The sequence below is a fragment of the Zalophus californianus genome, chromosome 2 (assembly GCF_009762305.2).
Source record: "Zalophus californianus isolate mZalCal1 chromosome 2, mZalCal1.pri.v2, whole genome shotgun sequence".
NCBI classification, from domain to species: domain Eukaryota; kingdom Metazoa; phylum Chordata; class Mammalia; order Carnivora; family Otariidae; genus Zalophus; species Zalophus californianus.
This window is the reverse complement of record NC_045596.1, coordinates 148,188,869-148,249,816: the sequence shown is the minus strand read 5'-3', so window position 1 is coordinate 148,249,816 and position 60,948 is coordinate 148,188,869. Positions and strand designations below refer to the sequence as shown.

General features: G+C 38.1%; 1 long non-coding RNA gene across 3 annotated transcripts; it reads left to right on the top strand.

The window, feature by feature from the left end:
- The first annotated feature begins 2,862 nt into the window (after positions 1-2,862).
- Positions 2,863-18,672, top strand: LOC113924161. Of its 3 annotated transcripts, none has more exons than XR_003520554.1 (4): positions 2,863-3,466; positions 16,321-16,471; positions 17,771-17,826; positions 18,136-18,672. It is a non-coding gene; the product is annotated as an uncharacterized LOC113924161 (long non-coding RNA). The 3 variants fall into 3 exon arrangements; XR_003520555.1 differs by lacking the exon at positions 2,863-3,466 and adding an exon at positions 9,201-9,338; XR_003520556.1 differs by lacking the exon at positions 2,863-3,466 and adding an exon at positions 9,205-9,338 and having other exon boundaries at positions 16,324-16,471.
- The last annotated feature ends 42,276 nt before the right edge of the window (positions 18,673-60,948 follow it).

Here is a 60,948-nt window from a genome sequence, read left to right as displayed (position 1 = left end):
CAATTAAAATTATATTAAGAATACATTGTGGGGCCCCTGGATGTCTCAGTCGGTTAAGCATCTGCCTTCGGCTCAGGTCCTGGGATCAAGTTCAGCATCAGGCTCCCCACTGAGCAGGGAGCTCAGAGGGGAGCCTGCTTCTCCCTCTCTGTGCTCTCTTGCTCTCTCTAAAATAAATAAAATCTTAAAAAATATATATTAAAAAAAGAATAGATCCTTCACTAGGAATACCATGCCACACCTTGTCTTGACTACATCAAGAGCTACAAATAAATTTTATACAAATGATTTCTGCATGAAGTAATCATTGTTATCAGTCAATAAAGTTATTACAAATCAACTATACTGGAGGGCCCCCTTGGGCCAAGCAGAGCAGATATAAATTGGTGCTCAATTGTGTATTGAAAGCGCTAAGCTCCACATAAATGTTTTCACTTTCCATCAAACAATAGTTACCCTAGAATTCAGATAACTCTAAAACAATTATATCTCCCAGAAAACTCACCCATATTTCTAATTTATGTATTAAAATATTCTCTCTCTCTCTTGTTTTGATTATTTGCAACTGTTGTCAAACCTCATGCCCAAAGTGTGATCCATGTATTTCAAATGTATTGAGAATTACCATGGCCAAAGGGAAAATGTAATGAGAAAATTTTCAGTTGTGCATATTAACATGTTAATGTTCTATTAATTCCGTCCTTAGAAAAAGAAGACAGAGACTTACCTTGTGTCTAGGAGAGAGCATCTTCACATAGACAAATACTTTAACATCTCGCTTTCATATTTAAAGAACACTCACCTGGAAACAAAGATCCTGACTTCATGTAGTAAATAAGCACAGGAAAACCTCCAACTCTATGTTTAAATAACACTAGAAGTATTTCTACATGGGGTATAAACCATTTTTTCTAATAAGAAAATTATTTTTATCTCTTTAGGATATGTAAAGATGAATAAAAGTCCAATTTCACTTGGGAATAATATCGTCATTTTATCCCAAAGAAGAGATCTGATTAAATGAAGTTATTTTATTTCTTCATGATGAGTGTGAGTCTCATTTAAGGGGTCTCTGAAAACAAAACATATGCATGATTGCATGTATGTGTATACTGACATATGTGTTTGACTGCTTATAGACATGGATATTATTCCAATATGTTAAGGTTTTGGATGATAACTCCCCAAATTTGAAATCTCAGTGTGATACCTAAATTTATCTCTGTAAATTTGAATAAAATTGACCCAAAGGTTTGTGGGACCTTATGCAAAACCAGATGCTCAGACCCTTGGATAAATTTCTATAATCCACATACCTGAGAGTCCAGAGAAATATGGGAAGGAAAAAAGCAAAATTTCTTAAAATAAGCTAGGGGGTCTTGTAGACAGACTTCTGTGGAACGCAGCTGGCTGTATTCTTCCCTTGAAATAATGAGCCCCTCTCAAGGAATGCTTTGTAAACTGAAAACAGAATGTATTCTTACCATTAGCTATTAGCTGTAATGCTCAAAAAGAGACATTTTAAGCAAAATATGGTGGAAATTTTCATAGAAAGAGGCTAGTCTTTGCACCAAATTTTGCTCCAAGTGGTCAGTTTTTCACACTTTGCCACCTAGTGGACAACATGAAAACTACAGGACTCCTCCCCACCCCACCCCCCACCCCCATTGATTCCCATACTCTTCAGAAAGAATTGCCCAACAACTTAGGGCAAGGAGTTTTGTTGTTTTGTTCATTGGTGCTCCTAGAACGGTGCCTGGTACTTGGTGGGTAATCAATAAATAATTGGAGGTAACTTCATTTAAAGACTATTCTTATGGAGAATGTAATCAAAAATATGGTTACAGTATGATATTGGCTAAATGTGTTTCCTAACTAAATGGAAAGTTCCAAATTATTTCCAAAGTAAGTGGTGGGTTCTATGTTGTTGAGTTAGAGATATACCTACATAGCTCATTAGGAACAGGAAATGTCATCATTGTTCTATGTAGACAGATAATCCCGATAATTTAATTTTTAGATGGTGAGAACCTACCTCTCTTTCACCCCAACTGCTCCAAATAAAACTAAATCTAGCCTGGAAAATGCCCTTTCTTCCTTGTCTAAAAACCATGGCTGGCTTTCTTCTTGCTTTGGGTTGTGATGTTCGCTACTCCCTTTTTCTGCTGCCCCAAATTATGAAGCCCTCCTAGTTCTCTAGAAGAACTCTCTCTAGTTCTCCTAGAGAGAATATTTTTTTATTTTAAAAAGAATACATATGTATACATATGAATATATACATATATATGTATTTCTTTTTCAAAACAACATTCCATGTATCTACTTCAATGAGCCTAAAGTGTTAGTGACTCTTAAATATATTTCTTCTGGTATAAAGCCTGGTGCTTTTAAAAAACAGAATAATGATCATAATTTTTATTTATTTATTTATTTTCAATGATCAGAATTTTTAAATAGATTATTCCCCTAATATCATTTTGATTTTGAGACTTTCTTTTGGAAATATTTTAAACAGTAAAACATATGCCTATGTTTTAACATCTTAAAATTTGGACCGGAAAAAAATCATTAGGTAATCTACCTCAAATTTCTTTCTCAGGAGGATTATATTCCATTCTAAAACAGCAAAATATGTATGCATATAACATATGGCAGTATGTTAGTAGTTCATTAAAAGAACTTAATCATTTTGTTTTCAAATCAAGCTGATCTTAGACTGACAATATCCTAACACAATAATATATTGTTAGGATACAAATCTTTTTTTAGCTGAAACTCTATATTCCTTATATAAAACTCATTTATGTTGCATAGAATTAAAACTCTCCAGGGTTCATAGTTTTACACAAATATGCACACACATCCAAATAAATATTATATCCAAAGCAATGATTTCATTCTGACCCAGTCAATAGGAAATGCAACCTTACTTACATAGCCTACCACACAAGACATGTTAGAATAACAGCTTTGAAGAAGCCTAATTTTTTTTAGAATGATAAAGATATAACTTATGAATTAAAATACTCACGTTTTCAAAGACTTTGAAAATGGAAGTTACAATGCAATTGCTTTCTAAGGTATTCTTGCCCTTCTGAGAAAATAAAGGCTTAAGTAACATTTTTATAAGTACAATCATTCCTCACAGATCTGTGTAACTGAGTATAACATTAGTATGTACATAAATAACTTGCACAAGAAAAACAGGGTTTAGAATAACATTTTAATTATTTTGTAATATATGTGGAATATTTTGCTTTTCTCAGCTATATCCCGGGTCAAGGTCTGTCGCATGTATTTGAACCAGCTATCTATCTTATTTTCCTAAGGGTCCCAGGAGGCAATAGTCAGACATTGTTACTTCAGCCTTCACTAAGGCAAAACAGTACAGAGAGCCCTGGACTGTAATAGACAACATGGCCAGGTCCCAATTTCAGTTCCTGTTACACTGACAAGACTCCGGCAGGTAAAAGACTAAAAACATTCTTTTATCATTATAAGGTTAGTGACCATTTTAATGGAATAAAAGGATTATTCCTGCTACACTGGGGATAGGAAGGTTAGGGTGTGAGTATAAAGGAAAGGTGTCTTTTCCTTTTATGCTTGTGCAATTCATAAGCTCTCTTTAATTGGAATAAAGCTACCTCTAGAATTTCAATATTAATATTTATGATAAAAGCTAGTGAGGATACAGATTGTATAGAGATCCTGTCCAAAGAATTTAACGGACATTTTTTAAAACATCAGTAGAAGGTAGGTGGGTGATTTTCACAGGCTAAAAGGTTTTGCCTTTTAACAGCAACAATATAGTACCACTTATATTTGCTCTACCATTGTGACTAAAAAGAAATTTTACATTTAGTTTACTCACCTCACAAGGATGATATGTAACTTTTTTAAATAAGTAGGAGTTTCAAAATTAATTTTGTTGGCTAACGTGCAGGATTCCTAACTAAATGCAGTCTTTCTTAGTTGTGTGTTTTTGTTTGGAGATAGTTATAAAATGAATTTTTGACCTGCTGGGTTGAGAAACAAATGGGAAGGAACCTGGAAAGGTCAAGGGAAAAGACAGTGAAGGTCACCCAATTATTCACACTTGTAAATTATGAAAGAGAGAGAGACAGAGAGAAGAGAAAAACCCAACAAATATAATCTCTAAAGTTTTCAAAATACTTTCAAATAATTAATTTCTTTAGATTTTATATTTCGATGAAATTTGCTGTTTAAACAAAAGCATCCCTCTTTTGGGAGGGAGGTTTTTAAAAGTAAAAGTAAACCAACAGAAGTGATATTTGTTTAAACTAAACAATAAGGCTTTCCTTTCTGCTGCAAAATAAATACAACACAGTTATATTCCATAAAAGTGTAAAATTTATAAATGAGTTTCATATGGTCAGATATGAAATATATGTAAGTTACGTTTTACAAGGAAGATTATACAGCATTTTAATCTTGATTTTTAGTGATTTCTTGCAAATATTCATTTATTACTTGCCAATCCATGTCTAGGAACTAAGAAGAAAAGATTGTTTAACCCGAAGAGTTAGTTGTTCTTTCTTGGTTTAAGTGGGGTAAATTTTTATTTCATTGAGGAGAATGTATTATAATAATTTCTAAAAGATAATCAAGGTTTTAGTGATTTGTGTATGTGCCAGGCAGTCAAAACATTTCATTTCAAAATAACCGTGTATGTTTAAAAGTCCAATATACTATTTGCTGCCATGGTGTTATAACTTGACAGGGAAGCAGTATTTTTTCTGCAAAATAAAGTTTTATAACCAAGCGTCATCAATGTAGGAAATCTGTGCAAACGACTAAAATAAATGTTATTAAATACATAAAAAATGTAATTTCTTCATTGTGACTATTCATATAACTCATAAAAATTATGTAAGCATTTTGTATATAGTTATCTTAAATGTTACGTGCATCCTTCTAAAAACTTTAAAGTTCCTTTTTCCTTTCACTTTAACGGTGTGTTGGAGTGTGACTAGCACAAACCATACCCAATCTTTTTCTGCATCTTAAGTGTACTACCGGAGGTTCCAAACGGAATAAAAAAATCACTTAAAGTCTTTGACACAATTGGAGTAATATTTATGAAGAAGGGAGGGTTGTCGCTTTTCCATCTTTTTTGCGCCGAACCGTTGATAGATCTTCTTAGCCTCTTAATTGACCTCCACCAGACCGAAGCGGATTGTGTGCCCTTAGAATATTCTGATGGTAGGGGTGGGGTGGGGGTGGCGAGGGGATGCACGTCTTGTGCAACTACCTCTCCAAGCCTCTGGTTCTGCCTACAGGTGTGTGGGAGGGGGAGTGTGTGAGGGGAAGTGGGCGGGAACGGGGCAATAGAAACTAGAGGCAAGTAGGGAGGGAAGCACGGCCAAATACCTCCAAGATTCTGGGACCTTATCTCCGAGGAGCACTTAAAGCCTTCCTTATCTCATAGTCTTCCTACTGCCGGGCCTGGTGCCCGGAGTCTGGCAGCTTTTCCCGCGTCTCTGCTCCGACGCGGAGGTGGGGGTGGAGATGGGGTCCGGGGGCTTAAAACTAAAGGGAATGGCAGAAACCTGCTGCGTCCCAATCCGTTTGAAGGCTACGTCCGCGTAGCTTTCCGGAATCAAGTCGATCCGAACGTTGGAAGAAGTAGCGCTAACTGCAGAGGTAGAGGGAGAGTCCCTCCGTGTCCGTCTCCAAGAGAAAATCCAAAACATTGGTGCCAGTTTAATTCTTAGGCATCTTTCTTAGTTGTGTGTTTTTGTTTGGCGATAGTTATAAAATGAATTTTTGAACTGCTGGGCTGAGAAACAAAGAGTAAGGAACCTGGAAAGGTCAAGTCAGCGTTCACCGTCCATGTTAGAATTCTCGCGGCCTTCACCCGAAGCCTGCCCGGCGGAGGCGTCTGCTCAAGCGGCTCAAGCTTGGGGGAGGCAGCCTGCTGAGAATTGTGAATGGCGAGAGAAGGGCTTCAGGATCTGATTGCTTAAAAAAAAAAAAAAAAAAAGGATATTTGTAACCGGATGGAACCAGTTTCTCTCCCTCTTCGAGAGCGCAGTTTGGCCGCTTGCCTGGCGCTGGGGCTATAGGCGCAGTCGCTGGTGGGTTCTGGAGAAGTTAACGCCTTAAAATAAATGAACAGGGATAACTCCTTTCCCAAGGCAGACGGCCCGTCCCCCACCCCGCTATCAAGGCAATGCGCGTTGAACTCTAGGGCATTCGGTTCCCACGGACCGCGTGCGGAACTTGGACGCGCGGTGGCTTCTCTGCTGCCAGCGCACAGAGCTTTGCGGGCGCGCGGCCTCCAGACCCCCCCACCCCGCCCCCAGCCTAGGGGCCCGCAGGCCAGACAGGTCTAGGAATGGATATACTTTCAGTTAACCGAGGGGTTTGAAATTGAATCCGACCAGCAGGAAAAGCTGCAATCTCCTCGCCCTGGAGCTGTAGAGCACCGGGTGGAGAGGTTGGGGAAAGGTGTGTAGGTTGAAGTATCTTTCCCCTGGGCTGAGCAGTCCTGTGTTAACTCTGCCGCAGCTCCCAAATACAGTCTAACGATCCAGGTTTACGGCCGACTTGTGTCACCAGCGTATAAATCACTGTCAGCCTGGATGGAGGGTGCAGAGCAATCACGCATGCCCTGGCTGCTCCGGCCTGAGGCCCGTTAACTGCCGGAGGCTCCGCGCGAAATTTCCGGACCCAGAATATTTGCCTCGAATCTTTCCAGCCCTGTCACCTTGGTTCCAAATACGGGCTTTGCACAGACACGCAAAAGGCGCTGGGGGAGAAGGTTCTAGCAATAGATCGCGTCTGCTCACGATGGCCAGATGATTGTTCAACAATCAGAGCACGCAAGAGCACATCGTCAGATCTCATTTTGTGCAAGGTTGAAGTAACGTTCTCAAGGACACACAAAGCTGTAATAAAACTGCTGCTTGATCCTAAGTCTCTTGATTCCGGCTCTCACTGCCTGACTCCCTCCACCATCCCGCCTCTCCAATTCATTCTGTTTTAGAGATGACAGATAAGGATGCCTGTAAAGAAGGATTCACAAATTACCGTCCTGGCAAATTATCAGGATAATTTTCAGTGTGATATCTCCAGTTATCGTCCCAGGAATGTACTTGAGATCTTTTCTTCTTCTACCTCACAAATTCAGATAAGAGGAATGTCAGGCAATCTCAAACAGATATCTGGGTGCTAGACACCCAGGGCACCTCCCGGACTCTTGGGCCTCTGGGCGAAGGGTTACCGGCACCCATCTCTGTCTGGGAAGGAATTCCGCGCCTAGCCGGAGGACTAGGGGAAATGAGGGTCGGGGAGGGTGGGCGCGGGCTTAGAGAAATGCTGTAGTGAGGCAAGTGGGCAGGCAATCAACTTTCACCTTCTCGTAGCTATTTGAAAAGGGACTGGTTTTCGTCCAGCAAACGGCACCCTCAGGCGTTCAGGGCTTGACGTTATCATGATTATTTCTCACTATTCACATTAATTATTTTAGGAAAACACACACACACCCCTCCACGCTTTGAGTAAAGGAGAACACGACCCATTTCGGATTCTCTCTTTGTCCAGCTTCCTTTATTTGTTTATTTTTTAAAATCTCGGTTAGAATGTTGGTAGCCCCCAAGGCATTTATTCCTGAAGAGGCCACAGAGGTAGTGGTCTCTTCCTTGTTCTTCACATTCAAATTCTCTCTCTCTGTCTCTCCATCTCTGTCTCCGCCTCCCAGTGCAAGAGTAGAAAAGAGAGAAACCTCAGCCTTCAACTGTCAACTGTTTTCCAAACACCAGATTAATGTTCCCCAGGACTCGGTAGTAACGTGACCTTTCTGTTTTCAGATGTGTTTTTCAACATGTAATCGTTTGTTTGTTATGTCTCTCAGCGTGGACTAAGAAAAGCTGGGGGAAGGGGTGCCTGTTGCCAGAGGGGGGGGAAATGAATTTAGAGTCTGTTTTTGTTCCCTCCTCAACACAGGAAAGCTCAAAGCACTTTATTTTTATTTTCCAGAAGATAATCCCCAGAAGAAAAAAAAAAAACCACGATACTGGAACTGAAAAGAAATCTGAGCATTTGATAAGCAACATTTAAAAACAACATATCCCCAAATAAAAATCTGATAAATGGATTTTTTTTAATGAGGGGGACCTCTTGAGGTACTGGTAATCCCCCTTGCCCGCCCCCCTTTTTTTATTTAGGCAGTTACATGAGAAGTATTTTTAAAAAATATTTTCCTAGCTTGTTACTTGTGATTTGTGTCCCTTTAGGGATTGTTATACTTCAATAAAAATATTTTTAAATCTGAGAAATAGGAAGCCTTTGATGTATGTGAATGTCACTATATTCTAAGACTTATTCCTAAAAAGTTTTCAAACCAATATATTTACCAAAAAGTTGATTTCTAAGCAATAGGTTCTGAATCAAATTGACAACAGTACTGAATTAGTCCTTTGGCAGCCAGTATAAATATTGGATTATTGTTCTTAATATATTAAAATATCAAAGAAGCAATGAAAGTTTAGGCTTGTTTTAAGAAAATCCTAAAGAAATAAAATAGCTAATTGGTTCACAGCAACGACAAACACAGCAAACACAGACTTCGCATTTTAAAACAGTATTTAACTGTTTGAGACTAACTCTTGTTAGAAAATGTCTTATCCCAAATGAGAATTTAAAAAGCATTTCAACCGTACTCAAAAGCGAGTTCCTGCCCGAAAGATGCCAGTTTTATACTTGTTTTCCCTCCATAAAATATTATGAGGCTGCTTTCATGGTTGGTGATTAAGTATTTCACCAAGAACCAAAGATGAAATTGCTGTCCCCATTTAATCAATAGCTTTTATGGCTGGTATCAACCTCACTAATCACCCACTGTTGCCCCGCTACACCTCATTTCTTCCTTTCTCTCATCATCCGCTTCCAAGGCACCCCAGTTTTCCCCCCACCCCATTAAAATTTGAGAAATCGTGATTCTCAATCTGGGAAATATTTTCCCGGACAAATCGCTTTATATGGTTGACTCTCACCCTCTTCTGCTTTCTCTTTCCTTCTCTAACCGACCCTTTACCACCAGGAACAATTGCTAAACCCTCACTGCCCACACGGAGGCTTACGCCGCCGCTTGACTTTATAGGCCCTTCCGCGGTTTTATGATTGGTTGCTGTGGTTGGAATGTTTATAGATAATAAACAACTAATCCATTTCTTGCCTAATGAATTGCCCCACCCGCGTACTAGTTTAACACCCGTAACTAGCTCCTGGATCAGTCTGACCTAGTCAGTTGTGAGTTGCGGGGCCGAAACCACCTAACTTCTCTCCCGATTAATACCGAAGGCGAATATCCCAAGGTCAGCAGACGCGTTCTCCCATTTTCCGACTCCTCTCCCACAGTCCCCCGACCCTTAACTCGGGCCCTGCTTCACCCGCTCCTCTCCCCATCGGTAGAAGGGATGAAACCCAATGAAGGGATGCTTTTGTTGCTTTTGTTGGCTCTAAAAAAGGCGAGACCACGGTCCGGAAGCCTGGACGCGCTGCGACATCAGCGCGCCCCCAAGGAGCCGGCCCTCCTGGGGACGGTCAAAGCTGGTGTCCGTGGCATCTCTTAATTTGTCCAGACCAGCCTCTTCAGTGTCAGGCAGCACACAACCTAGGGGCGCTTTGAACCTCCCTAGTTCTGAAAGAGGTTGGGCCCGCGGACCATCGGAAAGGCGGATGTTTGCCAGAGCGCACGCTTCTGCTCCCCGACGGCTGAAAAGGACGAGCTCTTGGCTGGGAGGACCCTAGGTAGTAGGAAGTTCACAATCTAGTTAACACTTTGGAATCTAGTCGGATATAAAGAAAATGTATGTTCAGCCTCCCAAGAGACCTGGAAACCGTGGAGGATCTGCCAAAAGCATTCCAAGAACAGAGGAAACCAACGTCTGGCCGAGATTCTTTTATACACATTATGGCAGCTGAGCTGCACGTGGCCTCCGTCAGTAGCCAGGACAGCGGGTGTGATCACGGGGCGGGGGTGGGGGCGTGGACGCGGCTGCCGGCACCAAACACCCGCATCTCTTACGGGGCTGCGGTGAGAGAGCCCACTGTCTAGTCTGGTCTCCGGGTGACCCAGAGAACGCGGATGTTCGCCACGGGGCATTCCCTTTCCGAAAGCACCCCGAGGAGGGAAGCCGAATGAGTCCCAACCCAACCTGGAAGGTCCAAGTTCAACAATTCCTTCACTAGAGCCGTTCCCAAAACCCATTTATCAGCTGTATTTTGAATGAATAGATTTCTTTTACTTAGACAGTAGTTTGAAAGTTCTGCAGTTTTGCGTTTATAAGTCTAATTTTACAAAGCTGATGTTTAGGCCGCCTTCCATCTGAGCTCCCAGTTCGCAGGATCTCTTCTGAGAACCCAAGGAAGGATCCTTAGAAGCATTCATTCCCCTCAGCATCCCACGTGTGATTTTGCTTCTCTTTATTATAAAGAGAAGGTGGAGATGTTGTTGAGTCAGAATTTATTCTCCTTCGTAGCCAGTTCTTTCTTTCACTAGTCTTGATTTGCAAATCCCTTTGTTCCCTGGTAGTGGTGGTGGTGGTGGTGGTGGTGTGTGTCGGCCTGTGTGTAGGCGGGAGGACTTATAATGTTCTATCATTCAATTAACAAGTAGTTATTGAAAGCCTACTGGTCTAGGCGATGGGGACACAGCAATTAAAAAAGAACAAAAACCTTTCCTAGAGCTGCCACTCTAGCAGGGAGGATTAAGTTTACATTAGAACTCACTTTGGGTTGGACCCTGACAAAATGTGGTTTTAAATAAAAGCATAAGGCACAGTCCCAGCCACTCGGTTGAAACCTTCTTGTTGCTTAAGAGGTTTCTTTATTATGTGTGTTTCAATCACACTGCCTTCCCAGTCTTTCTACAAGGTACCTGATGCACTAAAGAGCAGATAACACTCTCCACCTCTTTCCGCTCACAGAGCCCATTTCCCTGTGTGAGGTGTTGGGGAAAGGGGTACTGCCTGCCACTCTCAACTAGTGTTGGCCATTATTCAAGACATGGAGTCAATAATTCAATAATTTTAGTATCCCCTAAGGACTCTTGGCCCCATGAATCTTCAGTGACCCCAGGCCAACTTCAAAACAAAAAGCAGGCCATGTTCCTCAGTGAGAGAGGGGATTTTCTCTCTTCATCAGCATCCGTGTTTGGATCCTCTACCTACCTGGGATCTCACTCTTCTCCCCTCAGGGGACATAGAATTAGCAGCTTCTCAATGGCAGCCAGAACCGGCCAGGTTTCTGTAGACTGACTGATTTTGCTGGAAGGTCTTTCAGTCCCTCGCTCTTTCTCAGCTGAAAGCCTCCCCTGCTTTCCGTGGGGAGGAAAGTTGCATTTTTAATACCAGGACAAGGAAGATTTCAGGGCCTGAGTGGTTCGGCCTGGCCTCCTGCCCTGGCGCTGCACACAAGAATATTGATTTAACTGCCCCATTGATGAAGGAGAGAATTAAAAACGATCCTCCAAGAAAAACTCGAATACAAAAAAAAAAAAAAAAAAGACAAAAAGCGCATGGCGACCTGTTTGATTATTTTCTCTGACTTTGCTGTTTGATTTGAGCCTGCCTCATCAGAAATAAAAATAAATAACACATAACGTTGACTGGTTCTCCAGCACTGAATGTGTGCATGTTGACATAAGAGTAAAGAAAATAAAGCCTGGGTACTTAATGAAAGGAAGAAGTAATTTGCGTAAATAGAGCTTTAGAACAAGAAACAGAATGCGCAGGAAAAGCCTGTCGTGACCAGCGACCGTCGTACCTTTGCAGAGGCGCGGGAACTGGGAAGTGGGGAGTGAGTGAGTCATCGGGGACGCCCCCCCCACCCCCCCACCCCACCCCCACCCCCCGGGCTCGGACAGTTCTAAGAGCCTGGATGGAGTCGTACATCAAACAGCGGGGGAGCTGGGCTTAATTTTATTTGATCATCAAAGGAATGGATAAATCAGCAAGGCATTGATGTCTGCATCCTAGGTAGCGCTGAGACCTTTGGAAAGGTGTTTGCATTTCCGTGTGGCTTTTTCTGAACGTGACAGACAGTAGACGGTGCAAAACAAAGGCTCTTACCTGCGGGAAGGCACAGCTGTTCCTTGTGCCTGGACCACGCCACATACAGTAGAGACCGCGGAGGCGCGCGAACGCTCCTACGGAGCAGGGAGCTCCCGCCCAGGGGGCGCGCCGGCCGTGGCCTCTGCCAGAGAGGTGGTGCCTGAAGACCGCGGGGGCCCGGAGGGCTATTTATTCTTCAGCCTCAGATAGCTTCCTGGTTCCTCGAGAGTGTTCAGGCATCACAGCCTGCAGAAGAGGGGACAAGCCTGTGAAAAGCCCGTCTTCAACTGTAAAGGAATTAGGTTGCATTATCACTGTGTGCATCTGAAAATTTCATATACAAATGTGGGGACAATCGGTAAGAAAATCCTTGGCAGAGTTCCGGTTTCATTTCATTAATACTCCCTACCACCTCTCCTTTAGCTCCCACTCTCTCCCGAAGTTGACATTTACAGAAACCTTACACAGTAGTCGTCATATATATACAGTATTGTTGCCTTCTCCCTTTGTAAAAAAAAGGTAAGCTGCCTGCAAACTTGTCTTTAGAGTTAGACAAGGCTCACCCTCCATTCAGAAGCACGGAATTCCTGTGTGTGCAGAGGTATGCTTTAAGGAAACTTCCTCCAACGCAGGCCTGAAGAAGAGGAATAATAATTTGCACGTAGTGAGTCATCGCTCTAACTCCATTTTACTTTAATGTCATGTAAAAACTAGACCCGGTAGGCTTTTTTTCTCCCTTCTTTTTACAGATAGTGGAAGTTAAATAAATATTCTGCCTCTCCCTTGCCGCAGGAAGGGAGAATACAATCAGGGAGCAGATGGCATTACTTTTTACCTTTGTACCCTAGAAGAGCCTTTATCAGCAACTTTCAATGCAGAAAGAGGGGCACAAAATGTCAGTGTGCATAAAAAATTTTGTGCACAGATTTGACGACTTTCTTACCTGAATTTGGGGAAGAATGGACATGCTTTATGAAAGAAACAGAACTCAGGAGGAATGTATGTTAGGCATTATTATCAGTATCGGTGACGACAGAAGCCTTTTAGAGTAAACTTCAGTTAAAACAAAAATACTTATTGTTGACATGATCAGAAGAATAAAGTACTCATATCAGAAAAAAAAATTTCTGTTGACATGAAGGTGGGAGACTCTGCTGACCAAGGGGAGGTTCAGGTGAGGAGTGCCCCCTACCCTTTACTAGACGTCAGCCCCCCTACTCTCTTGACTCACGCGCCTCAACTTCGAGAGCCTGGGTTCCCTGTCCTCTGTTGTTCAGGATTCCACTTCTTTTCTTCTTGTTCTCTTCACTCCCCAGCCACAGAGTTAAATTATAGTTCCCAGAAGTGGTGACTTAGGAAACATTCCTCTGTCCCCTCCCCCACCAAAACTTACTAGGTTTTCTCCAGGCCCCATTAGGTACCAAGAGTTGATAGATAAACTTATTCATATGGAAGTGCTAATGGATGACTTAATGTGTTCTCCTGTCCAGTCGGTTATAGTTCTCCTAAAACTGACGTTTTCAATGCCTTAAAAAGAGGTGGGACCAGAAGTGGACATTCTAGGCGGCTTTGTCCCAAGGAGAGGTATTTGTGAGGAGGTTGCTAATAAAGGCCCTTTCAACTACAATAGTTTCTTATCTGTCTTTGGCTCCACTGGCCTGGGGCCACCTCTAGTAGTGAGTAGAGAGTGTTACTCTCTAAATTAGTAGCAAAATCCCTTCTCCAAAAGGAATTTTACTCAGAAGTCCAAGAGGTGAAAGAAATTAAAAAAGAACTGCCTCGGTTGATAGGATGGTGATGGACTTATACCCTGAAAATTAGGCTAGTAGCAACCCAGCACCTCTGTCTCTTTCACTTCTTGGAAGTCCAGTTTGAAAATCATTATTTTGCATGAGGCCAATCGGGAAGATGTAGACATCACTGTAGAAAGAAGAAACAACCAGTTGGAAGTAGAGAGAAAGTGTATAAAAAGCATTATCAGCCGCCATGAGTGAGGACCATCACATATATGTATGTATTGTGTGCAGAATTAATAGATTCCCATATTCATACATAGATTCATAAGTACATTTATAAACAATGATTACTGGAAAAGGTTCACTTTTATATCTCCCTTGAACCAAGGATCTCGTAATGTCACCATCTGGGTTGAGGAACGTACACGAGAAAATCACAAGGCAAAGTCTGGGAAGAGAGCCACGGGAATGAAACGCTGTGAAAGTTGTGGAGATACTTTTCTCTGTGATCCCCATTCGCCACAGGTCAGACTGTACTGATAACAGCTGCAGAAACGATTGGGGACCTTATTCATAAAATCAAAGGCACAATGCCAGATGGCAACCAACCAAAGGAATTGGGCATGAAGAGGATTACAAAATGCTGGTGAAACATGGAACAAGTCCTTTGGGGAATACACATCCCTGGGTTTTGGCTAAAATGTAGAAATCAAATATTTTTGTGTGCAAAAGTGCCATCACACAGTACAAAATGAAAACAGTAAGTGTTTGTTAACGAGGAAGTTTCTTCGTGGAGAAAAAGTTTTCGTAGTAGAGAGTTTGACAGGCTGTTCGGGCTGCCCTGTCACTTTTCTTGTCTTTCCTCATAATCTCTATGTAATCCAGAAACAGCCAGTAAAAAGGAGAGAATCTCTGCTTCTTTGATTACTTCCTGGAAATCTGACAACTGCTACCTCAGTCTCATTGGCTAGTCCACCTATAAATAGACCAGTCTTTCAAAGACAGCATAATTATTTGGGTACACCTACTTCCCTAGCTATATATCATGCCTATCAAAACTAAGTGCTTCCAACCTACCTTAACAGTGTCTTCCCATTTCACTTGAGCAGTAGGTTTAACGGTTACATTTTACTGGATTTCTTCGCTGGTAAATTTTCAAACCATTGGTGATAATATATACCCACAGTCTGAAATAAAACCCAAAACAAAATTTACCAAAATTGAGGATAAAGAATAAAATCCATCTTTGTGATGAATCAGAATTATTGAATCCCATTTAAGCTCCCTCACTCTTGAAGATTTTGTAACTTGCTACAGATTTTATACTTGTGAGATTCTTCTAGCTGAGAGGCCCGTAGAAATAAAAGTAAGCTTATGATAACTTTGTATGTGTATGTTTAGTTGGGAAGGAAATATGCCATTGAGAAAAATAGCATACACCAGGACTCTATTGCTGTTCTGGTGATTTAATGAGTTACTAAATTCTTAAGCCTAAAATACTAGTATTTTCCAGAGAGTTCTGAGGAAAGCAATGCAAATTTTTAAAAGCGTCGGTGCTGATATGGATAAAATAATTTAGATAAACTTTTTAAAACTAGAATTTTACTTATTGGTTCAAGATACTATTTTCTAAGAAAATTTGGGCCTTTATAATTAATATTGAAACCTTGAGCACTGATTTAAATACAAGATTAGTTAGAAATATGCCAATTGAAGGAGTATGTGTGGAGTATACATTGAAGTTCTGTTTTGTATAGTGTGAACTAAGGGGGATACGTGGCACCTACCTAATTAGTTTGATCCAGCCAGTTTGATAGTTAAGACCCTTTAATAGATTTTGAAGGATCCTAGCTTATCTGCTTTGGCTCCCTATTGACCCAGTAAACCATTTGATTAGAAATATGTACTCTATTATGTACTGGGTAATGCTTTGAATTAGTATTGCTAAGTATAATGTTTAGTTATGAATGAAACTTACTCTGATTCCAGTCCTTGACCCCTAAGTATTATTATTTTTATTATTATTATTTTATAGCTTTATATAGAAAGTATTTGGGGACTTTATTTTTTTCCCAGTTTGGTATACATGTTGAAAATAATAGGAGCTGTAGGGCATCTAGAAAGTAGTAACAAGGTGGGTGGGCTCTATTGTCATTTCTAATATGTGCAACGTGAAATGGGGTGGATACAATGATGAAACAAAAATTTGAGTGCAAATGTACCTTCAGTGAGCTTGGAATGCTGTAGGAGTGGGAGATTTCTAAAATGAAACAGAATCATCCATTACAAATCAGTGATTCTGTTAATCTTTGTATCAGCAGATGTATCAGAACCAAAGGAAATATGGTAATATGTGCTTGTATCTGGAACACATTAAACTTCTGCAGTAAAACAATGCACATCTGCATATGTGATTAGTCATGCTTTAATTTTCCTTTAATGGCTGTGTTTGGGGAGGAAGTGTTTGAAAAAACCCACTTCTTACTTTTTTATCCTTCTTAATTGAGGAGGAAGGTGGTGGAGATTCAGTCTTACCATTGAATAGTCTATCCCAAACTTGGAAGAAAGAATTGCACAATCAATCAAGGAATGTTTGTGTGACAGACATTTCTATAAAGAAGCCAAGGCACACAGTCTCCATAAGTGGGAAGATAATATGTAAGTACTTAAAATGTTAAATAACTATAAAGGAGATAAATAGCTCAGTATTTGCTTGGTACAAAATGCTAAGCATATTAAAAGGCAGTACATTTTATTTGCTTCTAATAAAATATCTCTAGAAGGATACACAAGAAGCTGATAATAGTGGTTGTTTCCAAGAGGGAACCTAGCTGGTTGAAGGATGGGTTTGGGAGAGAGACATTTTTTTTTTTAAATATGCTTTTGCACCCCTTGCTTTTTGAACACAAAGAATGTATTACAAAACTGTATCAAAACTAACAAAATAAAAGAAAGTAAGTAAGCTCATGGTCAATTTCTGAAATAATGGTTCAAGTGGATGCCATTATACTTGGAATTTTTTGTTGGGCCTTAATGAAGAAATAGTAATCTGGCCTGCGTATTAATAGATGGATACTATTTGAATAGACTGAAATGAGGAGGAAGCATTCCATTAAGCAGAAGCCCCGAGGAGGAAAATGAAAGACTCTTGTGGTCTTAGTAGGTGGATCAGGCAGACTATGGCAAGAGATTAAGGTGCAGATTATGAAGGTCCTTGAATGCCAGGATAAGGAGCTTAGACTTAATAATACAAAAAGCAAAAAGCTTTGGACATTTTTGAATCAGGTCTCTGATTAATGTTTTGTGTGAACTGAGATGGGAGATATTGGAGCCTAATATAACATTCCAGGCAAGGAGGCTGGGGTGTAAGTGTTGGGGTTAGTTTGTAAAGGTCAGAGCAAAGAGACTGGGACAAAGTCACAGTGACTGGAGTGTGAGGAGAGAGGAGAGAGCCAGAGGGTCCCCAGACAGAGTGTCCTCATCAGCATCTGATTAAGAATGAGGGCTAAGGAAATGTTATTTTATTTACTGATTTGTAAGTAATTATTGAGAAAGTATAGACCATATATCTTTGATGAGTGTACATTTTCGTGAGACTAGAGGCGTACGAGTAATGGTGAAAGTAGTAAGAAAAAAAGGAAGCACTTATTAAAATTAAATAATCCTGTATAATCAGTATTGTTTGAATGTTTACTATGTGCCAGCAAACATATTAGGCATTGAGGAAACAGTCTGGAATAAGACGACTTAATCTCTGCCTTTATGGGCTTTATGGATCTCTTGTGAATATAAACATGAAACGGGAAATTAAGATGAGTGGCTTATGTGTCACAGAAGGAGAGGACTGGGTGCTGGGGACGTTTACAGCAATGAAAAGAAGGATAGAAATGGAAAAATAGCTGGAAGAAGGTGGTAGGGACACATGAAGTGATTTTTTTATTTTATTTTTTCCAACAGGATCCATGTGTCTTTGAAGGCAGATTGGAAAGAGTCCATGATGAGGACAAGAGCAGGTAATTGATGAGGCAAAGTCCTTGGGGAGGTGAGAGGAGAGGGAATGAAGCCCAGGTGGAGAAGTTTACCTGTGGAAAAGAAGGACATTTTTTTTTTTTTTTTTGTTTTGTTTCTTTGTTTGTAGCAAGAAGGGAGAAAAGAAAACTGTAGTGTAGAGGGAATATTGTTTAGAGGTTGGGAGGAAGAAAGGAGACAGTATTCAAGCCTGGGTACCTCACCCTTTGAGTATAGTTGGAGCTTCAGGAATATGGGTTTGGAATCGCCATTGAGGGAGTATGCTGAGATGAACTGGCTTCATTCTGTTTCAGGGTTCTAGACTGCACTATTAACCCCATGTCAACTCAAGGCAGAGGTCTGGTGAATGGAAGGCGTACTTCCACAGAGCCCGGGGTGGTGAAATGGTTTGGTATACGTCAGCACAAATCTTTTACCACTAATTGAAAACCCTCACAAAACATGCCCTAAGTGGAAACTTTTAAAATCAATAGGATTGTGTAAGAGGCATTTTATTTCTTTTCTCATATTATATGAAAATAAGTTCTATTATTTACTCATGTCTGTAAACCTCTCACATAGTAGGCAGTCCTGGTATAGTAAAAAAGAATAATTTTTAAAAAGGATGGATTGAGTCCCTAAAGAGATTTTCAACTGGCTTGGGAACCTCCCTAAATTTGCACGATATAATTGTCACAGTATGGTGGCAATGGACCACCCCCCCGCCAGTGGAAGCATAGGGTTATGAGTGCGTTAGGTGGCTTCTGTCTGAGGTGTCTTGGAAGGATAAGAACTCAGAAGATGGAGTAATTTGGGGGCCCAAGTCAGGAGCCTGAGTCCACAGGTTTCTATTCCCAGCCCCGGTTTCCGAGAAAAACAACTGTGAAATGGGAAAAGGCCTTGGTGACTGATGTCCCCCAGCGATAGACAAGACTGACGTATCTGGAAGGGCCACACCAGTGTCGGCTCTGGGGCAGACCTCGAAGGAAAAGGACCGAGGGCGGCCAGGTTACTGGCCGTCTGCTGCCCGGGGGTGCCTCCCTCAGACCTGCTCCCCTGACCAGCGGACCCCTTCTTCCTCTTTACTTCAGCCAAAGAAGAAAGCCTGCCTCTCAACAGGCCAGGGAAGATGAAGGCTAGGCATCCAAAGCTGTGCAGATGATAATCACGATTTATACTAGGACATTTAATGCATTTGATAGTTTTGGGAGTGTAATCCAGATTTGAGTATCCAGAAAAAGAATAACTTCTGGCTAGAGACTGGGTGGTATAAATCAAGCAGTACACTGGAAATACAGTGTTGATGGGGGCCGCTGTAGTTCATGCATAGATATTTTAATGAGTAAAAGCTACATATTATGTTGTCATACGCTCCCTGGAAAATATCTCTGTGCCATTTAGTTGTGAATGCATTTCCATTTTTATGAAACCGTGTTACCTATCATTTTATATCATGTGATAAACTGCAGCTAAGTATAAAAAGTTATTGCAGTTTAAAAATAGATATAATTCCATTATTGCCATGTTATACAGGGCATCAGAAGTCAGTCTGTCCTCATTATTTTTCTTAAATTAAATCTATCAGATAACCTAAGCCTTTAAAGCCATATATCCTATTTTAATTAAAAAAAATTCTGGTTGTGATCATTGTATAGAATTAAAATCCCATGTAAAATATGGGAAGAAGGGAGGTAAGGGGAGGTCATCTAGTGTTACCTGATAAAAGGAGACAGTAATATTTAAAATGAGGTAAGTGTTGCGCCGATTTATGATGTATTTTATCTTCAGGAGAAACCATAGTTTATCGTGGTGTCATTCAGCTTGAATCGTCAGCTGTATATCTTTGACTTTTTGAATGTAACTGTTGAAAGGAAAAGACTTTCAGAGATGTGAGCTATGAGACAGATCAAAAGCTTAAAGCAATTTTGCTCTGCTAGTTCAAATATATTTTTATTGAAACATATTTTGTTGTCATGCATGCATAAATATTATATAGCATCAGTTAAAGAGGGTGAGAGTCCTAGGGTTTGCTGGGTGTTGTTAGCAGAGAGGCAAGTAAGAATTAAAATATCTTTTTAACTTCTATTATCTCAAACACTTTGCTCTATTTTTCCTTTTTTTACGTCTGATTTTGCAGTAGCCACTCTTGTCCTCAGGTGATTCGTATTGTAGAAAAATAAAATAAATTCCTGGTGTTAGATTCACAGACTAAATTTAATATTAAATTTAAGGGACATAAATCCTTAGGAGATAATAGTAAACACTAATCGGAGAGTCTTAAGAATTTGATTATAGATTCGCGCTCCACATGAGCCAATACACATAATCTATACTGTTGGGTTTTGGGTTTTAATTTATTTTTTTCTGTCATTTTGTTTGTATTTCTTTGTTACTCCCAACTGGTAACACTGTAAATAGTCATTAAACAATTAAAGCTTGGTAACAATCAGTACTCTGACAGCAACTTGTTAATTTGAGTTAGGTTTATTTTTTTACTTTAGCTTCAGATTTTCGCATGATAGTAACATTTTCCTTCTATTTAAGTATCTTTAGAAACCAGGTAAAAATATTTTTCTTTAACCAGTGGAATAGATTTCTAGGATTTTTAGTGTTTCCCTTTTCAGGAGTTGGTTTCAGTTTGGAATAATGAAAATAAGCTATTAAAAGTCAGGAGGATTCCCTAGGAGTAGGGTCGAAGTAGCAATGCTACAGTCTGAAGACAGGAAGGAATTTAAGTTATTTAAACAGTCTTTGTGGAAATTAATCACAAAGTATTTAAATGATTGGATTCAAAAATATTTAGGAGAAAAGACAGGGAAGAACAAGCGGAGACATTCTACTGTTTGTTCTACGATTTTCTACTAAAATCTATTGTCTTCATTTTAGATTTTAAAGATAACAGTTGATAAAGTGATCAGAGTTGAATTGGCTTTTCTGTGTCCCCTTCACTGATGTCTTTCTTAAGAATAAACACTTAGAATGTGCTCTTCTTCATGCCATCCTTGGTACCCTCATGGAGCTAATGATTTGAGGTTTTAGGAGGAAAAACAAAATCAGGGCTCATCAGTTGAATGTACTGCCTCCTTCCTCCAAAAAGCATGGGTATCTTACAGAATATAGATTCCCCACCTCTCTGCAAAGTGGAAGAGTAACAGAGGTTTTTCTAAAAGGACTTACAAAATGGCAAAGCAGCCTAGCGTTTTGAGTCGGTGTAGCAATTTATACAAGGAACTTGGAGACTCTCATAATTCTTAGTATTATTTAGAGAGCAGCAGCTTGAAGGGCTCTGATGTCTTGTATATCTTACCCAGACTTTATTAGAATGTTTACAAAAGGACTCACTTCATAACTCACATCCTTTCTTAAAGCAGTAACTATAAAGCAGCAAACATTTGACAGATGTGTGTCTGTGTGTCTTTTCTGCCTTGTTCAGGGTTTATAGAAAGTTTCTTTCTTTTTTTTTTTTAAGAAAATCATTAGTGGAGGATCATTTCACATTAACCTGCATTCTTTTGTTTGTACTCTTGTTTTTAAGCTTGCTTGAAATGTATTCTCATTAGGTCCATCATTGAAAATATTGTACATGTGTCTGTATTTAATGTAGGCCACTCCATGCTAAATTCACATTTACTACACCTTATGGTAACAAAATACCTTTCAATATTTTCACCTTATTTTACACTTTTCTCAAAGACTTTTTTTTCCCCTTCTACCTTTTTCTTTGGTACTTCAGTAAGATGAATATCTGATTGAATAGAATTGCTTTCAAAAATCAAAAAGTATCTTATGAAAACATTTGGAGAAAATAAGTCCTAGAATTTCTTACATTTAACAGGGAATTATTATAACATATATATATATATATATACACACATCTCCAGTATATATATATATATGTATATATATATATATATATATATATACTAAATGAAAACAATGCATGGGGAAAGATAAGGGAGTGAAACAAATACTGAATGCTAGAATTTGTAAACAAAAACAAATCCATTTATTTAGAAAAAAATTATTTCTTCATGATATTTTGTAAATACGTTATTGGCAGATGTTGCATTAAATATTTTAATTTTATAACCTAAAAAACACTATCAACTATTGTAATTTCTTGTTTTTCAGAAAGGAATTAAATACACCACATAGGATGAAATAGCATGAATTCGTATTCCATTCATTTATCCATTGGTTTAAATGGCAATAAATTAGTTCCACCAGGGAATGTTATTAGTGGAATTAGTAACAATTTAGAGCAAAGTAAGTTTGTTAAAATGATTAAAGTAAGAAAAAAAATTATTTTGTGAAAGTATCTGAGTCCCACGTGCAAAGGAAAAAAGAGAAATTTAAAATGAGAGGTTTTTACAGTGTGTCCTCAATGTTGAAATACAGCACATTCTTTTCCTGTCAAAGCTTTCTGTTAATTATAGTTTATGTGTTAAATTCTAACGGGCTAAAATGTTTCATTACATAATTATAATATAGTATCAACATAATATTTTATTATATATTTCAGTATTTTGATCTATTTAGATTGGTTAACAATTCTTAACATAGTGAATTTCAATATATCCTGTATTGTGGAATCATAAACAACCACTTCTTAAAACATGATACAATGTTGCCTGAAGACGATTAAATTGTTATTTCTGCTCTGCCTCCTTTTCCCCCTGATTTTCTTCTGTTTCTGCATTCCCCATTGTCTGGGAAAGACATTTTCCATCATTTTTACCATTGTGGTCTCATTTATTAAACTTTTGCTTTTCAGATATATTTTAAGGTTTCCTCTCAGTAAATTCTTCTTTGACATTGCATGAAGTGTCAGTTTCTATTGTTTTAGGAGCTGCTTGATGGTTTAGGAGGGAGTTTTTCTACATATCTCCTAACAAGTTCATTAAGTGCCTTCCAATTAACTGACCCCTTCAGACTGTCGGTAACTCTTTACTACAAGGGAATAGCATTTAGAGCTCATTAAAAATTCTTTTTTAAAATTTTTTTAAATAGTGAGCTTTGTTAATAAAAATAGTACGAGTTGTAATCATTTTAACGATCATATTAAGGTATTTCATTACTAATTTATAATCATCTCATAAAATATTTTTCTTAGAAATTTCGTATCTTTCCATCACCTACCTTGGTAACTATCAAAATCAATCCTTTGCTGTTATGAAAAAACTATTCAAGTCTTCCAAATGTCCTGAAGCTTGACTTTATTATTTGCATTTAACTTTAACAGTGCTACATTTGTGAGAAATGTCACTGTACCCTCATAATTCAAAAGCATTACAAGAGTAAAAATGCTTTTATTTTAAACCATATTAAAATGATTATTTAAGTTTTTTAATAACCAGTATAAAATATTTGCAATAACTAAGCATGGTTCCAATTAAATTATTATTAAATTTATGATTAGTACCGGATGTCAAAGTAAAAGTTCAAGTCTAAATGGCACAAAAGGAAAAGTTACCTGAAGCTAATCAATTGATTATTATGCGACTTACTGTCTTCATGGACAAAAGCCATCTTGCCAACTGTATTATTTTATTATTATGTGTATTTTATCTGATCATTAAACATGCATACTTTATAAAGCATGGCATTTTATGAATTGAAATAAGTCCTTGGTAAAAAGTAAGAGGCACTGTCAACTTTCAGTTTATTTGCTAGTTAAGAGCAATTGTAAAGGTGTATTGTCATTTTATTTTTGATCATGTGCCTTTTCATCACTGTAAAAAAAAATCAAGCCTCTCTGCCTGTTAGGTTGCTACAGTTCATCCGTCGGAAGGCAGGACTATGAAAATCTGCAATAGCCTTCAATGTGACTTGATGAATAGCAAGAGAGCTTAGTGGAAATGTTGAACTCCTTCATGATTAAAAAGCAAACCTTTAATGTAGTTTTTGTTTACCATGTCATAAGTGCAGTGTTGGAAGTTACTGCCAAAGAGTCATTGGAACAGGCATCAGTAAGGCAATGTCAGCCAGCCAACGCTTTGAAAATGATTCAGTTCCTCTAGCCTTATGACTAAAATAATATCCAGTGGCTCCAGCCCCAAGCCTGGTTAATGCATCTGTCCAGAACACATAATTACTCGGTCATAACATTCCCCCGGCCACCAGCCAACAAACCAATCAGCATTTCTTCCTAACTTACCAGAATTTTTGCTGTGTCAAACTGTTTGATCTTTAGGTAGTAAAAATGCAAAAAATGGAAGGACACTGCACTGGAAGGTTTTAATTTAAAATAGTTTCTCATGGAAATTAAATTTGAAGAGAAACATGTTTTTGTTGTCTTGACTGAAGTTGAAATTTTAATTTGGTATCCCTTTGCATATCGTATAGTTTATTTTTTCATCATAAGCTAACATTTTTTAGTCATTTCGGTGAGGAAATATTCTAACAACAAAATACCAGTTCATGTATCTCCAGTTACTATTAAAAGATGATTTTGTTTCCAAAACATTGCAAATACAGTGGCAACATTTTCTTTTTGGTTAACATAAATATTGCATGTGCATATATTGATGTGCACCTACGTATGTAGAATTCCTCATACCATCTGCAGATGGCAGTTACAAAAGTACGTATCTCTTCATGGATATGTATGTGTGTGTAGAGTCTAAGTTTTTACACAATTGTTACATGTGAGTAATTGTTAATGAAATCCTTGAAATTGCTCTAGATTAAATTACATTATTTTCCCATGTTTTTCACAGACTGGTCTGAAAATATTTTAAACTGGATTTCACAAATCATTTTTTTTAGGAGGCAAAGGTTCACTGAGGTGTGACATATAAGCTTGATTATAAAGAATAAATAGAATTAAGCAACCAGAGGAAGTGAGGAAGAATCCTCCAGATAGAAGTGAAAGCATGTGGGAAGAGGTGTAAGTGTGAAAGAAGACGGCATGTTGAGGAAAGTATAAGAAAGTTGGTCTTTCTGGAGTGCAAAGGGCACGCGTGAGAATAGCATGAGATAATGCTGGAATGGCTGGCATGAGTAAGGGTGTGAAGGACCTTAATATGCAAAATAGAAGCATAAATATTAGGGCTGATAATTTGAAGAAATGACATTGGAATACTTCAAGGGGTTAATTTGTGGACACCTTAAAAGTATTTTCTCAAGTATCTATCCCCTCACCATGTCTTCCTGTATCAGGTTTAGGTGGCAATGTAACAACTGGATCCTATTCTTGGCTTCATGTTTGGGAGGAGAAAGAAGTGTTGAATTACTTTGTTCTCACAAATAGTTGGTAAAGTTTCTATAGCATCACTTCTTTATCTCAGGCACACTGACCCACAAGGTACCAGGAACTGGAACGAAGATAAAAGATAATGTCACAGAACAAATTTTGTCTTCCAAATATCTGGTTACTGAATATTCTGGAGGAAGAGCACAGTAAATGTCCTTTGAGCTCAAGAGGGGAGAATTTGGCATATACATATTACATATATCTACGTACATACACGTCATGCTTTCTGCCTAGTGTCTCTCTGTGCTCTGTGGTATCATCATGTATGTCTGCACATGGACATTCACATTCACAGTATATGGGCTGGTCTTTGTGTGTCATTTCATTTCCCATGTGCTGTTCACAGTGCTGATCACGAGTCAAAACCTTGAAGTATTTACCAAGGTACTGTAATAAATAACAAACATGAACCATCTCTACGCCATAACTGCCTTTTCTGGTAATTAAATGTTTTATAATTCCAAAGGTACTTCAGCTTCCACTTGCATTGATATGACGAGCTTGTACCAGGAAGGTGATTCCATGGTGAGAATGTGTGGAGTGCAAGGCCGCTCCTACAATTGAAAATCTGCATTTTAATGTCCAACTATATCCTTAAAAGTAGATCTAGTTTTTAAAGGACTTTTGTTTGAAGGACAGACATAACTCTCAAAATGATAATTAAATTTAGGAAACTATCTTAAAAAGAAGAAGACATAGTGTTGGTGAATTACTATTGTTTCTGCTGTTAATAAACTCTATATGATTTCAGTGATTCAGTGATTTCAGGGAATGGATATCAAACATGAAACTTTCCATTTTGAGGTAATGGAATTCATGTTCTAAGGGAGCACCATCCAATAAAAATAGAATGAGACCCCATATGTAATTTTTAAATTTGTAGTAGTCTAATAGCTACATTAGAACAAGTTAAAAAAAAAGCAGATGAAATTAATTTTAATATGATTTTACTTAACCCAATACATCCATAGTATTATTCTAATATTTAATCAATAGAAAGTATTAATAAAATATTTATATATTTAAATAAATATATTTATATATTAAAAAAATTAAGTTCCTTAAATCCAATGTGTCCTTCATATTTACAACATATCTTAATTTAGACTAGCCATATTTCCGCTGCTCAATAGCCACATGTGGCTAGTGGCTACCATATTATGCAGCAGAGCTGTAAAGTGAGAAAGCTAAACTTATAATTATGGCATGCTAGCTTAGAGGCACATTTGAAATTGATATATACCTTTATGTTCCAGTCCCTGGATAGCAACATCACAGAGACCTTCACTGTAGAAGTCTTTTATCAGATACTTTATCTATTTAGATTCACACACATATTTACCATATTTTTTATTATTTCTTAAATTTCTGAGTTCCCTTAGGGATACATTTCATTCAGCCCCAAAAATATTTTAAATGCAAGTCTGCTGGAGGTGAATTTTCTCAGTTCTTTTTCTCTGAAAAATATATTAATTTCGTCTTGGTTTTTGGAGGATATTTTTGCTATGCATATAATTCTAACTTAAATCATTATTTTATTTAAATACTTTCAATATAGCTTTAAATATATATAGCTTTCTGGATCTTTTTTGGGTTTTGTTTTAATTTTTGCTTATGTTGTTTGTGTTGAGGAGTCAGATGTCAGTCTAACTATTGTCTGTATGAAAGTATTCTGTTCTTTTTTCTGTTAATTGCTGTTGATTTTCTCTTTGGATTGGTTTTCAGCATGGTTTTCAACATCAGTGTAACCATAATGTGAGCAGGTGTTGATTTCTTTTTAGCCTTTTCTACTTGTGCTTTATATGTCTTCTTGATTATGTGGCTTGATTTTTTCCATCAATTTGGTTTCATTCTCAGCCATTTTCTCTCTTTTTTTTTTAAAGATTTATTTATTTTAGAGAGAGAGAGAGAAAGAGCACTGCATGGTGGGGGAGGGGCAGATGGAGAAGAGACTCTTAAGCAGACTCCCCTTAAGCAGAGCCTGACATGGGACTTATCTTATGACCCTGAGATCACAACCTGAGCTGAAACCAAGAGTCAGACACTTAACCGACTCTGCCACCCAGGTGCCCTTAAGCCCTTAGTCATTTTCTCTTTAAATATAACTGCTATTCCATTTTCTTTCTGTTCTTTTGGGATCCCCCATTATATTTATGTTAGGCTTTTTTTTGAGAGAGAGAGAGGGTGTGCATATGTGAGCAGTGGGAGATGAAGGGGAGAGGGACAGAGGGTGAGGGAGAGACAGAATCTTTTGCAGGCTCCATGCTTAGTGCAGAGCCCAAGGTAGGGCTCAATCTCCAAACCCTGAGATCATGACATGAGCCGAAATCAAGCCAGACGCTTAACTGACTGAGCCACCCAAGCATCCCTATGTTAGGCTTTTACACTATATCTTTGTATAATTCTTATTTTCTTTCCTGTATATTTCATTCTTTGGTCTCAACATGCTTCATTCTGAACCTTTTCTTCTGACCTGTAACTGTTCGCTCATTCTCTCTTCAATTATTTTTAATTTATTGTAAGACCTGTTCATTGAGATTTATTTTTGGTAATTAGTTTTTTGATAGTTCTGGAATTTCTATTTTAAGAAATAGATTTCAGCTCTTTGCTAAAGTTTAAACTCTTATCTTTTGTGTCCTTGAGCAGAGTATTAACTCCAAATTTGGAGTTCCTGTTTGTCTGTTTCTATTGTTTGTTTTTGCTATTTTTCAGTAGCATTACTTTTCTATGTTTGCTTTCCCCCAAACCCTCACCCCCAGATAATGTGTTTATAGATTTCCCTTAAAAAATATTCTAGAAAAGAAGATAGTGTTATAATTTCCAGAGAGGATTTACAAGCATCTGGGAGCATGAGTGAGATTGGGGATCATCTTTTTTTTTTTTAAGATTTTATTTATTTATTTGACAGAGAGAGACACAGATAGAGAGGGAACACAAGCAGGGGGAGTGGGAGAGGGAGAAGCAGGCTTCCCGCTGAGCAGGGAGCCCGATGTGGGGCTCGATCCCAGGACCCTGGGATCATGACCTGAGCTGAAGGCAAATGCTTAACAACTGAGCCACCCAGGTGCCCCAAGATTGGGGATCATCTTTTTTTTTTTTTTTCCAAGATTTTTATTTATTTATTTGAGAAAGAGAATGAGATAGAGAGAGAGCACGAGAGGGGAGAGGGTCAGAGGGAGAAGCAGACTCCCTGCTGAGCAGGGAGCCCGATGTGGGACTCTATCCCAGGACTCCAGGATCATGATCTGAGCCGAAGGCAGTTGCTTAACCAACTGAGCCACCCAGGCACCCGATTGGGGATCATCTTAATCCAACTTCATGTACTGAGATGATTTTAAGCTGAGCTGTAGTTCCTACAAGTGCTGTGCACTACACTTCATTCTTATCTTTGTCCTTCACCCTTATCATCTATCTGAATGTACGGTCCTCCAGAGTTCCAACCCAACGTCAGGGATTGAACTGGTAACTCCCTTTGGCAGACTCTGGACTGTTTCTGTTCTATCAAAGGTACCACTCACTCTCTCATTCTTCCTCTTCCAAAGTAAAAAAAAAAAAGAAAAAAGAAAAGATGAAAAATGGTTACAAAGCTGGGCACACTTTTCTGGCTCTCTTTTATACCTCAAGATCCCAAACTAGCAACTTTTCACTAATAGGTTAGCTTCCCTATCCCTTAAAGAAGATGTTTTATACGTTTTGTCCAGCTTTTCTAATACGTAGCAGAGAACTACTCCAAATGACCTAGTCTATCACTGTCCCTTTAAGTCTTTCTAATTTCTAAAACTGGTGTTATTTTTGTCTATTTCATGGTCAAACTTACCTTACTACAGTGGCAACTTATCTACCTTTGGTTGAAGCTGATCTAACAGATTAAGGCAGAATCTCTCTAGGCTAAGCATCATCTTCTAAAAATCTTCATATTTTTCACCCCAACTTCTTTTTCCATTCAAAGTTAACCAGAATACTTCTCAAAGCTTTCCCATTATTTTACATTTTCTTTGAGGTAGAGTAAATAATTTTTAGTTATATGATGTACCCCCAAATAGGTCTGGTTTGTATCTTGAGGTCATAGTATCTGGGTAAAATATATGCTAAAAATTAACTTGTACAGGAGCCATAAATAAACTTTTGTCTACAAATTATTTAATATGAGCAATGTTTAGCATAGCTTTTGAAAACAATTGATGAGGTTTTTTTTTCATGTGTAGCATGTTTTTCAACGGCACTGTTATTGTTTCGGTTAAATTTTTTTTTTTTTTTTTTTTGGTTCGTGTTTGACTTTTTTGCTCATTTACTTCCCAGAGAATGAATCGGCATTTGAAAAAAACTGAAGATCAATTACAGTACCAGGTTTCTTGGAGTCTAACAGAGATGCTCATATAGAGTTTGTTTGTGAGTGCTTTAGATATTCAGAGACACTTGATATACCCCAGACCCAGCTAATTTAGAAGAGAAAGAGATATGATTTGATTTGTCTAGGAATTCTCAGTCCTATTTCCCTTAACTCTGAGCTCCTTTAGCTGCAGTGTATATCAGAGTCAGTTTACGCACCGTTCCAATTCCATGCACTTGCCTTGATGTCTGATGGCAGGCGTCCCTGCTTCTATAGGCTTACTGTGGTAGCTGCTCCCTATTTCCTCATGGTGTTGAGGGGCACACCCCTAAAACATCAGCTCACCCTCCTCACTGAACACCTCTTGCTCTAGCCCTGTGGCTTCCCTATCTGAGAAGCAAGGTAGTAAGGTATCCACTGGGAACCCATGCATGTGCAACCTATAAGTGTTAATAATGCCCTTGGGGCAAGTTTTGAACAATGAAAGGGCTTGCAGATAAATTTTACTCTCCTCCTCCATCATAAAAAGCCTGTTCAGAGACTAAGTGCTTCATAAATGCACACTGAAGATATCTTGTGAAAATGAGCAATCAGCTCATCAGGAAACTCTGTCCAGCATTACTTGTATTTGATCTCCCACCCTTTTTCCCTCATGCCTATGTTTCTGGATAACATTCCTCAATAAAGCATTAGCACATCTGCTTTTGCCTGGGCTCTGTTTCTTTCTAGGGAATGACCCTAAGATAGACTATATCAGCAATATAATGAATATTTATGACTGTGATATTGCTAGCTTAGTAGATTCTTGGTAAACCCATGAGGGATATTGATTAAAATACTTAAACTTACCAGAAGATACTTTGATAAAAATGTTTAGCCAGTTGAAGTTTAAAATGGTAATAATAGCAAAGATTTAGTGAAAATTTACTGCCTGCCAGATACTGTGATAAATGCTTTCCAACTGTTATCTCTTTTAGCTTTTAATAGTCCAACTGGTTGGTACTACTATTAACCCAGTTTTTACATATGGTGAAAGTGAAGTTCCTAGCAGTTAAACAACTCATCTAAGATCATGAGTTAGTGCCAGAACTGGATTCAAATTACACAGTTCAGAACTCATATGCTTGACCACAAACTATTGTCTGCCCCAATTTTTATTTTTGTTTGTATACTTCTATTTTATTTAGTTTTGTTTGTCATGCCATTGGAAAGTTTAAAAAATTGATTCCATTTCAACAGCTGAGGACATATTAAAAAATGATAATGTTATTATGACTAATGAAGAAGACATCTGTTAATTCAGGTTAATTATCAAAATCAATAAACTGGTGTTTCCCTGAGGGAAGGAAAATGTGAATATAAGTAGATGGTTAAAAGCAATTCCTTATTCACTATCTTAATCATCCCCCCAAATAATATATTGTCTCATTAGATTATCAAGGATATTCAACCTGGTTTTCCACCTCATGTCAACTCATTTATTTATTTATTAAAGATTTTATTTATTTATTTATTTGACAGAGAGTGGCAGCTAGAGAGTGAACACAAGCAGGGGGAGTGGGAGAGGGAGAAGCAGGCTTCCCGTGGAGCAGGGAGCCTGATGTGGGGCTCGATCCCAGGACCCTGGGATCATGACCTGAGCCAAAGGCAGACGCTTAATGACTGAGCCACCCAGGCGCCCCTCATGTCGACTCATTTAAACAGATGCACTTTTTTAAAGATTAGCAAATTTAAAAAAATAGTTTGAGGGGACCCTGGGTAGCTCAATAGGTTAAGTGTTGGACTTTTGATTTCTGTTCAGATCATGATCTCAGCGTGGTGAGATTGAGCCCTGAGCTGGTCTTTGAGCTCAGCAGGGAGTCTACTTGAGATTCTCTCCCTCTGCCCCTCGCCCTGTTTGTTCTCTCTCTCTCAAATAAATAAATGAATCTTTTTTTTTTAAAGAGCCTGTAAAAATAGTTTGAAGCGTGGCGCCTGGGTGGCTCAGTTGGTTAAGCGACTGCCTTCAGCTCAGGTCATGATCCTGGAGTCCTGGGATTGAGTCCTGCATTGGGCTCCCTGCTCAGCGAGGAGACTGCTTCTCCCTCTAACCCTCCCCCCCTCATGTACTCTCTCTCTCTCTCTCATTCTCGTTCTCTCAAATAAATAAATAAATCTTTTAAAAAAATAGTTTGAAGTAATGAGAGCAGTACAATCACATAACTAATTTATTTTATTCTTTTCTTCTTTTAGTGAGAAACATGATTAAAATGACATTGTCTTAGCAAAATGCCTCTAAATCAGGATATGGATGATATTTAAATTACAATTAAGAAATGTTCTTAGAATCTACTTGACTTGAAAATGGATTCTAAGTAGGTAGGCATGCATCTCAGTAGGAAAGCTGACATATCAAGTATCTTCATAATTAAACAATAACAGTCAACAAGTTTGAGCCTACTATCTGTGAGGCACTATTGTTGGTTGCTAGAAATGTGCAAGTGAAAAAGACACAAAATTCCTGTCCTCATGAAGCCTACATTCTACTGAGGGAAATAATAAAAAAAATATATATTTTTTCAGATTGCCATAAGTACTATGAGAAATAATAAATCAGTGTGGGATGACAGCCTTTGATGAAGTAGCAGTGGTGAGAATTGACCATTTTATCCAAGGGAGTGATCTTAGAATAGATTCTCAAGTACAGAATGATATTGATGATAAAGGTCCAAAGATTTACTCTTCCATATAGGCATAGATCAACATAGAGTCACAAAGGCAGAAAGGTCTTTGTCTAACCCCTTGATGTTGTAGACAAGATTGAGAACAGAAAACTCCAGTTGATTTTACTCTCTTTACACAATAATCAGGAGGAAGGTTGGCCTTCTAATTCAAGTTTCCTACTACTTGGTCAAGTATTCTTTAGCGATGTTTTATTCACTGTGTTTTTGTATGAATAAAAGAGAATGATTCAACTCCAGATATCCACAAAGCTTCTTCCAATATTACATTTTTCAGGTCTTTATTCCAACTTCTGCTTTCCCTTCAATTTATCTACATACCCTCCATGTTGGAAGGCTGACTTGGAGGCACTGTCATCCTGTGCTTTGTCTGGCATGTAGATCCCACTTGGAGACCTTTAACAATTGGCAGCAAAACTTCCTTTCCAGGGGCACCACATGCACCCTCGGGAGCTATACCCATTGTGTAGAAGCCAGGCATTAACTTGCTTCTTTTTCCCTAAAATGGTAAGTTTCATCATCAGGATGATCATAAATGACCTTCTAGGGTTTAGAGAAATACCATCCAAAGATTAAGTAGCCCTCAGATTATCAAGGTGCTTATCAAGGTAGGACTGCCCTTAGACTTCTCTTTGTACCTGGATTGATTCCTTGAGTGAAGGTGAGAGGCCAAAAAAACTCTGGGAGAAAATCACCTGACTTTCTTGGTAGACCCTGATGGTTTACAGGATTTGTTCATATGGTTGGGTCTTGGACCCTGTGTGGCGTGGTCGAGATCAAGATTGGCTCATCCTGCTTCCTGGCATTCTGCTGGTTGTAGCCTTAATAAAAATGCTCTATGAAACTGATTGAACATATTTGGTAGAAATGAGGAGCTGATACCACTGGGAGACAGCTCTCCATGTGTGTCTCACATTTCTGTACATCCTGTGAGTCAAATACTGAAAGCTGTTTAATCTGTATTATTTTTTAAAGAATGTTTGTATGGCTAATATCCCTGGAATATAGAAAGAGTTTTGCCTTGTAAAACAAACAAACAAAAAAGGCATAATTGCTTCCAGTATAAAAAAGGTAATGTTTCCCTTGGAGAAAAGATCAGGCAGTCTCACTACTGTTTTAAAAGATTTGGTTTCCCTAAGCTCAGAGTTCCTTTTCTATAATGTAACCCACTACATGTGCAGGCATTATCTGGCCTTCTTCTTGTCACCCTGTGAGAATTCAGCTATGAGGAAATGTGCAAGCTGATACTCTGGCCGCTGCTTACTCTGAGTAATAAAGTCCTTCGTCTCTGACCCAGGAGTCTGTGTCTTCTGCTAGCACCCAGGAAACTATTGCAGGTTAATTGTTAGCTTGCAAATAGGGTAAATTCTCAGACCCTTTGCTCTTGATACTACCTTCCTACCACTTTCCTGCTTTGTTTTTCTTCTTCTCCACCTCCCTCTCCCCTCCCCCTTCTTCTTCTTCCTCCTCTTCCTCTTCTTTCTCTTCCTCTTCTTATTCTTCCTCCTCCTCCTCCTTCTCCTTCTTCTTCTCCTTCTCCTTCTTCTTCTTCAGTGTTTTTATTCTAAGCATGCATCATTATCTAAGTCATCAAATATATAATTTATTTATCTTGTTTATTGTTTCCTCTAGCAGAGAGTTTTGTCTATTGTGTAGACTGATGTAACCCCAGTGCCTAGAACAGGAATGTGTCCATAGTAGATACCTCACAAATACTTTTGAGCAAACAAATTTGCTGTATTGCATCTTTGGCATCCATACAGGTAGAAAGTAGCTAAGTGGATTATGCTGTGATCCAGGCTCATGATCAATATTGTTGATGATACTTGTGTGTGGACAGAGTTAGTATGTATGGACATGAGCTGATACAGAAAACTGCACCGTACAACATGATCTCCTTTGTATTCTCTTTACCCCCCTTAAACAATCTGTTGGTAGAGAACTTTCTTTATCCTTTTGATTATGTTTTGGAGGAAAATGTTTGCTGACTACTTGGAGAGGTTAAACTTACCTAAGCTCTTATTATCATCACTGCCTTCTTCCTCTGGGGTTTTCCCCCAATATTATTTTACATCTTCTATCTCTTAATTTTTAGCATTTTCCCCTGCAGTCTACTAAATGGTCATTTGTCCCTTGTTTTAAAACTATGTACAATTTTTTATTCCTATTACTACCTCAAACTTCTTTTTTACTGCTCTTGCTAATCACCACTAAATTTCTTGAAAGGGTGGTCTATGCTAGATGCCCTTCCCTCTCTCAACATTGGCTTCATTTTCAACCTTTTGCTATCTGATTTCTTCACTCATCACCACTGAAATTGTTCTGTCATTGTCAATGATCTGGATTTACTCAATCCAAAAATTTCTTCGCAGACTCCTTCCTAAAACACTTAATGGCTATGTCAATTCCTACCTACTCATTACTTACTTCTTTTCTTCTTTTGTTTCTACCATACAAAGTGATCTTGTGTTTATCTTCCCATGTTATGATTGCTCTTTCTGGCATTTCTCTTCTTCACTATTTATTGTCCTAAATATACATAGGTATTCATTAATTCAACAAAAATTTATTAAGTGCTTACTGTTCTAAGTGTTTAGGTTGCATTAGTGAAGTGGATCAAAGATCCCAACCTTCATGAACTTACATTCTAACAAGGGGATTTGGGCAACAGTAAATATAATATATAAGGTAAAAAATTATGTAATATCTTAAAAGTCAATAGAGAGAAAGAAATTCAATCAGGATAAGGGGCATCCTGTGGGTGAGTGGGGGTACAGAAGACTGAAAGCAGGAAGTGGGTAGTATCAATAAAAATAGGCCTCATTGGGAAGATAGTCCACCAAAAGCTCTTCTCTTTGTCCTCTGTACCACATTTCTTGGGGAGCTCATCCACTTTAAATTCTACAGCCAGTACCTTTAACCTGGTGATTTCCCAATCTATACCTCTAATATTACCTCTCCTTTGAAGTGTAGTTCAGTTTAAATCTTACTTAGCATGATTCATTGATTTAACCAAGTTTGAGCACCTACTGTGTGCCAGGATTATAAAAATGATGCAAAGATGAATAAAGTAATGCCCCTGAATTCAAAGAACCCCTATAGTAGGAGATACTGTGATTTAGCAGCATTATTTTAGAATTAATAGAAATATGCGAATTAATAGACATATGGGAATATTAAGAATTCAGTCTTGGGGAGGGAGTCATGGAAAGATTCCTGGAAAAGGTGACACTTTGAGGCTTAGCAATAGTAGGAATGAAACAAGAAGTTAGGAGGAACCCTGAGGTCTAATGCCTAGACGCCATGATTTTTTTTATTCCATCCCAGTTGAATAATACCAGTCCTGCCTTTGGACCCTCATCTCCAACCCAGTAGCACTGTACTTAACATTTTCTTCCCTCTTATAGGAGAGACATCTTATACTACAATGTATCATAGTCATCAGTATACATGTCTCTACCAGATTGTAACAGCAAGTCTGACTTACCCATATTTTATCTACTGTGTACACATATAGTGCTTGTTTATGGAATCAAATCCTACAAAGAAGTAGGCTAATTAACCAAATGGAAAATGGAAAATCACCATGTATTTTTGACTTGTTTGTGTAAGGTCTAAATGTGCTGAAAGGGAAGAAATTCTGTGTAATGTAGAAAGGATGTAAATTTACTGTTAGAAATCCCAAGCAAGGATTTGTCACTTTTTTTTCTTTCAGTTCAGCCTCCTCACACATCATCACATCCCCAAACCAACCACTCTTTTTGCTGAATCCTTGAGTCTTCCAAGGGCCTGCCTCTATGATGATTACTTCTTTGTGATCTGGCAATTGTAAATTGCAGGTTAGGTTTCTCTAGGCTAGAATAATGTCTAGGATAATTTGCATGGAAAATACTGTGATTACATAGCCCTACTTCAACTGAGAAATTCCATGTTATGTAATTGTTATTATTCACAGTAGCTGAACCTGAAAGTTCAGCATCTCTACGTCCTTGTTGTTGTCACCATAAAGTACCAGTCAGTACTGAGGTATTACAAAAATTCTAGAGCATGAAATTATCTTACATTAGAGAGCCAACGTAAAGTTTGGGAGCTTCAACTTTGAGTTCAGACCGAGCTGTATTTGAATCCGTAGAAGGCCACACACTATCAGGGCACTTTGGACAAGATGCTCTACTTCTCAAAACTCTGGTGTTCTCATCTGGGAAATGGGAGTATTGATGGGGCGAAGTTCATAAGGTTGTTTTGAGTATTATATAAAATGATGCTGGGGCACCTGGGTGGCTCCGTCACTAAGCGTCTGCCTTCGGCTCAGGCCATGATCCCAGGGTCCTGGGATCGAGCCCTGCATCGGGCTCCCTGCTCCGTGGGAAGCCTGCTTCTCCCTCTCCCTCTCCTGCTGCTTGTGTTCCCTCTCTCGCTGTGTCTCTCTCTGTCAAATAAATAAGTAAAATCTTAAAAAAAAAAGATGTTGCTTTAAAAATATCCTTATCTTTTAGACGATGTGTAGTGAAATATTTATGGATGAAATCATATAAAGTTTTTATAAAAAACTTTTTCATATAAAGATTTACTTTAAAATGGTAAGGTTATGAGGACTCAGTTGATGAGGTGTGGAGATAAGTAGATTGGCCATGAGTTTATAATTGTAGAGGATGTGTTATGAGGTGCAGGGGGTTCATAATACAGCTTTATTTTCAAATATATTGAAAACTTCCATAACAAAAAGTTTAAAAAGATAAAAGATAATGCAAGTAAAGCTCTTAGCACAATGTTTAGCACATAGTATGCATTAAATAAATTACTGTAATGGTAATCTTCACAGAGTAATTATTAGCATCATGAAAATGGTGAAATACTGATGTAAGTATATCATCTTCAAAATCAATGTTCTATTATCAAACTCAACACCCCAAAAACAAATAACCCAGTTAAGAAATGGACAGAAGACATGAATAGATATTTCTCCAAAGAAGACATCCAGATGGCTAACAGACACATGAAAAGATGCTCAACATCACTCGGCATCAGGGAAATACAAATCAAAACTGTAATGAGATACCACCTCACACTGGTCAGAATGGCTAAAATTGACAAGTCAGGAAACAACAGATGTTGGCAGGGATGCGGAGAAAGGGGAACCTTCCTACACTGTTGGTGGGAATGCAAGCTGGTGCAACCACTCTGGAAAACAGTATGGAGGTTCCTCAAGAAGTTAAAAATAGAATTACCCTAAGACCCAGCAATTGCACTACTAGGTGTTTACCCAAAGGATACAGAAATACTAATTTGAAGGGGCACATGCACCCCGATGTTTATAACAGCATTATCAACAACAGAAAAATTGTGGAAAGAACCCAAATGTCCATCAACTGATGAATTGATAAACAAAAGGTTGTATATATATATATATATATATATATATATATCCAATGGAATATTACTGAGTCATCAAAAAGAATGAAATCTTGCCATTTGCAATGACAGTGGATGGAACTGGAGTGTATTATGCTAATCAAAATAAGTCAGTCAGAGAAAGACAAATATCATATTGTTTCACTCATATGTGGAATTTAAGAAACAAAACAGATTAACGTTGGTGGTGGGGGAGAGGCAAACCATAAGAAAGTTTTAATGGTAGAGAACAAGCTGAGGGTTGCTGGAGGGGAGGTGGGGGGATGGGTTAAATGGGTGATGGGGATTAAGGAGGGCACTTGTTGTGATGAACACTGGGTGTTACAGGTAGGTGATGAATCACTAAATTCTATTCCTGAAACCAATATTACACTATATGTTAACTAACTAGAATTTAAATAAAAACTTGAAAAAAAATCAGTTTTAACTTTTACAAGTTAGAATTTTTAACAGGATAACATCAAATATGTCCCTGCTATTTATGAATTTTACCCCATTTTGATTGAGTCGGATATAACTTTCATTATTTGTCACAAACAAATAAAGAACTTACTCATAGTATATTTTTTTTCATCTTTTCATCACTAGGTCACCTAGAATGGGTAAAAAGAAGAAAATAGGCAATTTCTGAATGTTACGATGTGATAGAAACAAAATAAACAGCACCTGCAAAATCCTAAGCCAATCAAGAACTATGGTTATTTGCTTAAGTGATAAAAAAGAAATTCAATGATCACATGATACGTTTTAGCGGAACAATGAGATCTTAACATTGCTTATGGAAATGTTTAAATTAACATTTCTTTGTTAAGGTCACCTTGTCTTGTTCCTATGGGGCTTGTGGGCAGCTGTCTGCCCAAGCCAGAACCTGACCATTCCTGTCTTTTCAGTCCTGAGGCTGACCTTGCCCTCCGTCTCTGGCTCTCTGCAACCCCCGCAATGAGGTGTAGTAGATTTCTCCTTCTCTAACACAAAACTAAACCGTTAAACGCATCCTTCCTGGAGAATCTCACAAATCCTTCTCTTCAGAGATTTTCACCTTTTCTTACTGTTGCAAGTCAAGCAAATCCCCAGCACCCGTGTCCTCCAGTGGTCCTGCTCTTTTCGGTGACTTCTGGAAATAATTATCTTTGCACTTCAGAGATGAAAGCTTAGTTAAACATGTGAGAGACCAAGCAGATGTGGCAGAACAGATGATGCTGCACATTGTCTTCTGTCACAGTGGTCCGGCTGATGAAGAGCTGGCCTGCAATGGTGGCGTTTGGAGATGTTAGGAGAGATGGTTGTTTGGGGGAGGAACATTAACATCCCTGTTGCCATAGGATCTAGTAGTGAAACCTCAGATCCATGTGTCCAAATGAGGAGGGGCTATTTTTTCTTCTTCTTCAAAAATTCACCTAATTAAAGCATGGAGACGAAATAAAGCAAAGGAGAAAAAAGTGAGTGTTCAGAAAACTTTCTTTGTTAATATCCATCTTGACACACAAAGTAATTATTCAATAAGAAACAATCATGCCATTCGTTTAATTAAGAGTAGTGTCTGACCATCCTGTGCACATTAATTTCTCATTATCAGATGATTTCATTTCAACTGTTGAGCCAATGATGCAGCATTTCTATGCTTGTATGTTTTAGTCTTTAAAGAGAGAGGTTTTTCTTCTTTGGAAGAGTCTACAAGTTAGTAATACTATCTAGCTAGATAGTGCTTTGCATTATTCAAATAATTTCATGCCTACTATATTACATGATGATTTAAACAACACTTTTTGAAATGTGATACAGAGTGAGGAACGTTCCAGATGTGCCCCTCATGTCACATAACACACATCAATCCTGCACACTAATTCATAATTCATTGATGGCTGAAATGAAATGAGTCTTTTGTTTTCTCAAGGCTTCAAAGAAGAGGGAAACACACACTGTTCTCCTCCTGTGGACTGGAGGTCTGGCGGCCCCTGGTTATAGAGCAACAGAACTTTAACTAAAATGCCAATCCAGAACCCTGGTTACGATGGACTTTCTCGTGTTTGATGGAGGGAGGACAGTGCTTCATTTTTTTTGGGAGACCAAGCTGTGGGGACAGGTTTCATGATCTCTTCTGTCCAGGTGAGACCCAGAGAGTCAAGTAACTTTCCTTGAGTCACTCAGCAAATGGATGGCAGAATTCAAATCAGAACTGATTCTACTGGCCTTAGTCCATTTTATTGTGTTCATGTTAAGATGAACATGAATTATTTCTCAGAAACTTAGGAAAGGTTTATGTGTTATTGGCTTGTATTTTAAATGATTGAGGCTGGGTGCTTACATATTTCATTTGCATTTTAAGAAGGACCTCCCTTGCCACAGTCTTTGCAGGATTTGTCAGCATTTGAGGATTTTGTGATTTAGGGCATTTTGTGTGTTCTAGATGAATAGTATCACAATCACTCTCCCTCCTCGTCAGTTCTCTGTGCTGGAAATGGCCAGCTTTGCTCCACTTACTCACGTGCTAACCAACATGAAAGCCTGATGAACTGGCACCTGCATTTTAACATCATCTTCATGCCCTTTAGGCAAAATTTATGTGTCCTTCTTTTGAGTGCATGTAAAATTTTGTCTTTACTGGCCTTTATTCAGTTTCTCCTTTATAATGATCATGTATATCTTATTTTCTTTACCTCTTTTCTGATGACTGTATATTTTGATATCCTCCTACAGAATTTGTCACTTTATTTGGTGACCAACCCATATTTGTATTTATTGCCTAGATATAGGAGAGTGAACACTGCTAACATCCTTTTAAGAACTAACAGAAAGACCAACCCTGTCTCTGCTATTACTGTCAGAAAGTTATAACAGTACCAGGAATCCATGACAAATAATGACTAAATGATTTGGGGAATTTAAAACCATTCAGGGGAAGCATTTAAGTATAGTATCAGTCTTTTATCTATATTTAGCAAGTTTAAATAAGAATTAAGCCAGACTTTCTATGGATGTTTCTTTATTGGATAATAAGTTATATCTGCTCTGGAATATTTCTTACTCCTGAGACAATTAACATATCTTACAAGTAAACAATTATATTTTTGGAAATGTTTTGATTTTTTATTGTGATATTGACTGTTTTCTTTGGCCTGTGGTTTGTCAGCAGTTTGGAATACTTCTTTCTGGAATCCTAGATCCTCTCTGTTACCCCTTCTTTCAAAGATGAAGAAGCAACCCTCTGGGTAGGTGTAGAAGAGAGGGATCAGCCAAAAGATGTAGAAATGGTTAATTTTTATGATACAAAGTATCAGGGGCCAAAAAAATATTTTTTTTCTTTTTCTTCCAATTCCTTCCCTTTCTTTTTTTTCTTTCTTTTTTCCCTTTTGCTGTCTTTGCATACCCACCCCATTTTAATTTTTTTTTTAATTTTATTTATTTATTTGTCAGAGAGAGAGAGAGAGTGCAAGCAGGGGTAGCGGCAGGCAGAGGGAGAGGGAGAAGCAGGCTCCCTGCTGAGCAAGGAGCCTGATGAAGGACTCGATCCCAGGACCCTGGAATCATGACCTGAGCCAAAGGCAGACACTTAACCGACTGAGCCACCCAGGCATCCTCCCATCCCATTTTTAAAATGTAAAACAGTGTGACTAATGAAAGACCTGAGAAATAACATGTAAATATGAGATTGCCAAGTAAGACTTAGGACTTGGCATATTATAGAACACATTTCTAAAATCTTATTCTACTCACTGTTACCAAGTCAACATGCCTCATTGAAAAAAAGATAGAGGATTCTGCATCAAAGCAAAAATACTTAGATACTTTCATATATTTGGGGTGTCAGTGAACTAATGTCAATGGAGATGAGAGATGATTTTGACTTATAATTGGTTTGACGGGATTTTTTAATTAACTTTTAAAGCAACCGAATGGATCAATGTGATATTTGTAGACCCAACACTAGTAATTATAATAAAATGGGGGAAACCAGAAGACATTCTATATAATTAAAATATATCTGCATTTCCTATTCTGAAATGACTATATATCATGTGATGTAAATTTAGTTTCTTTTAGGGGTTTTAGCCTTTCTGTAGTAATAAAATTTATCCTAATAATTTTTACTTACTTTGGACATTCTGAAATACTTTTATTTCTTTCTGAGTAAATACCTAACAAGACAGATATTGTCTTGTACGAAGATATAAAAGCTTAGCTGCATTAATAGTCATAAGTCACAATTAGGAAAGTAGGCAAAATCAAAAAGCCACTTAAGAAAATTTTCACATCTTTTAATGCTTTAAATATATTTAAATGGAACTTGATCGAAGATTAAATAATCTTTTTTTATATATATTTAGGAATCTCAGAAAACAGTTGTAGCAGGATAATAATTCTGAGACATTAGAGAGATTTTGTTTCCTTTATATTACTAAATTTGTCTTGTCTTTCTCCATTCTTCCAAGTAAGTAAAAAGTCCCAACTTCACTGACTTTGTGAGTTTTGAAAGAGATTCTTGAAACTAATATACATCTCTTTTTTGAACATTTGGAAATTTAGGCTTGGGCATTAAAACAAGAAGCTTTGAGGAACTTCGATCTGAGCAGGTTTCTCTGCCTCTTAGCGCTGGGGCTGGAAGGGAGGGAAGAGAGCAGGGAGAGGAACTTGGCAAATTAGAGGCGGGGCAGCCCTGTACCTTTTCCCCACCCGTGGCGGTGGCCGGTGGCAATGAGTCCAGGGCTGAACATGAGAGAACTTCCTCTGAGATTTAAGGGCTCGAGAGCAGAAAGGCCTTGTCTCTCACTCTTCAGGAAAAGAGAGGGACAGAGTGCCTCATTGAGAAGGCCCTGCAGCATTTCTGTGATTTCGTGACTTTAGACCTAAGAGGGCAGAGTTGCCTGCTCGGTTTCCCACAGCTCCAGAGTGATCTAGGAAAGCATCTGCGGACCCTAGATTAGGACCTAGAAGGAGGGGGAGAAGAATGAGGGAGGGACGGGCCGAGGTAGTCAGTGAGCTCTGGGCTTTTTTCTGTAGGTGGGGAAGGTGAGTGGACTAGGAGTGGTTGCCTTACTGGGAACTGGGTGAATCAGAGTTCCATCTCAGCAGGTGCCCCTATGAAGTGGTCCGATGGGGGCCTTGATTACTACGATAGTTATATTTTTGCACATTTCATGCTGTGGCTGAACTTTATATCAGCCCCATATCTACACTTTAAATTTATGCATCGGATCATCTTTTATTTTTTGAAAAGATGGAAGAAAAAGAAATATGGTGATAGCTCACTCACAGAAAATAATAGTAGAAAACCACTGAAGCTAATTGACTGAAATCTTTTTTAAAAAATGCATTTCATTTTAGCTTGATGTACAAAACCAGTTTTGTTTCATAGACATTGTCAAGCTGGAAATATGCCTTTTTCTTTGAATTTATTTTTATTTTTTAATTGTTTTAAAAGATTTTATTTATTTATTTTTTGAGAGAGAAAGAGAGAGCACGAACAGGGGTGTGAGAGCCAGAGGGACAAGGAGAGAGAGAGGGAGAAGCAGACTCCCTGCTGAACACAGAGTCTGCCACTGCTGGGATCATCCCAGAACCCTGGGATCATGACCTGAGCTGAAATCAGAGGCTAAACCAACTGAGCCACCCAGGTATCCCAACTTTAAGTTAATTAATTAATTTACAAATTTATTATTATTATCATCAATTTGGAAATTCCTCCAAACACTGAAAAGTTTTTATAGAAAAGGATGAAATGATACCTTTTTTCAATAGAAGTACTAGAATGATCTTATGCAAAATGGCTTAAATGGGGACTATCACAAGTAAAAAGTTGAGATAAAATTAGTAATATTTACTTTTTTCCATAAAGATGCATGTTTCTAATTACTGTGGCTAATCTATGAATTGCTAGAGTCATTATGACTAATGGCTAGACATCATTCCATCAAGGCATAAAATCTATTTGGATGTAAAACCTGTCACTAAGAATGACAAAAACAGAAATAAGCTATTCAAGAGCTAAAGGAGTTATATTACATGTATAGTGTATGTTAGATTTATGTTATATATAAGTGTTAGTGTGTATATATGTGTATGTATATACTTATGTGCAAGTGTATACTAATACTTGCATGTACTATATATGTCATATTATATTGATAGTGGTAGTTATTTAGCATGTGGGAGATAGATTTTCAATAATGTTAAAACTGGATGTTAAGGTCCTAAAATTAATTCATAACTCTAATCAGTATGACAAATATGCACTTCTTTAGGCAGGCATCACAGTTTTAATCATCAGAGTAGAAAAACATAATTTCAGTGGTACTTTGCAGGGAATAGTCCACCAAGAACCTTGCTGACAAGTGTCCAAAATAATATTCTTTCAAAATTTGAAATAATCAGTTAAGTAGTATGATTGAAAATCACTTACGTATCTCACCTATATATAGTTAAATGATGATGAAAAATAGATCTTGTAACTTAATCCTAAGTGTGCAAAAACTGGTAATGAAGCTACTTTTTCCTTCTTTGTTTGACCTAAAACCATTATGCTTCAAATGATGTTATAGAAGAGGGAAATTAAGATGGGAGAAGTTAAAATTCTAGTTTTTAAACATATTCCAAACTCCTGTGCACAAGAGCTTTAGGGATGGCATTTAAAACCTGAACGTGAGTTCTCATTTTTGCTATTGTGCCAACTAAAAATATTTGTAGCTGCATCTGGAAGACGTAGGAAACCTCCAGCCATTTGATTTATGAACTCCACAAGTGCGGTGTCTAGGACAGGGGCTTTTAGTCTGCAGTAAAGTCTTTGAATTCATAAACATCTTGCAAAATCCTGCTCATATACACAGAAAATGTATTTTTTCAACACTGGTTTGCAGGAAGTGGGGCAGAGCAAAAGCAGTTATTGAATAATTAGGGTTCAAATATTCAAAATTGGGCAATGCGGTGAGGCTGTGATCTATTCTGAGTGTTTTCTCATCTGAGCTTCCTTTTGTTTGAATTTGCCTGAAATTCTAGGCAAACATTTAATTTGGCTGAATTGCTTCTTGGAATAGGAAATCTCATGGCCCTAATAACTATTAAGCAAATTCTGGAGCTTATTTCACCACAATCGTTGTGTTTCATGAAGGCACACTTTGCCTGGTGGAAAGTGCTATTGCCATCAGATAGATGCCTCTGACATGTTGAGGTGTCGGCAGGTGTTATAAGTCAGCAAGTGAAAAAACCCATTTGTGCAAGTTGAAAGTTGTCCAGTGGATGAGGGCACCCATGTGGTCAGCTGGTGGCTGCTTAGTGGGAATATTTTTGGGACATGTTAAATACAAAGTTGGATGGGGATGGGGCATCCAGGGTTGTAAGACAGGGAGTCATTTAGTGGCTAAGAAATCAAATAAGTATGTTTGCATGTGTGTGGAAACAGAACGAAGGCCTATAATTCTGTGGAGAATAGGAGAAAGATAGGAGAAAAGAGTGGCTTCATGGAAGTCAGCTCTACCAATTTCTTCTGGTCTGTGTCATTTTGTATGCTTCCCTTTCCCTTTGCACCTTCCAGGGGTTTCCATTCTCTATCCTGGATGAGGAGCCACGCCAGAACTGGTAGTCTGTGTGAACCTGCTGAGGAGCATCGGATCAGTCTAGAGAACCTTGGATATTTTGGGCCGAGCAGGAGAGAAAGAAGAGAGCAAAACTGAAAAAACAGGAGCAGGGTAGAATAGATTTTAATGGAGTGAGTGCATATTAGCTTGCCCAGGCTGCCATAACAAAGCACCACAGAATGGGTGACTTAATAACAGAAATTAATTTCCTCACAGTCCTGGAGGCTGGAAGAACAAGATCAAGGTTTGGCAGGGTTCAAGGCCTCTCGGCTTGTAGATAGCCATATTTTTCCCACGTCTTCACATGGTCTTCCGTCTAGTTTGTGTATTAATTTCCTCTTCTTATAAGGACACCAGTTATATTGGATTAGGGCCACCCACATGACCTCATATAACCTTAATTAACTCTTTACAGATACTATCTTCAAATACACTCACATTCTGAGGTACATATGAATTTTGGGAGGATACAATTCAGTCCAGAGCAGGGGTCATAAAATGGGGGAAGGGAATGGATCGGGGCCATGTTGGAAGAAGCCAAAGCCCTTCGTTAAAGGTGATCAAACAAACCCAGCCTGGGGAGAGTCTTTGCAAATTGTCTCAGCAGGCAAAATAAGTGAAAGGCTAAGCATCTCAAGAACTTGCCAGAATGGCTTACATGTATGAGACCTACCAACATGTTTTAAACTCTTCTTTCCTGCTCTCAACCTCCTGTATGCGAGATCGTTTCCTTCTATATTCTCTCTCCTCTTTGAGTACAAATTGTCCCAGCCTCCACCCCAACATGATCCATACTGTTTTTGTCTCTGTTTTTTCACGTCCCTGACTAATCCTGTTGTTCTATTTTTGCCTCTAGTAACCCCCAGCCATTTTCAATGTAATCAATATGTTCTCTGTATCTTCCCTGTTTTCTGTTGATTAGCATAAGTGAGCCTAGGAGCCAAATATTCAAAGTATGTAAGGAAAGAAATGAGACTTAAGATCTCCCGCTCCCCCTCCTCCCACTGCAAGGGACAGAGCAGATGTCATTCGATATTATTGATAAACAACTGTTTCAACAACTGTTTGTGAATATTTGTACTGGACGCTGACTTGGTTGATAAATCTTCCCTTGGGAGAGTCTGTCTCTGGATATGATCAAACTTATAACTACTGTAAAAGCTGTTCCCATGTTCAAAGAAAAAACAGCTGTACTTGCTCTTCATTTGACTTCTTAAAAGAGGACAATCTTAACATTTCAAGTGAAAACAATTTAAGAAGGAAAATAATACTTTGAGTTCAAATAATTGCTTTCTTTGAAAATTTTTATTAAAGCACAAATTATTTTGCCACCAAATGTAAATTGGGGACTTGAAGATTATTTTCCTCACCTTATCTTGGCCCCTTCCTCAAAAAAAAAAAAAAAAAAAAAGCCACCCAAATTCTAGATTTCCATCAGCATTTAAAGAGGCTTCCATTGGGTGTTTTTACCTGAGTTACTAAGTGACTGTCTAAATTTTATAATGACACATCTTGTATTTATTAAGAATTTTTTTTCTGCTAAATCTTGTGCCTGGAATATGTGCTTTATTTAATGCTTATTTTACTATCCAGTAGAATCTTGGTCAAAAAACTGAACAGAATTAAAAAAAAAACAATCAAAGCTGCTATTGGACCATCAAAAAGTTATTTATTGTTCATATTTTGATGATTCTGTTATACTGATGTGATGAATAGAAATTTTAGTGTTTCTAAACTGTTATACATAGATTGTGTTTTAAAGTGAACACAAAATCTGCATGTACAATATAAGAAAATCTTACCCATTAAAAAAATATTTAGACCTGGTCCAAGGGAAAAAAAAAAAGTGAACACATCACTTTTTGGTTGTTCAAGATTGAAGAAAATAACATTTCTTCTCAGGACATACACAAGCATATTTTACTTGACCTGGCATTATTTTATACACACTCAGAAAACACAACTAGTAGCTTTTTATAAGAGGATTTTCCCCTACCTCAGTAGACATCAATATCCTCTAGCTTAACAATATATTTATATTGAATTTATTTGAGATGATAACAGTGTCCAGTGAATACTAATTTTTGTTAACACAGTGGTTGTTGAAAATGTAGTGAGAAGGCAGTATCTCAGGTTTTGACAATGTACCAAATATCATAACTCTAGAATTTTAATAATGTTGAGACTATGTTGTTTAAATGAGCAATTTGTATGATTTACCAATTCTTGGCAAAATGATGCATGAGACTGTCAACATTAATTTGCTCTTTAAAATTATTGTATGTGATTACATTTAGCTGCTTAAGTGGTTGGCATAGTATTGTGACTTCTCATATACATGCTTTCTCAAAGCTCAATTTATTTTATGTAGATTTTTTATTTCTTTGTAGAAAAACTTATAAAGGTGATAAAGTGTAACCATACTTTTAGGGAATGAAGGGAGCAAATAGTGTTTGGGTTTAAAGACACATTTTAACTTAAAAATGTTGAGTCTTTTTTTGGTATTTATCTAATTGTGCTATAGTGCGTAGAGAAGACATTACACCAGATTTGAGACTATTTGTTGCTTTCTGTAGCCACTATTCTGTCTTTCCTTCTTTGTACATGGTTTAACTTGCTGAATTTTGGTTCATATAAATGCTGGAAATTATACACACACACACACACAAACACAATCTCAAACCATTAGTTGTAGTAACATATCAAGGATACATGTTCCCCACATTTTTCTCATTGATGGAGCATGAGACATCTTTTTTGTTGTTGATTAGAACTTTTGTTCAATGAATAAATGCATTTTCTTCTAAAAGTTTAAGGCAATAAATGTTTTTGACAGGGAAATTATTTAAATCATTTTATATATTTGGGTTTTTTTTTTTAAAGATTTTATTTATCTATTTGTCAGAGAGAGAGAGCACAAGCAGGGGGGGTGGGAGAGGCAGAGGGAGAAGCAGGATCCCCGCTGAGCACGGAGCCCGGTGCCGGACTCCATCCCAAGACCCCAGGATCATGACCTGGGCTGAAGACAGACACTTAACCAACACTCAACTACCCAGGCATCCCTCATTTTATATCTTTAAGGCAATTTTAGTTTTAAATCTTTCCATTAGGCACTTTTAGAACTAGAGTATACACTCCTTTCTATTTTGGAGAGATTGGTTCCTCAACCTTTTTCAGCCTCTTCCTCCTGGAGTTGGGGGGTGGCAAGAGAGGAAGAACATACTGACGTCCACCGCGGGGGACCCACCTGTCTGTGGTCACCTGGCGACGCTGTGATGTCCCAGCAGGGCTGTGCTCCTCACACACACTAAATTAGGATGGTTTGTCCTTTGTTGCCTTCCCCCTAGCTTCGCTCTCCTCTTCCTCTGTTCACTTCTGCTTGTTTAATACTCTACGGCTGGAACTATTTCTAGATTCTCACTGCCCCCTCCGTGCTTCAGTCTGCTTGCCAAACTTCTCCCAATACTCTGTTTCCTTTCTCCAAACCCCTCTTCACAAAACCACGTTTCTGTCTCTGTGATTCTTCAAAACTCAGGTCTTTAGAACAAACACTATTTCTCTAATTTTCATCTATTGAATTGGAGCTAATGATAAAAAAAAATGTTTGACCTTATTAGCTCCTTTCTTTTCATTTTTCCCCCTTGTTTTAAGGCTCCCCAAAAGAGATCCAACGCATGCATTTACTATTTTGTCTTATTTGGCCAAAAACTGATGGCAAATGAAACTACACTTTGCAAGTGTCAACGAAGTGTCCTTGCTGTGTGACATCCTTGTTAGATGCAGCCACTGAATGTGGGAAATAGAACCGTTAAGACTGACAGAAGATGATGCGATACAAATCTACAGCTGAAATACCTTCTCTGGATCAGTTTGATGAAACTAATTCACTGAAAGACATTCACGGGACAGGCAACAGTCATGCAGTTTCCACTCATGTAGCTTAGGAAAACACCGCACACACTTTCAAAACATAAAGGTACAAAAGGATACATAGGTAGAGGCTTGCTTCTACGGGCGTGTGTGTGTGTGTGTGTGTGTGTGTGTGTGTCAATTGCAATGTTAGACCTATGTTGGCGCCTTATTATAAGACCTTGCGAACATCAAGATGCTTCACAGCGAGAAATCCCTCTCCCTGTACAGCAGTTCCAGACCCAACCAGAACTGTGTTGGACCGCGCATTGGCTGATTTTTAAAATTCTTAAGTATAAAATTCTTAAGTATAAAAAGGAAGAAAATGCTCCACCACATTGTAGTGGTTCCTTTAAGACCTCCCACATAGCTCCCCTGACTGACAGGTCTGACATCCCTCATATTCCCACAGCATTCCAGCTAATTACTTAGAAACAGATAAACCCACCAAAAGCCAACCAGTAAGTAGGAACGTATGTGAGGAGTGATCTCATCCTGGGCTTCTCAAGGAGACAACACAGACATGGAAAAAAAAAAAAAAAGGCAAAATTAGTAATTGGTGGTTTTATTGCAACCATCTCCCTTCTTCCCTCCCTGCCTCTCTGTTTTGATCGTCAATATTTCACAGTAAATGCACGCTCTATGAAAGATATTAGTTCAAATTCACTGGACAGATATTTGGTTTTATGAAACTGCTAAACTTTATCAGAAACTAAAGCATCAAAATTTTAATAGGCATTACCCTGGAATGATATTTGCACTGTTGGGAATGTCCCTGGAAAATTAAAAAATCTTAATTGTAGGCAGTTGTTTAGGGTAATATTTTCTGAAGGCAGTGGACAATGGATTTCAAGATATTTTAATATAGAAGCTTAAAAAATTACCAACATTTCTCTTTCTTTTGCCTTGTTTAAGAAATTCTTTCCTATCTAAAGGCGTCATAAAAATATTCTTATATTATCTTAAAATTTTGAGCTTTGCTTTTTCACATGCATACATTCATAATCTAGAATTTGTTTTTTGTCTGTGGTATGAGATTCTTTTCTTTTATTTTCTTCAGCCAGAAAGGAAATGGTCTCATCAGCATCACTGCTCCAACGATTTGTTATGCCAAAGCCGTATGTCATAAGCAATGCCTCCGTGAACACAGGGCTCTATTTCTGAGCCCTCCAGGTTATTATTTATATCCCTGCAGGCAGCTGACCAGAATTCACATTTCAGCACCAGCACTTACTAACAATGTGGTCAGCTGGCTTGTGGTAACTTTCATGGGTCCTTCAGTGGAAAAAATCACAACTAGATTCTTGGGTATGGTGTTTATGGGTGATATGCTGCTGGTGGAACCAAACAGGGGCTGATTTGATGCTTCTTGTCCTCTGAAGAAAAGAGCTACCCCGGAGGTGCTTGGGTGGCTCAGTCAGTTAGGCGTCTGCCTTCAGCTCAGGTCACAATCCCAGGCTCCTGGGATGGAGTCCCGTATGGGGCTCCTTGCTCAGCAAGGAGCCTGCTTCTCCCTCTCCCACTCCCCCTGCTTGTGCTCTCTCTCTCTCTCTGACAAAGAAATAAATAAAATCTTTAAAAAAAAAAAAAGATGCTTCCCTTGAGAATCCATTAGGGCGTTTGACATTAACCACTGAGGCACAGCAAGGTACTTCAGCTCTGAAAGGAAAGTCTCCCAGGATGCTCTGCCTATTCTGTCACCTCAGTCACAAAGATGCTGTATACTCCTAGCATCTTCTTCCCCAAGATTATATTAAAATTTCCCCACTTGTTCCCTGAATGTCTCTTCTAGCATAGTTTTTATTTTTTATATTTTGACTATGCATTGTATGTCTCTGTCCTTACACATATTAAATAGTTTCTCTCCTTTGAGGGGGCAAAAATGAATTTGCTATACTCTTCCCTGTCAGAGCTTATATCTGAGACTACATCTCTCATTTTTAGGTTACCATCTGCAAATTTATACCAGTGGAAAAAAAATAACACTCTCATTAAAACAGAACTCTCTATCCCTACAGGCCAAAAATAAAAAATCTACACAACTGAGATCTATTTCTGTTTAAAAAAATTCTTCAGAGTAATGAGTCTTCTAATATTTGTGGTCATTTTACTTGTTTAAAGTTTTATGAATTTTATATTTGCATACTTCTTTCAAAGTGTGTGGTATCTGGATCCTTCCGAAGATTATACAATAAAAAAAATTGTTTTCTTGTCTGAAGTGGCCCATTTGCTGCCTATATTTGCCAGCATCCACAGATATACTATAATATATAGAAACAATGTCAGGAAATAAGATATATAATTAGTCATTATCCTGATAATAGTTTTTGGCTCACTTTGATTCATTTACTAACCTATTATTAAGAGCTTGAAGTAATTACTTATTCTGTGTTGTTTGGAGATGGTTACTTACCTCCTCTGGATATCTGTTTCCTTGTTTCAAAAATGGTGACAATAGTGACTTTGCAGGGTCCCTATGAGGATTAAATATGGTAATTTGTAAGGAATTTACAGTACCAGATTTGCCATATAAATGATGATTAAAAATGGAAGGTATAGTAGTAGTAATAGTAATAGTTTTCCATTTTGTTACAAATATTAGGATTTGAAACATTTGTGTGTTATATTCTTATATACTTGCATTAGGTGCTTATTTAATAAGAAATATTTATAAGTGTCAAAGGTACATCTTGATGGTTTAAATTATTGAACATTAGAGTCCAATATCTGTTGATCGTATTTATCTACCAAGTACATTATTTGAGTTACTAATCATGATGTTGACTTCTAAAAGAGAGTAAATTGCTCATAAAATGGTTAGAGTTTTAATAACTGAAGTTGACAGAAAAACTTCACACAATAAGTGAAAATAGAGTGAGTTGAAAAGGGCAAGTTTGGAGAGAGAATAATGCTCTGTTTGTTCCTTTCTGACTTCAGCTCATTAGTGAATTGAGTACAGTCATAACCCATAAAATATAATATTAATTTAATATCTGAAAAATGTCCAGTAAGGACTTAATGTATTCTTAAATACTAATTAAGGAGATAAATTTGCTATTAACCCTCACTTTATAGCTGCAACAATAACACTATGCTTGCTGATCTTGCAGAAAGCAAGTATGAGGCTTTTTCAAGGACTTTACTTTATGCCATGAAATTTATACCTTCTCCTCTCAAGTAGGACTCATGTAGTATCATCTTGTAACAGGGTACAATGGTTTAGGATCAGAAGAAAGGAAGAAGATACACTTACTCAGGGACACATGTTTCAATGAGACTAGAAGTGTTCCCAGAATTTCTTTAAAGTTCCAAAGAAATATGATTTTTTTGATAAAGTTACTTGGGAAGCATGGAAGAATAGAAACATTTCAGAAAATGTAGAGGGATTCTAGACCACAGGCCTCATAAAATGTTGGGGTCATCCTTATTTGGCGTTCAGTAGCAGTTCTCATGACTTGGTTGTTTTGTCTTCCTTGCTGAAGAGGGCACTGGTAGCTTTCTGCTACTGTCCTTTCAGCCTCTGTGTGGATCTCATATTTATACTCCCCATAATGAGGGACTTCCAAAGAGAAAGAGTGGAGAACAAAGAGAAGCAAGCAATTTATGTGGCAGAGGCCAGAACATTCCAGTAAGACTTTACATAATTTTTTCCCACTCTGAAAAAGCAAAAACGGAGGAGAAACTTTGATAGGAAAGAATACATTTAAAGGTAAAATTGTGTGGCAAATAGTCAAGTAAGAGTCTACGTCCACTTCTTCTACTCAGAAAGATAGGAAAGGACAAACTTCAAGGTAGGATTGAATGACGAAAATCAAGTCCTTACTGACACAGGCTGAAGAGCTGAGAATAACTAAGTTACCACAAACATATGGTTGGAAATGAAGCAAGAGAAAGATGGGGGAGAAAAGGGGTGGAAGAGTTATGAGCAATGTCTGAAGGAAAGAAATAGCCAGATGTCATTAATTTTAATAAATGTTTAGTGTCTTCAATCCACATCAAATAAATTCCTAATATATATATATTTTTTTTTTGGTGAATAGAAACATACAAATTAAAACGTTAGTCCTTCCTTGCCAATTTGGACAGCTTCTACTATAGTTATGAGAAAACTTACCATAACTTAAATTTTGTATATTGTCATTGAAGAGTGCTTTCTAAAGAGTTTTCAATGCTGACCTCTTACAAATGCCCTTCAGCAGTTTTTTCTTCTTTATTTTAATGAGGAAAACCATGCTGTTGTTCATGCACAAACCACTTTCTAATGTTCTTTAACCTTCTGCCATTTGGACTTGCCTCTCCAAGGAGAGATATTGCACTAAGTGGCCCATTACCGTTACAAAGAGGAAGAGCCTCATTTTTTTCCCATAACCACTGAAACTCCTGTTAGACATCCCTGGAGTTTGTACTGATAGTACAACCATGAAGCTTTTCAGCAAATGGCAACTCCAAACCAGTGCCTGTTGCAACCCTCAATCATCCAACCCCAGCTCACAGCAGACATTGTTTACACAGTTGTAATCAACAGGGTAAATTTAGAATATCCTAGAATAAATTATGATAAATTTCCTGCTGTAGGATGATAACTTAATGGAGCCGACAGCGACTATCTCCTTGAGAAGAGAGTGAATTGATGACCACTCTCTTCAGTGGACAATTAGGAGAGAACTCTTTGCAGTTGTAAAATTCAAATTCGATTATTTTAAAATAATATGGACTCATTTCTTTTTCTTTCTTTTATTCCAAGTTCATGCTTTAAAAGTTAAGGATACTTGTGGGTCTTTCATAGGTCAAGGAATAAACTGTTTATAGCAAAAGAGCAACAGGGTCTCGTTGGGAAGATGATCCTCTTTGGTTTCTTCCTCCCACCAGCATGACCCACTGATCTCCAGGAAGAATCCCGAGGAGTGTGCCAGATATGCAATTCTTAAACAAGTCTTTTATTCTCTATGGTTAGGGTGACTGGCTAATATCTCTTTGAATCTATCAAAGCAATTTTTTATGTCCTCCTTCTTGGAATTTTATTTCCACATGTGAGACTGAGTAGCCTGTATGGAATTCATAGTTCACCTTTGACTTCAAAATCTGCACCAGCAGCCCCTAGTGAACAAAATAGCAGCCAGCGGATAGATCTAGTTTATTTCCATTTCCATCCTTCTGTGACCCTTTTCAGTTCCCATCATTTCAGCTTAACAGTTTCATTTTTCACTCTAATGCCTTTATCCATTTGAGCAGAGATTACATTTTCCAACATGGACCTTGTCTCCAGCTGAGAGGTTGTTTTTTCTTTTCTTTTCTTTTCTTTTCTTTTCTTTTCTTTTCTTTTCTTTTCTTTTCTTTTCTTTTCTTTTCTTTCTTTTCTCTTCTCTTCTCTTCTCTTTTCTCTTTTCTTTCCTTCCTTCCTTCCTTCCTTCCTTCCTTCCTTCCTTCCTTCCTTCCTTCCTTCCCTCCTTCCTTCTTTCTCTTTTTTTAAGATTGAGATCATGGAAAAATGCTTTTCTTATGTTCAGTTCTCAGGACCCCAGATTCTGGTTGTTGGAACAGAAGCTGAAGGGGATAAAGTCAATATTAATTAAACATAACTTCAGTGGTAACACATACATTCATCTACTTTGGAAATTAGTACTCTTGATGTTTCCTCCAGGAGCTCCATGAAATACAGGAGTTTCTCTTTGTGAGTGGGGCAGAAGTGTAACACAGTGGTTAGACAATTTGACCCTGGACTCAGGCAGAACTAGGTTTTCATCTTTACGCTACCATTCTGTGGTCTTGGTTGAGTTACTTAACATCTCTAAACCACACCTATAGAAGGGGATTAATAACACTGACTTACAGAAATGCTTGCAATGGAAATGAGAGTAATAAATCTAAAGAATTTGGTGGTTCCTGTTAGAGTGGCCATCATCAAAAAGACAAGAGATAACAAATACTGGCGAAGATGTGGAGGACAGGGAACCCTCATGCACTGTTGGTGGCATTGTGAACTGGTACAGCAACCGTGGAAAACAGTATGGAGGTTCCTCAAAAAAATTAAAAGTCGAACTACCATATGATCCAGCAATTCCACCTCTGGGAATGTATCCTATCCAAAGGAAACTAAAACACTAACTCAAAAACATCTGCACCCTCATGTTTATAGTGCATTATTTACAAGAGCCAAGACATGGAGACAATGAAAGTGTCCATCAATAAATGAACAGATAAAGAAGTTGTGGTAGACAGATACAGTGAAATATTACTCAGCCATCAAAAATGGGGAAATCCTGCCATTTGCAACAATGTAAATGGATCTTGAGGGCATGATGCTAAGTGAAATAAGTCAGACAGAGAAAGACAAGTAATGTATAATCTCGCTTATATGTAGAATCTTAAAAAAAAAACCCAAAACAAAACAACCCCCCCCCCCCGCAAAAAAGGAACACAAACAAAACCCCAACCTTACAGAAACAGAGATCAGATTTGTGGTTACCAGAGAAGGAGGTTGCAGGGAGGGAAAAGTGGAGGAGAGTGGTCAAAAGGCACCAACTTGCAGTGATAAGATAAATAGGTACTAGGGATGTCATGTCCAACATGATGACTCTAGTTACCACTGTTGCATGATATAGATGAAAGTCATTAAGAGAGTAGATCCTAAGAGTTCTCATAACAAGAAAAACATTTTATTTTTTTTCTTTTTCTTTTCATTGTGCTTATATGAGATGATGGATGCTAACTGAACTTAGGACAGAAATCATTTCATAATATATGTAAGTCACATCATTATGCTGTACACCTTAAACTTATACAATGATGTATGCCAATTATATCTTAATAAAACTGGAAAAAATTAAAAAGAGAAGGAATGTGGTGGTTAATGGGCACTCAATAAGTCATTTTATTTATTATTATTTATTTATTTTGAGCAGCAAGGTAAGGTTTATTGAGCGATAGCAGAGTGATAGCACAAAGCTCCCAAGGAGGGAGGGGACCCGAGAGGGTTGCCGAGCACTCAATAAGTATTAAATAATAATGATTACTTTTTCTGTTTTTAATCCACAATGACCATGTTTCTCTAAGTTAGTTATGGCTTCTTGAACTGTTTCCAATAATTGTGAGCTGGTTATAAGAAAAGTTTTGTATATAACATAGGCAACTGTACAAGATGGTACATGTGAAAGTGCTTTGCAAACCACAAAGGACTATGTAAATATTATGATAATTATGAGAACACATTTAGGTTTTCTTACCTGAAGATAATGATAATAGCCCCTCTAGAAGTGTACATGATGAAGTGTGGCACCAACATAGGTAATAGGAGTGCTGGTAATATCAGAATGGAAGTGGCAAGATAATCCCAGAAGGAAAATGAATTTAGGCCAATGTTTCAGGCTTGCTTTTGGTTGCAAATGACAGACATCTGACTCACACTGACTCTGTGTGGCTCTGACTCACTGGGTCAAATACTCACTCATGGAGTAGGTGGTTGAATCGGCTCCACCAGACTGAGATTAGAAGAGCAATCTCTTCATAAATTGGGATTACAAGATCAATACATTTCCAAGGAGAATTGGAATGATTTTATTGGGAAAAAAGAAAAAAAGGAATGGAAGCTCTACCAAGGATGTCACCAAGGAACCCTCCCATCTCATAGAGGGTCCTTCATGTTCACAGTAGTGGCATCAACAGCAAAACATCTGTGTGGTTCCAAATATTCTTCCTTATCTTGTGAAACAGTGTGAGACTGCATTCAGATCTGACAAGCCCACTTGCCACATTAATGATGTTCTATTTAGTGAAAAACTGATGATGGAAAATTTTCAGGGTACAAAAACCACTGTTCAGCAACTGAATAAATACATTGAGATAATTGGTACATTGAGAGTTGCTAATACAGTGTATTTGAACTACACTTAATATTAAAAGATGTAACTTCTAATTAATGACAAATCATTGTGAAAATGGATATTTCTTTCTTCTATACATGTTCCAATTTGTGGGTCAGAAAGTTAATTGAATGCAAAGTATTATAAATAGCTTCAATCACAGTGGAAGCTTGATAAATATTTGTTGATTCTGTTGTTCCTTTCTGCCAAGTACCATTATTTCATCAATTCATCAATTCATAGGATAATTACCATGTCTGTATAAATTGCACTCCTACATTTAGCTTGCTTCCCATATATCCCATATACATGGAATGATATATCTTATTTAATTGAATTTCAACTGCATACTCACATTGAATTTCAACATAATGCCTTGAATTTACTTTCTAGTTTCTCTACTCTTTTGCTGAGACTACTTTCTCTATTATGTACATTTGATACTTAACTACAGTTTTTAGAAACATCAAAATACCATTTTCCGAAAAGATCCTGATTGGAAGCCATTTCTCTGTGAGGTGGTCTTGGCAAATAAAACATGGCCTCCATCGAAATGTAAGAGCTGTGGTGCTGGGAAGGCTGCATCTTAGGAAGTATAGTGCTTATCACAAGTGATTCTTTTTTTTTTAAATTTTTTTATTAACATTTAATGTATTATTTGTTTCAGGGGTACAGGTCTGTGATTCATCAGTCTTACACAATTCACAGTGCTCACCATAGCACATACCCTCCCCAATGTCCATCACCCAGCCACCCCATCCCTCCCAGGCCCCTCCACTCCAGCAACCCTCAGTTTGTTTTCTGAGATTAAGAGTCTCTTATGGTTTGTCTCCCTCTCTGGTTTCATCTTGTTTCATTTTTCCCTCCCTTCCCCTATGATCCTCTGTCTTGTTTCTCAAATTCCTCATATCAGTGAGATCATATGATACTTGTCTTTCTCTGATTGACTTATTTCGCTTAGCATAATACCCTCTAGTTCCATCCACATCATTGCAAATGGCAAGATTTCATTTTTTGATGGCTGCATAATATTCCATTACACACACACACACACACACACACACACACACACACACACACACACCCCATATCTTCTTTATCCACCCATCTGTTGATGGACATCTAGGCTCTTTCCATAGTTTGGCTATTATATCACAAGTAATTCTTAATATTTGGGGGTTCATAGAACCTTTTGAGAATCTATGAAAGCTACAAATTCTTCACCTTAGAAAGATCCACATGCACACACCGTTGCAAGTATTTGCTTAGGATTTGGGACCTCAGGAAGCTATTCATGGAATACTCTGAGGAGTCCTTAGATTTGAGAGGGCTTGAGCCAATCTAGGATTTACCACCATACTTTGGAGAAAGTCTCTGAGAACTTCACATCCTCAAGAAATTTCACGGTTCTGGTCTCACTTTTTATCACTTGCACTTTTCATTCATTCATTCATTCTACAAGTTAAATGAATAATATCACTGTAGAAAGCACTGTAGTAGAGCATCGCATATTCAGGGAAAGTTGTTCATTTAATAACAACATTCATTATATGCCATATACTTTGTCAAAAAATTCAGGATGTCCCATTTTGGAGAACCAAATGAATATCAGGCTTCCCTAGGAAATGAGACAGAAGGAAAGGAAGAAAACATAGTGAATATCTACAAGCTACCAGACACTATAACTAGGTATCTTACCTACATTTTCCTTTTTGCTCCTACTTGCTGTAGGGAGGTTATTATTATTTTCACTATTTAATCAAAGAGTACATCAAATTCAATGGAGGCTCAGTAACTTGCTTAAGGTTTGATGTGGCAGGGCCAGAATACTAATCCAACCATCTGGATTTCCAAATCCCGGTATACTCTGTTGCCTCCCCAGGGTAACATAAATTTAGGTTTATTCAAATGATAGAGTCAAGTAAAAAATCTGTGCCCAGTTTTATAGCAGGCATCCATTTTATATATTTTTAAAAAGATTAAATATATTCTGGAGAGGGAGCTTGGCCAAAGCAAAGTACATTGGTCCAACAATCCAGATACCCCAAATAGAGTTCCACTTTTGTCACTGACTATGTGACCTTGAAGTAGTTGAACCTCTGAGGGTTTTAATTTATGAATCTATAAATTGGGGTTGAACTAAATGATCTTTCAGATTTTTTGAACTTGAAATTTTTGTGATGGATCCATTCTGATCATCAAGCTATTATAAAGTTCAGTAATTTGAAGACTGATTAGATTATATCTGTGCACACACTTTTTTCTCAGCCTAATTAATTAAAAATCAGGCTCTCACACAACTTTATTCTTGGCACCAAAATACCTTCCTCAAAATCTAACTTCACCCCTCTACTCTATGGCTTTATACCACTAATACCCCTCACCTCCCACATAGTACAGTTTAAATATACTTAAAGCCCACACGGAGTGGCTCTTTCTCTGTTGAGGTATCCTTTTTCATCTTCTGTCCTGCACAACCTTCAAGACCCAACTAATATGCTTCCTTTTCTATGAAGCCATTTTTTTTTAAGATTTTATTTATTTATTTTAGAGAGGGAGCGAGAGAGAGCAATGGTAGGAGCAGAGGGAGAGGGAAAAGCAGACTCCACACTGAGCACAGAGCCTGATGTGGGGCTCCATCCCAGGACCCTGCAATCATGACCTGAGCTGGAATCAAGAATCAGGCGCTTAACTGACTGAGCCACCCAGATGCCCCTCTCTGAAGCCATTCTTGATTTCCACCAGCCAGAGTGGTGGCGTCTCCATGCTTGGGAATTCTCTAACTTTCATATAACAACTCTCATCTTTACCTCATGCTGTAGTTATTGGTGTGCTTTCTTGTTTGTTTTTTCTAGAGTGTAAACTTACTGGGAACAGTAATAAGGGTAGAGTAATTAGCATAAGGCCTGGCATTTTGAGGAGAGTCAATAAATATGATTTCTCCTCCTCACACTTTTCCACACACCTCTTCCCATCTGTCAGACAGAAAGAACACAGTCGCTTTTGTTTTGTTTTGTTTTTGAAAGGATGGGGATAGTCAGCAAAAGCCCGGATGGAAGCAAGTACACTTCTAGATTCCAGCCCTAGGCCTCCTTCTCCTGCTTCCGGCACTGACTTCCCTACTCCCTCCCACGGGTCCCTGTCCAAATGGCTCTTCCAGATCAGCCTAGATCCTGACTCCTTGCATCCATATGACCACGCCCACTGCCATCTTCCCCTCCCTTGAACTCTGTCTGCAAATGTGGTCTCTTTTAGAGGATTGACATTTACTCTTGCCTTCCTTCTGCTTTTAGAAGTTTTCAAAATTTTCATCTAGTCTCCATAGATTTAGGCCATGAGACCTGCCTTATTCTTCTTGTACTTCTCAATACATTTTCATATGTAGAATTAGTCAAAATTAGTTAATTTAGAATATTTTAATAATGCCTTTGAGCCTACTGGGGTACAACTTATTATTTTGAGGTAACCTGCTGATCTCCTAAAATAGTTATTAAAGCTCCCCAAAGCTACCCGGCTTCTCTTTGCTCATAAAACATTTGTGGGGCGCCTGGGTGGCTCAGTCAGTTAAGGGTTTGCCTTCGGCTCAGGTCATGATCCCAGGGTCCTGGGATTGAGCCTCACATCAGGCTTCCTGCTCAGCTGCGAGTCTGCTTCTCCATCTGTGATCTCTCTCATTCTCACTCTCTCTCAAATAAATAAATAAAATCTCAAAAAAAATAAAGCCTTTGTAATTTCATTTTTGCTTCATTTCAATTTCATTTTGCACTGTTTATTGAATCCCTACATATGAGGCACTGGGAGCTAAGACTGCTGTCTAATAGGAGAAGCCAACATGAATTACCATTGCCAGTGCTTCACTCTTGCTACTTCTCCAGAGCTAGTTCCCTTCCAGAAACGTGGACGATTTATTTCTATCGTGACACAGGGTTGAACACCGTGAAGCTAGGACTTCCCCACCTGATTCTAAATCTGCTCTGAGGCTCTATCCCCATCTAACAGTAGGATAACCAAGGTTATAAAGGAGCAGGCAGCCTTCCAGTTTTCCTTCATCCCTAATTTTGATTTGGCCTCGTT